At 37.4% G+C, this 66,528-nt stretch overlaps 10 protein-coding genes across 10 annotated transcripts in view; 1 reads left to right on the top strand and 9 right to left on the bottom strand.

Annotated features, from left to right (window-relative positions):
- s100z (S100 calcium binding protein Z) overlaps positions 1-5,327 on the bottom strand; it is a 24,998-nt gene extending 19,671 nt beyond the window's left edge. Inside the window, exons 1-2 of the mRNA XM_016271390.1 lie at positions 5,269-5,327; positions 4,802-4,958 (exon numbers count right to left, since the gene is read on the bottom strand). Of these exons, the coding sequence (XP_016126876.1) occupies positions 4,802-4,942 (141 nt within the window). The 5' untranslated portion in view covers positions 4,943-4,958; positions 5,269-5,327. The remainder of the gene's footprint in view (positions 1-4,801; positions 4,959-5,268) is intronic.
- Positions 5,328-11,763: 6,436 nt separating this feature from the next.
- Positions 11,764-12,927, top strand: LOC107584572 (cholesterol 25-hydroxylase-like protein 2). Its single transcript, XM_016271261.1, has one exon. It carries the CDS (start codon positions 11,896-11,898, stop codon positions 12,766-12,768), a length of 873 nt encoding a protein of 290 aa, XP_016126747.1. The 5' UTR covers positions 11,764-11,895; the 3' UTR covers positions 12,769-12,927.
- A 10,303-nt stretch (positions 12,928-23,230) lies between these two features.
- On the bottom strand, positions 23,231-26,131 carry f2rl1.2 (coagulation factor II (thrombin) receptor-like 1, tandem duplicate 2). Its single transcript, XM_016271260.1, has 2 exons — positions 25,814-26,131; positions 23,231-25,689 (listed from the first exon to the last, which is right to left on the bottom strand). Exons 1-2 carry the CDS (start codon positions 25,881-25,883, stop codon positions 24,584-24,586), a joined length of 1,176 nt encoding a protein of 391 aa, XP_016126746.1. The 5' UTR covers positions 25,884-26,131; the 3' UTR covers positions 23,231-24,583.
- Positions 26,132-27,774: 1,643 nt separating this feature from the next.
- f2rl1.1 (coagulation factor II (thrombin) receptor-like 1, tandem duplicate 1) lies at positions 27,775-30,360 on the bottom strand. The gene is made up of 2 exons (XM_016271389.1): positions 30,149-30,360; positions 27,775-29,608 (listed from the first exon to the last, which is right to left on the bottom strand). The coding sequence occupies exons 1-2, from the start codon at positions 30,273-30,275 to the stop codon at positions 28,542-28,544; spliced, it is 1,194 nt and encodes a 397-aa protein (XP_016126875.1). The 5' UTR covers positions 30,276-30,360; the 3' UTR covers positions 27,775-28,541.
- Positions 30,361-32,722: 2,362 nt separating this feature from the next.
- LOC107584646 (proteinase-activated receptor 1-like) lies at positions 32,723-33,464 on the bottom strand. Its single transcript, XM_016271356.1, has 2 exons — positions 33,447-33,464; positions 32,723-33,379 (listed from the first exon to the last, which is right to left on the bottom strand). The coding sequence occupies exons 1-2, from the start codon at positions 33,462-33,464 to the stop codon at positions 32,723-32,725; spliced, it is 675 nt and encodes a 224-aa protein (XP_016126842.1).
- A 227-nt stretch (positions 33,465-33,691) lies between these two features.
- On the bottom strand, positions 33,692-35,137 carry LOC107584645 (proteinase-activated receptor 1-like). Its single transcript, XM_016271355.1, has 2 exons — positions 35,089-35,137; positions 33,692-34,575 (listed from the first exon to the last, which is right to left on the bottom strand). Exons 1-2 carry the CDS (start codon positions 35,135-35,137, stop codon positions 33,692-33,694), a joined length of 933 nt encoding a protein of 310 aa, XP_016126841.1.
- A 1,621-nt stretch (positions 35,138-36,758) lies between these two features.
- LOC107584644 (proteinase-activated receptor 1-like) lies at positions 36,759-41,551 on the bottom strand. Its single transcript, XM_016271354.1, has 2 exons — positions 41,458-41,551; positions 36,759-37,801 (listed from the first exon to the last, which is right to left on the bottom strand). Exons 1-2 carry the CDS (start codon positions 41,549-41,551, stop codon positions 36,759-36,761), a joined length of 1,137 nt encoding a protein of 378 aa, XP_016126840.1.
- An 846-nt stretch (positions 41,552-42,397) lies between these two features.
- On the bottom strand, positions 42,398-47,190 carry LOC107584643 (proteinase-activated receptor 1-like). Its single transcript, XM_016271353.1, has 2 exons — positions 47,028-47,190; positions 42,398-43,515 (listed from the first exon to the last, which is right to left on the bottom strand). The coding sequence occupies exons 1-2, from the start codon at positions 47,188-47,190 to the stop codon at positions 42,398-42,400; spliced, it is 1,281 nt and encodes a 426-aa protein (XP_016126839.1).
- A 45-nt stretch (positions 47,191-47,235) lies between these two features.
- Positions 47,236-47,781, bottom strand: LOC107584681 (uncharacterized protein K02A2.6-like). Its single transcript, XM_016271388.1, has one exon. The coding sequence runs from the start codon at positions 47,779-47,781 to the stop codon at positions 47,236-47,238; it is 546 nt and encodes a 181-aa protein (XP_016126874.1).
- An 8,179-nt stretch (positions 47,782-55,960) lies between these two features.
- Positions 55,961-56,506, bottom strand: LOC107584680 (uncharacterized protein K02A2.6-like). Its single transcript, XM_016271387.1, has one exon. It carries the CDS (start codon positions 56,504-56,506, stop codon positions 55,961-55,963), a length of 546 nt encoding a protein of 181 aa, XP_016126873.1.
- Positions 56,507-66,528: the final 10,022 nt, after the last annotated feature.

Raw genomic sequence — 66,528 nt, 5'->3', positions numbered from 1 at the left:
ATGCACAGAGATACCGTGACGAGATCCTGAGGCCCATTGTTGTGCCATTCATCCACGACCATCACCTCATGTTGCAGCATGATAATGCACGGCCCCATGTTGCAAGGATCTGTACACAATTCCTGGAAGCTAAAAACATCCCAGTTCTTGCATGGCCAGCATAATCACTGGACATGTCACCCATTGAGCATGTTTGGGATGCTCTGGATCGCCGTATACGACAGCGTGTTCCAGTTCCTGCCAATATCCAACAACTTCACACAGCCACTGAAGAAGAGTGGACCAACATTCCACAGGCCACAATCAACAACCTGATCAACTCTATGCGAAGGAGATGTGTTGCACTGCGCGAGGCAAATGGTGGTCACACCAGATACTGACTGGTTTTCGGACCCCCCCGGACCCCCCAATACAGTAAAACTGCACATTTTAGAGTGGCCTTTTATTGTGGCCAGCCTAAGGCACACCTGTGCAATAACAGATTTGTGACAGATTTGTGAACAATATTTGAGAGAAATAGGCCTTTTGTGTACATAGAAAAAGTCTTAGATCTTTGAGTTCAACTCATGAAAAATGGGGGCAAAAACAAAAGTGTTGCGTTTATAATTTTTTTCAGTGTATTATAAAAAAAAAATATATATATATTTATAAACATTCATACAATATATTCCATTTTTGGATTTGACAAATTATTTTTTTGAATCTAGAAAATAAATTGTATACATTGTTGTATAAATATTTAGTTTAGTTATGCTAAAATGGGTTTTTAATTTATCTTAATATTAATTTAACTAAATATAATGTTTTTAAATTATATTTATTAGAAATAATATTTTATTAAAAAGGAATAGATTTTGATTTAATAAAATAATTATAATAAAAAAAAAAATTTTATATAATATTTTGTTTTGTAGGACTCCTTCATTAAAGTTTCTCCAGTCTGAATTAAGATCTGTTGTATTCAGCCTTTACAATACAGGCCACTACCAATCACACTCTGATAAAAGCTCTGTGGAACATATTCAAATATACTGCTTTCTTATAGACATTGCTTAATGTTGAGTATATGTTTGTTTTTATATGAGCACTAACTCAATGTAATTGATCTTGTTGTAATTGCCTGTTTCCAGCCCATCTATCAGATCCATCTCATGGATATCATCCATCTACCCTGACATTCATTCCACGTGAGCACGATTGGGCAAAACCCAGTTGCTGTGCGTCCCAGCGGTGATGCTGGTAACTGATGAACCGTGACTTTAAAACCCTCAGAGTCCATCGGCCTGTGGCTACACTGAATGATTGACTATCTGTGTGTGTGTGGTTAACACATGAAGCCACCAGACATAGTTTAACATCTCATTCATTACTCTTTCTGCCTCCTAACGTTACAGTATACACTCCCAGGAGAGTGTGTGCGAGTGTGTTGTGGCGAGGGAGAGGTGAGAGTCTATATCGGGCTGTGTTCCAGCCAGTAACTGATGATGCGTAAGCAACAGCCTCCTTCTGATGATGCGTACACAGCTGAGACCCACATCTCATGAAAAACACATCCAGCTTATATTTCATCCCAAAAATTAAATGAAGAAAATGAGAAATTATGTTACGTAACGGGAAAAAAACATTACAATTTTGTTGCATTGAGACGTTATTTGCATGACAATTAAGCACATTCGTCCTCATAATGCTAATGCAATCAAAACATTCTACTTTTCAGTTTTCTTTTTTTTTTCAGTTGCATTTAACTGTATCATTAGTATAAATTAGCATAATATTTTATTTAAAACAGTATGAACACATTACAAAAAAAACTAACCTGTCAAAATGTTCTATTCAAACAAAATACACATGCATATATACATATATATTAATGCATTTTTTTTATGTTTAATAAAACTAAATATATGTGTCACGAATCCTGTCCGTGGTCTTCCGTCTGCTCGCCACCAGAGGTCATCGTCTGATTACATTGACTCTCACACCACACAAACTGTTGCACGTCACCCTGGACTATACATTTCCCATGCTCCATTGCACTGATTGGACTCACCTGCAGCCAATCACACACACACACTATATAACAACCACTCAAATCCTTCTCTAATCGCCGAGTATTGTTCTGCGTTTATCACTCTCCTAGTGATAGCTGCTTTACGGAGCCATTTTGTGTTTTCATAGTCTAGTCTAGTCTAGTCTAGTCTAGTCTAGTCTAGTCTTGCTATTACCTGATTCCTGCCTGTGTACGTTGGATTATCTATTGTTTTACCGGACTCTGTTTGCCCCTGCCTGAACTATTGCTGTGTACCTGGATTATCTCTCTTTGCCTTGCCCTGTTGGATATTGTTCGCCAGAGTCTGGTCACGTCTGTCCTTGGAATACTCTTGTGTCTTGCCCGTGCCATACCTGTTTGCTGGTGTTTCGACCCTGCCTGTGTTATTGTCTCTGTCTAATAAAGCTTGCACATGGATCTGCATGTCTCTCGTCTCGTTCGCCCGGTTACAATATGTTGTAAAATATCTATTTATCATCTATATTAAATATATTTTACTTTACTTTTAGTCATTTAGCAGACGCTTTTATCCAAAGCGACTTACAAATAAGAAAAAGTACTTAAAACTCTATAAATACTATATATATATATACTGTATACGCACATTTAAGAAAATAATAGAAATTAAACAAAAATGCCAAATGCGTACAACAACATTTCAAAACTAAACATTTAAATGAAAACAAAAAAATAAAGCTAAAAACAATTCAAAATATTTAAAGAACAAAAGGTATGAGTATAATAATGATTCTAACATAACACTAACACTAAATTACATGTGTATGTACAGCCACACACATATACATGTACATATAAATACATTCAATATATATATATATTATTTCATTTCCATTTTGTATGTTGAAGTACTGAAATAACTCAAATTAAATAAAACTAAAACTTAATAAAAAGCCTATATAGATATAATAAAAAAATAATAAAATGACAACATTACTACAACTGTAACTAAAACTAAAATAGATAACTAATACAAATCAAACTACATTAGTTTATCAGTAATCCTAAAAAAGAAGAACCACACTGGAAACTTATTTTCCTCTTGATAAATATATACATTAATATTGTATATTAATAATATGTTTATTTATCTGTATTTATTTATTGCATTAAAATAATGAGAATGTGAATTTTTACATTACAATAATGAATATACAATGCAAAATTCCTAATTGTCCTAAAAATAGGCTTTTTCTGTAGGATTATTTTTATACTAAAAATAGTATACATTTAAAATAATAATAATAATACAATTATAATTTATATACATTTTGGTGTGAAATATGATCTGGGTGTGTTCTTTACAGGTTTATGAGATTCAGTCAAAGAGGGAGGAGAGGCAACTTATTTTCCTCTTGATATAGACACACACACGCACATATACACACACACACACACACACACACACACACACACACACATATACACACATAGCTCAAATCCCCAAAGATCTGTATGGATTTTTCAGAGAGACACACCAGGCAGCTGTGTGACCCAAGCACTGTTTTCCTCAACTTTTGTCTCATTGAGATTCAGATAAAGTTTCCTGATCATGAATGGGGTCATTTTTATTTAACGATATCGTATCTGATGGGAAAGAAATAATTCATTTAATGCATTTCCTCAGATTTTCAGCCAACTCACCAAGTGGCCTGTCCCAGTGTGAGAGCTGGAATTACACGCCTGTGTACACAGGAAATGAATTAAACGCAAACAAAGTAAACAATGAAAAGTTCATTGCGAAATTAACAAAATAATTATAACCAATCAACACGCCGGAGCCAAAAACTCACTCACACTCGCACATATTAATGCATGCAGTAAGAGCAGGGTATGCTGGATGTCAAGATGAGCTCTTCAATTTTAATAGATGGCATTAAAGCATTATGTACAGTTGACTAAGCAGTCAGTGAGGTGAAGTTATGAGCTGTTTTCTTGAAGGAAAGAGAGCGCTTTGAACTCCAGGCCAAGAGATTTCCCTCTCGCTCTCTGTGTGTGTTCATATAACAGCTCTCATGTGATATGAGCTCAGAAGATTATTTAATACACATGATTTAAATTCACTTCCTGATGAGGAAACCAAAATAGACCTCAATTTCCACAAATGCTTGCAAAAAAGGGTTGCAAATGCATTAAAAATATCCATAATACACTTGTTTTCTATAAACACTGCCAAAAACTAAAATAAATCTTGATTGTGGCAAATGCACTGTGAATTTTTTTGTCAGGTAACTTCTTGCTGTAACTTTAATAAGCTTGTTTTATTAATTAAAAAAATGCACAAATGATATTTAAAAGTCAGCTCAGATATTATATTTTCTTATGGTAAAAACCTACACATTTTCACTCTTAAAAGCATGCTTTTGAATTTTTTGATTTGAGCAATGCTAATATATATATATATTATACATTATTTTTTATTAAGAAATATACAAATATTTATATATTGTATAAAATAATTAGTAATAATAACAGTAATAATAATAATAATAATAATGATGATTATTATTACATTGTAGAAAATCTATTTATCAATAAATTAATAAAAAAACAAAATGCATATATTTGATTCAATTGTATTGTACATTTTTATAAATGTACATACATATAAATGTTTTTGTATGTCTCTTTTGCTAATATTTTTCCAGTCTGGATTAAGATTAGTTGTATTCATTTTACAATGCAGACCCATAACAAGCTTTGAAATTTGTTGTGAAATGTCTGATCGCTAACCGTGAGGAAGTCGGTGAGTTCACTGTTAAGAAGTTCCTTCAGCTCTCCTTTACTGAGTTTGTATTTGTTTCCCTCGCTCCCTGAGTAGTTGTGAAATACCGTGATGAGTGCATCCATGGCTCCCTCCAGTTTACTGGGCATTACTGCTGCAGAGCACCTGTGGAGCAGGTATGACACATCCAGTTCAGACTGACCCGCTGCTGGGCAAACATAACTATTTTATGACTATATTTATTAACAAACACTTCAAAAGTATCAGAGTATTTTTCTGGACATAGCAGCATGTCAATACTAGGGCACATTAATATAAAAAACATTCAGTACCACATTCAGCAATGACCATTTTTTTGCAATTAAAAGAGATCAAAATAATTAAGTAAATAAGTCAGTTCAAATAAGTTATCAGCCTTCTTTCAAATATGAACTGAGTTCTAAAGTTTGTTGGCAAAGAGAAAAAAGTGTCTTACCTTGTTGAGAGCCGAGAAGTGAAGTTCTGTGTTCGTGAACAAACTGTTTACAAGAGTGGGTGAAGTTGTTTTTGAGGTAACCTGTGCAGGAAAGACCCTCCTCTGTTGTTGTGACGATGTATGATAGCTCAGGTGATGCACCATAGTAACCCTTCCACACACCTGCACTGAAAACACACTCCAAAGCAAAGGCCTCCTGAGAGCCCTCCATACAACACACACACACACACACACACACACACACACACACACACACACACACACACAAACTAACTAACTTCACTTTTATGAGCCATTTTTGCTCAATGTCTTCTAATCTATGGTGTTTTTGTGATTTTAGGTGAATGTATGAAGTCAGTTCACAAAGGTGTCCTACAACAGTTCATCATATTAACTATAAACATGATCCATTAAAGCACTGCAAACACAGTTTCCAAATATTTTTTCTTCATTCATCATTTCAAATCTAACATTAGCTATTTTTGCGATAGATTTCATTTGAAATTTGTGCTTGTGCCATTATCCTTTAAAATAAATGACCATAATCATTTAATGCAATGACATTTATACACAATCGTTGAGAAGTTTGGGGTCTTTTTTAAAGAAATTAATACTTCATTAAGCAAGAATGCATTCAATTGATAAAAAAATGACAGTGAGGACACTTATAACGTTTCAAAAGATTTGTATTTCAAATAAATGCTGTTCTTTTGAACTTATTATTCATCAAAGAAGAAAATGCAAAAATAGAAAAATGCAAAGCATTAAAAGAGAAAGGAACAAGATGATGTGATTTTAAACATGATTTCTTCATGGGAAATGCCTTTGTGATTATGTTGATAAGTGAAAAAAAGTGACGTGACGTGGCCAAGTATGGTGACCCATACTTGGAATTAGTGCTCTGCATTTAACCCATCCTAAGTGCACACACACACACACACACACACACACGGAGCAGTGGGCAGCCATTTATGCTGTGGTGCCCGGGGAGCAGTTGGGGGTTCGGTGCCTTGCTCAAGGGCACTTCAGTCATGGTATTGAAGGTGGAAGAGAGCGCTTTACATTCACTCCCCCCACCTACAATCCCTGCCGGTACCAGACTCAAACCCACAACCTTGGGTTACGAGGCCGACTCTCTAAGCATTAGGCCACAACTTCCCACGACGTGATGGAGATGGCATGACATTTTGGTCCTAAATGTCAGAAGCCCCCAGGCATCTCTGGGACCCCTCTGTACACTGCCTGCCCCATGTCAAAAGGGCCCACCCCTGTGTGTCAATACGGCTGGAGTCATGGAATCTGACATCTCACATGATTTGAGTTGATTCATGTCTGCAGCACGAATGGTACAGGTTTAATTAAATATGATTAGGCGGAAGCTTTCCTTATCAAGTCCCTCTAAAAGCATTTCATCAGCATCTCTGTCATAGACGCATACAAAAGAGCTCTAATTCTGGTCATTAAGTCATTGCAACTGAACCAATAACAAGACCTATTACTTCTGCCTGGGGAATGAGAGAGTGAGCGACAGAGAAGATTCTGTACTTGGTTACCATATTATAAGCACGCTCCTAGTCCTCAGTTATGTCGTCTGCCGCTTTAAAAGTGTATTTTTGTGATGTTGCAGCCCCCTAAACCTACAGTTAACTGTCGTAAATATATCACTGTCATAATTACAGCGGAAAGCTGTTCACGTGCGTTTGTTGCGGCCGTAAAGCAATCCGAACTTCCTGCTCAACATTCCCTCAAAACGAATGTGTACTACCAGGATGATTTGAAAACTGACCTTTCAAGATAAACTAGTTGTCAATGTTTTTTATCGTTCATAAGCCAGAAAAATCGTTCTGAAAGTGATTCTAACTATATTCCTCTGTGGCATTATAGTTATAATTGTGATGTGGACATTCCTATTCTCATGGAATTAAAACGATTATTAAAAATGTATAGTTATCATGATCCCTGGTCGCACACATCACGGAGATGTCTATTTGACTTCTGCAAAACATATTAGAGCAGTGGTCTCAAACTCAATTTCTGGAGGGCCACAGTTTAGCTCCAACCCTAATCAAACACACTTGATCCAGCTACTCAAGGTCTTCAGGATTACTAGAAACTTCCAAGCAGGTGTGATTTGGAGCTGGTTGGAGCTAAACTCTGCAGAGCTGTGGCCCTCCAGGAATTGAGTTTGAGACCACTGTATTAGAGTGTTTCTGCAATACGTCTATAGGACGTTTCCTATCAGATGTCAAATAGACGTTTAGAAAAGGTCTGTTTATGGTTTAGAATGTATGTAAAACTGACATCTCAAAGACGTCTATCAGATGTTTGTACACAGCAGATACTTTCCAGATGAAGCGATCTTTAACAGACATCTTGCAGACATAGGTGTGCTGTCTAGTATGAACGGGATAGTAGTTATTCATAGTCAGTGTAAACGGAACGTTAGTTGTTTTTGCTGTGTTCTCTCTGTGTGATCGTCTGGTTCAGCTTGTTCAGAAAGGTTCAGTGCTTCGATTGGAAACTCCAGCAACATCCTCCAAGCACAAGCGCGTTTAGCAGGAACGAGATTCGATGACGTACGGGACGTTCTTGTTTTGCTAAAATCCCATGGGGTTACTCTTAGGTCTAAGAGAACTTCAAACTTAAGGCTATTGATTTGTTTAAATCAATATTTATGTATTATTTATGTAATCTTGAGAGTTTTTTCTTTCTAAAAGAACGAAAGTCCAACTTAATAATGTGTCGGCGTGTTTCGAGATTTCTTTTTCTCTCCAAGGATCAAGACGAGTCTATTTTTTACTCCTGATATCACCTGAGGGAGAGCAGAGGGGGGTCAGGACGAGGCTCAGGTGTGTTGCACCCCCACATCTCCAAGCTAAAAGTGTTTTCCGTTCATTAAGATGATGAAACGTTTCCCTGCGAAGTAGCCTACTGTGTGAATTAGAGTGAAAAAACTATTGAATTTACTGTGCTGGAGGGCAATGACCCATATAGTCACACACAAATCCTTAATTTTTTCATATAATGTCTCAGTATTCATGCTACTGCAATTGTCTAAACATCACAACATGGTAGTTTCAGCACATCTTGAGACGACAGGGCCCCTCGAGGTTATCTGCTGTTTTAATGGCGATGTGTTTCTGACCTCTAGTGGCTCAACTTCAGTAGTACCAGTGATATTTTAGTATCATTGATACTCTGAAAGTTTTTATCAATATTTTAAATTGAAAACAGTTGACACTACCATTAAAAGTTTGTGGTCCGTGAGATTTTTAAATGTTTTTTTTTAACATATGCTTACCAAGGCTGCATTTATTTGATAAAAAATATTGTGTGAATTATTATCCCATTTTAAAATAATTGTTTTCTATTTGAACATATTTTAAAATGTAATTTATTCCTGTGATCCAAAGCTGAATTTTCAGCATCATTACTCCAGTCTTCAGTGTCACATGATCCTTCAGAAATCATTCTGATATGCTGATCTGCTGCTCAAGAAACAAACCAGTTATCAGTGCATAAAGGCTTATAGTTGTTTACAGTAGCATATACACATTGTCTGTACATCTACACAGACAATCTATTTTTCCAGGTAAGAGTATTTTGCTCCCATAACTAACCCATAATGCTAATTTTAATAACCTAATTCCCACAAAAGTAATCTGCACAGGTAAATACATATTGTGATGGGTCTGTTGTAGTGTAAAATCCTGAACAGCAAATGTGAAATGTCTGCATCATACTGCATGTTAATAGCTGGACGCTAGAATTTATTAACATCTCACTGATGATGATGATGATGATGTGCAACTTAAACAGCTACAGGACCGGACAACTAATCCTGGTGCTCCTTAAGGCTCTTTCCAGCAATTCAACCGGGCTAAAACCTCTGTCAAGCTGTAGTGGCTTTGACCGAGCATCTGTGATGAGAAACAATGCCAGTTCAAGTCTCATCAGAACACAAAAACGCTGTAAACACTCTGAAAACTTCACTTTTTATGTTAAAGGAAAAGTTCACCCAAAAATGAAATTTGCTGAAGAATGTATTCACCTTCGGGCTAACCAAGATGTTGAGTTTGTTTCTTCATCAGAAAAGATTTGCTCTTTTGCTCACCACTGGATCTTCTTTAGTGACTGGGTGCCGTCAGAATGAGAGTCCAAATAGCTGATAAAAACATCACAATAATCCACAAGTAATCTGCACCACTCCAGTCCATCAGTTAATATCTTGTGAAGTGAAAAGCTGCGTGTTTGTAAGAAACAAATCCAACATTTTTTAACTTTAAACAGTTGCTTCCAGCTAAAATACGAGTGCTCTGTCCATAAAATTGATTTCTCCAGTGAAAAAGTGGTCTGGTTTGAATCAGATGTGAAATATACACAGATCAAGCACCGTTTACAAGTGAAAACAATCCAACAGTTCTAAATGAATAATTCTAAATGGCTTTTGAAATGAGAGGACAACAGTGGATGGACTTTTTCACTGGGGGAAACATTGTTATGGATTATGGACTTGTATTTTGGCCAGAAGCAACAGTTTAAAGTTAAAACGCCTTAATGGTGGATTTCTTACAAACGCAGCTTTTCGCTTCACAAGACGTTAAATGATGGACTGGAGTGGTGTGGATTACTTGTGGATTATTGTGATGTCTTTATCAGCTGTTTAGACTCTCATTCTGACGGCACCCATTCACTGCAGAGCATCCAATGGTGAGCAAGTGATGTAATGCTCAATTTGATCTGAATCGGTTCCAATAAAGAAACAAACTCATCAACATCTTGGATGGCCTGAGCGTGAATACATTTTCATTTTTGTGTGAACTATTCCTTTAATGCAAAAACGTGTATACATTGTTATGCAATATAAACGAACAGCTGATTTGAAAATTAAATGTACTCATTTCAAACCTGCATGCATTTTATTTTATAAAACTATAAAGAACATATTTTTATACTTTATATGTTCTTGCTGGAATGCAGTGTCAATGCAAATTAATCACGATCATTTATATGCACTGATATGAATAGCTTACATATCAGTTAATAGCTTGAAAAATGACACGCTTCACCTTAAGCATTAAAGCACTGCATCTCATGTCAATCAGCCTGTAAGTGACTCATAAATGATTCATATTTTTATTCAGTATTTGTATCCAGACTTTCACACCGATTTCTGTGATTTATTCATGCATCCTGTACTAACAGTTAGTTTACAGATATATACACTGAAAACAAATCATATAAATAAAAAAATGCTGTTGTCCCTATCATGGAGGAAGTTTTTTTTTGCGTGAGAAGTGGATCATTCATGACTCCATAGAAAGCAGCTCAGTGGCCGTCTGCCCTGTCCTGCTCTCAGCTTCTTTCTGTTCGAACAAACCAACTTTATTCTGTAGAGAGATTTATGCATGACCACAGTGACACCCAACTGCAACTTCCTGGTCTGAAAAATGTCAAAATATAAAAAAGGGCTTTTCATCTCTGTGAAGGCCTGACAGAAAAGCTATGATTAATGAGAGACAGAAAGAGAAAAAGCGAGAGAAACTAGGCTGCACAGCCCTACTCATCCTTATACAGAGATGGGTTGTTTATGATGCATTTTCTACTCAAGTCTAGCCAGACAAACATATGAATATTAATGGGAATGTTGTGCAATGTCAGTTTATGTAAATGTCATGCTAATTAATTTATATTAATAGAAAGTTTTGGAAGGTGCAACAGGAATTGAGATGTTGTGGAGCAAATACTTAAATGCTGTAATGTTGAGGTCAGTTGCTCTATACGTTTCAACATCCACCTGTTACACAAATACAACTTAAAACAGTTCACCTAAAACTGTCTTCGTCTTTTTCTCACCCTCATGTCGTTCCAAACCTGTATGACTTTTATCTGTGGAGCCCAAATGGAGAAATACACAAGAATTGTAGTCTTTCTTTTCTAAAAAAGGGTAATATAAAAAATGAATATAACAATGTCTGATTTGTGAACATTATTCTTTGAGTCAGATTTTTTCTCCATGACTCATTTGATCCAGTTCACAATACTGTTCTAAGTTATTTGTTCACATATTGTTACTTCAGTCATAAATGCACCAATGAGATCTAGGATGGTTTTCAGTAAATAACAACTGAGTTTTTTATGTTTCTCACACAAAGCTATCATATGTCTTCAGAAGATGTGAAACATGATGCTTAAAATCTCCAGTCTCGATTCATTGCAAATGCATAAAAAAGAACAAACCCTACATTGATAGAGACATCGCCTATTAAAGAATTCACTTTTTGCTTTTCAAGGAAGAAGAAAGTCATATAGGTTTGGAACAACATAATACGGTAATGACAATTTTCATTTTAAAGTGAGCTATAAGTGAGCAAAAGTACATCTCAAGATCCAATTCCAAAACAATTCATGATTCAAGTCATTTTTACAGTGTTATTTTAGTATTGTTGTATTTATTCATATTGAGGCGTAAAGGCCTGCCTCATTTGGCGCAGATCAGATCATTTACAAAAAGCCACATCCAGCACTCAAAGCAAGAGAAAGTCGCCACCGGCCGCTGCCAGCATCCTCACCCCGCTGCAGGAGTAACAGCAGTCTGGCTGTTGCATCAACAATACGTAGCTGGACATGAATCCCGGCAGTCTGCGTGGCGTGCTGGATGTCAGCAACGCAACCTGGGCTCTGTCGGAGCGCTCTGTGCTGCAGCCCATGTGGGATTACCTTCAGCACAACCATGAGAGCACCTTGCGCTCGCCGCTGTTTCCCGTCATCCTCTCGGTGTCCATGTACCTGGTGCTGGTGTTCTTCTACACTGTGCTGGACCTGCTCGCGCCCACCTGGCCATCCATCCGACGCTACCAGATCCACCAGGACCGCACCGTCACCTGGTCCAACATCGGCTCCACTTTGGCACTCACCACATACAACCATCTGCTCTACATCTTCCCCGCCGCCATAGCCCAGTGGCTCTGGCGGCCGCCTGTGCCGCTGCCCTGTGAGGCGCCCACACTTACCGCCTTCCTGCTGGGAATCGTGGGCTGTACAGTGGTGTTCGACTTCCAGTACTACTTGTGGCACCTGCTGCATCACCGCGTCGGCTGGCTCTATCGCACCTTCCACGCGCTCCACCACCAGTATCGCCAAACCTTCAGCCTGGTTACGCAATACCTGTCTGCTTGGGAGCTCTTCAGTGTGGGCTTCTGGACCACCGTGGATCCTTTGCTCCTCCAGTGCCACTGTCTCACCGCCTGGGCATTCATGCTGTTCAACATCTGGGTTTCTACTGAGGACCACTGCGGGTACGACTTCCCTTGGGCGATGCATCGTCTGGTTCCCTTTGGGCTTTGGGGTGGAGCGCTGCGGCATGACGCTCACCATCAGCAGCCGGGCACCAACTTTGCGCCTTTCTTCGCTCACTGGGACTGGCTGTGGGGAACCGCGACCATGCCGGCTCCTGTGAAGACAAAAATACGGAAAGAAAGGGATGAAAAGGAAGCCTGAGGCTCTGCTTTCCCTTTCACACTCTCGCACTCATCTCTCTCTCTTTTCACTCCATCTGTCCCGCCCTGTCTCGCACGTTCCCCGTCGCTATTCATCTTCTTCCTGAACTGCAGATCAAGTGTCTTACTAACAAACCAGTAGAGAAGCAAGCAGCACATTCCCAACGAAAGCATCCTGGTCCTTGAATGTATAAAGTGTCTTTCTTGCAAATCTATCTATTTTTCTAAATAATAATAAAAAAACTCTTTAGCATTTAATGGCCAATTTGTGGAGTTTTGTGGCATATCTCAGGTTTGTAGTTTTGGCCTAATGTCTTTCAAAAAGATTACGTGTGTTCAAAACGGCTTGTATTCCAATGCTTGTTATTGTATTTTGACACTTTTCAATAAACTTGGGTCAATAAAATACTGTGTTGTTTGTTAAGTTTACTTTCAGCTCTGTTGATATGCATTTGAGGATGCTTTGCAACCTTTGGGGGAAAAAAAGGCACTGACTGTTAAAATCGTTAGAGAAGAGGAGCGTATGAAGTAACTGTGTGGCATGTTGGCTAACACAATTGGCTCACTGTGATTGCTAGAAAGATCTAAGACTACTTACATCATCACTGCTGCCGTTTGTGTTTGCTAATATAAATTCAAAATGTTCAAAATACAAACTACATTAGTTATTTTGAGCATGATAATTGGGTTGACATAGTCAAGGTAAAGTCAGCCTGGTCTCATGTTTATACGTAGGTATAAATACGTAACATTTACAAGCACAAAACGTACACTTTTGTACGTTTTTAGTCATGCTAAAACGTACAATTTAGACGTATTTCAACGTTTAAAACGTACAAATCGCTACGTATTTTTAGCTAAAAAACGTAAAAATATTTACGTATCTTTTATATCATTTAGATATTCATATCAATGCATTTTTATCATTTTATTAATAAGCGATTTCGATTTTTAGACCCCTTAACCTGCCCCCAAACCTAAACCTACCCAATTTATAGCGAATATGCATTTTTATCATTTTATTAATACGCAATTTAGATTTTTAGACCCCTTAACCTGCCCCCAAACCTAAACCTACCCATTTTATAGCGATATATATAAAGGATATAAAACGCAAATGACCGAAATCCACAGGAAAATAAAACTTTTAGTAACAATATAGCATTAACATATTTATAGTCGCTAATTCCACTCCTACCTATAAGCCTAAACATTTCTGGACAGTATAAGAAACATAACAGACAGATAAATGCAATTAACGTTACAATCATTTATTTATTGCAAAAATATCAAAAGCAGCACTAAAAGTAATCCAAATGACGATACGTTGCTCTATGGTCCTCTCTGGCGGAATACAGTAGGTTTGTGTGATCCAGAGCAGAATTGATGTTGTTAATCGCCGAAAATATTATCCAGATAATTTTCCTGATCCACTCCGTGAACTCGTGAAGGCGCGCGCGCATCATTCAAATACACCTCACCAGAAACACGGCATGTCGCAATCTGTGACGAATACAGGCGAGCATAGACATACGTAAGTATTGTACATTTTAGTGCCTGTAAAAACGTAAGTAAATGTACGTTTTATAGAACCACATTTTACGTAAAATACATACGAATTATCATGAGATCACGTTGGTAAAGTTTATTGGCACAGATCACCCAAAAATGAGTTTTTGTCATAATGTGCTCAGCCTCATGTCATTCCAATTTCATATTATTGTCTTTAGTTCATGAAACACAAATGAGATGTTCGCCAGAATGTCTGAGCTGCTCTTCCAGCAAAAGTGGATGGAGATTTAGCTATAAAAACGACAAAAAGCACTACATCCCAAGCTTTCTGAAGCCATAAGATACTGTATATGTGTGTGAAAAACAGACCAAAATTTAAGCCACCAGAGCTTTGAAATCATATTCACAATTGTGATGATGCATCATGCCTGGTTGCACATCATTGAGGCTTAATGCTATTGGTTCTCGAAAGTCAACTAAAAAACAAAAAATGTAGTTCATGCAAAAATTAAAATCATGTCATAATTTACTCACTGTTATTCCAACTCTTTGTTTAATGAAACAAAAAATCAGATGTTTGAGCTGCTCGTCCAGTGAAAATAGATGGTGTTTTATACTGCCAAGGTGCACAAAAAAAGACGAAAAGCTCAAAAAAATGTGAGTTGTGCACTATATCAAAGTCTTCTGAAGCCATGGGATAGATTTGTGTGAGAAACAGACTTTTTATTCATTTAAAAAATAGCATGCCAAGTGGAACATCACTAAGAATCAGATGTTTGAGCTGCTCGTCCAGTGAAAATAGATGGTGTTTTATACTGCCAAGGTGTACAAAAAAAGACAAAAAGCTCAAAAAAATGTGAGTTGTGCACTATATCAAAGTCTTCTGAAGCCATGGGATAGATTTGTGTGAGAAACAGACTTTTTATTCATTTAAAAAATAGCATGCCAAGTGGAACATCACTAAGACTGAACAATATTGGTCCTCATGTCACATGACCGATCACAATGTGGCAAGTTGCAACTGTAAATGACATTTCAAAACTTCATTAGGCTTAAAGAGACAGCTCACCCAAAAATTTGGTCATAATTTACTCACCTTTATGTCATTCCAACTCCATATTATTTTCTCTCTTGCATTAAAAACACAATATGAGATGTTCGTCAGAATGTCTGAGCTGCTCTTCCACTGAAAGTACATGGTGATTTATACTGCCAAGCTTTAAAAAAAAAGACAAAAAAGCACCATAAATTGGTAGACTTCCAAATCCATAACGTAGATTTGTGTCCAAAACAGAGCTTTGAAATCTCATTTACAATTATGGTAATTATAAAAAGGCTCTTTTTGAAGTCACATAACCAATCATGATATGGCATGTGACTTCAAATTAAATGACATTTGGGAACTGCATAAGGCTTAAAGAAACAGTGAAAAAAAAAAAAGATTATATTTTTGATGTTTAAAAAAAAAAAAAATATATATATTTTAAAGAATACGTGGTCTAAAGCATCATTTTATCTTACTGACTTTAAATGCACAGACAAAACACGGTTCAAAATATTTTCTTTGTGTTTGCAGATGAAAGTCAGTCAGATTTGGAACGACATGAGGGCAAATAAAAGAATTGAAATTTTTGTGGGAGCGATCTCTTAAAATTTTGCTCAGTTTCTCACACTAAGGTCTCAAACAGCTTCAGAAGACTTGGAATATAGAGAATGAGTCGTATGGACTACTCTTATGGACTGAAATGACAATGGGAGAGCATATATTACCAAATTTGAGAACTATAGAAGAGAGAACAATATATGTTCACACTTCAGGATATGGATGTCAAACCGGCCTGAACATACACCTCAGCATGGAGTGTTTGTTTTCAGCCATCATTCGGTTCTATGCCACACTATGTTATTCGACAGTTTTACATAAGAGAAGCCTGCAGAGAATCTGGGCTGAGATCAGTCTACAGCCAAAGTGGAGAGGCAATGCTAATTAATCATCTTCTCTTTCAGCCTCCTACTGATCCCTCTGGCACATGGAGAATAGCTCTCCATGCTTTAAAAGAGAGCGAGAGAGAGGAGAGAGAAAGAGAAATTCAGATCAAGTTGGCTTATGACACCAGGAACTGAACAATTTCAGATATGATTCTGGATTCTTCACAGTAAGATACCAGCATGCAATGTCACATAATATGGAAGACCTTTAGCATAGGGGGCGGTGGTGCTATCTGCAACCTTTGGCTCACCCGGAGTAGGCCAAACAAACAAACAAACAAACATGAAAATAAGAGCTTCGCGGCATTTGTGCGTGCGAGGCTGAGCGGTACCTGGCTCTCGTCCAGCAGTTCAGTATCTCAGAAAACCTTAGGCTGAGCTCTCTAAACAGTAAGTTGTTATCTGCAGCTCATCACAGGAAACACTGGAACATTTCCCATCAGGCACTGTTGTGGATGCCTCCCCCTCTGGCACTGCAACAGAGGGGTCCTTGAGGAATGTGGAAACTGGGAGAAAATGTGGACTGTGTTTTAAGCAAGTAGTTATGCAGGAGAGATAAGATGCTGCGACAAATCAGAGTTATCTGTGAACATCTGAGTGCTTTACATTTAACACTAGGATAGATCAGTCCCCCAAATTGACAAGAACTAAACTTGTATTATTTCTTGATTATATGTGTATTGTGCAAAGTATGCACATTTTATATATGCAACACTCTGATGACCTATTATATTTGCAATATACAGCAGTGCTGCACACTATACCGTATCCCACAATGCAATGCATTAGACTTCACCTTCCAATTCCACTATAGAGTAGAAGCAATATTAGTCCTCATCTCCTGTCAAAAGTCACCAAGACATTGTTTTACCCCAAATTGTATTATAAATGCAAAATAACTGTATTAATTTCCAAGATGATAAGTGAATAACTTGTATACAAAATTAATTGAGCAATAGAGCTACCTTTTGAAACGTTTATAGCTCAATATTGCATACTATTTTACATATTACTTAAAAATAGTAGGCAGTACATAGTATATACTGTGCAGTAAACAGTATACTACTGTAGTACTTTCTTCTGAACAGCCAATACATTAAAAAAATAAGTGCTGCACCTCTCAGATCTGTACAGTAGATGTCACTGTGTTCAATACTCTTCCATCAACGTGACTAATAGACTGAGATAAATGTCTTCACAGTAAAAGATAAAATTGAGAAATAGAGTACAATGCATTGTCATTTTTAACTTCAATACATTTAAAGGGGTCATATGATGTTGCTAAAAATAACATTATTTTGTGTATTTGGTGTAATGAAATGTGTTTATGCGGTTTACGTTTCAAAAAACATTATTTTCCACATACTGTTCATTATTGTTTCTCCTCTATGCCCCGCCTTTCTGAAACGTGTCGATTTTTACAAAGCTCATCGGTCTGAAAAGCAAGGTGTGCTCTGATTGGCCAGCTATCCAGTGCGTTGTGATTGGCCGAATTCCTCAACTGTGTGATGGAAATGTTACGGCCCTTAGCATACTGTGATGCCGTGTCCCGGAGCGACGAGACAAAACCAATAAAACCCATTATAAACGAGGCATTTGTAGCATCCAGTGGGGACATAATTACGGATTATAATGTCTTATACTGTCTTTTTATGTGTTGCGTTGCATCACGCCGCGTAAACATAAAACCATGTCTGCATTTGTGATTGGAGAAATGACAAACAACAAGCGCTACTGTCCACTGCTCAAAACTCGCGTTTGAATCGTCAGTGGTAATGACCAGTCTTAAATTTATAAAGAACATCTCTTTGGGTTTGAGACTTTAGTCTTTGCAACTTTAGGGATCTTATCTATTCATGAACAGCTTGTAACACTCCAAAGAGAAAGGAAAACTTTAAATCGCATCATATGACCCCTTTAAATTATTCCACATTATATAAATGTTATAGGGCCATCTACATTGTAGGCCTATTTTACACAAAAAGAGCGAATTAAAATTTGATTATTTTAAATTTTTAATTTAATGTAAAAATAAATAAACGAATAAACAACATAAGTCATGTTATTTTTTTTAAAATCTATGTTAAAAAAATTTTATGCTGAGAGTGTTTTGTAAAAAAAAAAAAACGTATACATTTTGGACATATATGGTAGACAAACATACACACACACACACATATATATATATATATATATTATATATACAGTATATGTATATCAGATTTGTTCATAATTGATGAATTTTGCAACATTGAAACTAGATAGATAGATAGACAGATAGAAAGATAGACATATAGAACAAAAGAATGACAGACAGAACAAAATAATGAGTGTGTGGGTTTGTGTGTGTGGGAAATGTGAATGCTTGGGACATGACCACCACCAACAAACCTGCTTCAGCATGCTCAGCTGAACAGGTTTGACCAGTCATTGTGTTTCTGCTGAACACAGACACAAAGAGTTTCACAGACTTTCAAATGAAAGTGTTATAATTAGTAACTTACAATGTTTTTTAAAAAATTAAATTCATGTTAAATACAAAGTCAATTGTATTAAAAATATTAATAACTCGTGCCCCCTCAAAAATAATAAGTGCATGCCCTGTTGCCGCCGGTTGTTTTTCATGTCCGCAGGTTAAAGCAACCCCCCAAAAACTTGATATTTAGCCCATGGAATGCAAATTTTATAGGTGAACCCCACCAAAAAATCCAAAATGTCAGCACTTACTTCCTACAGTCAAACCTGACTCACTAACACTCATTTACTCACAGGTTATAACGTATACCTGCCTGTCACAGTTTCATGTTTCTACTACTCTGCTTTATGTATCCCTGAGGTTTGTTCATGCTTGGAAAAAAGGTAAAGCTGAATAACAGGTTGGAAAACTGAAAGGGGAAAGGGGGAGGGAAGAGACAAAGAAAGAGAGCAGGGGGAGGGAGATGATAGAAAGAGAAATAACGTCTTCCTCTCTGTGCTGTCAGCGTTATGCAATAGGAACTTCACTTGCTTTAAACACTGCTGGTCTATCATAAACAGCAAAGGCCAAAGATCACAATCTTTTACAGTCTTTTAACAGCTAGTTGTTCGGTTCTTATACCTTAAACTATCTGTACTGGAAAACTTAAATAGTGGCAAGTACCACTATTACTCATACTTCAGGTTATAGATTTGACATCAGAAAAACATTATTAAACTTTCATCCTGCACCCTTTATGCCACAGACTTTAATTATACCTCAAATGATGTTGCTTTTTAAGGAAACGTTTGCTATTATTTTCCTAACTCATCCGAATTACAGTTGATGATAAAATGGGCTAAAATAATCCTATACTGCATCTGCATCTAAAGACCAAAGAAAGTGTTATTTTGAGCAAGTAGCCAAGTAGCATGGTAAAATTGTACCTAAGACACAAACATACTGCCAAGTTCTGCATGGGCAAAACAACTTAGGCTACATTTTCTTCACAATATGTAAATATCTAAATTTATTTGAACTAAGGTATTCAAATGGTCCGCAGGATATAGCGGGGTTGCCAGGTCTGCAAAACAAAAGTAGCTCAATCGTGTGTTTTTTCCCCGCCAGTCCGTTGGGGGTCCAAAATAACATTTCAAATCACTTTCCTATAACTAAAAACTAACAAACCCCCCCGCAACAACAGTGTACAGGTAGCCAAATTTCGTGGACTTGGCAACAGTGATCAGGAGTTTTGAATGGGGACAAAATATTTCGCAATGCAAATTTCGCTCATGTTCCAGTCAGGCGAATTTGCCGTGCAGACCAACAGAAAGCTGCTTGGTTTGAAAGTGGCTTGTGCTTCATACAACTCTATAGTGACAGTGGACAATATACATGTTTTACACGTGAAATTCGCTAATGTCACCTTTATGCTATGCACAACATAGAAACCTACATGACTTGTTACTGAGTTTACCTTCACCCACACCATATCATGCTACAAAAACCCACTTGTCAAAATGCATCCTCTTATCACACATCCAATAATTATTCCACTGATGAGAAACTGCAACCGAAATGCCATGAACAAGACCAGTGCGGTATCCATAGCAACATCAAAAGACAAACACATCTAGAAATGGTCAGGAAGCTGTGAAGTCAAGGATCGAGAATCTGTGTGTGTGAAATTGGATCATCGGAGAGTGAGACAGTGTGAGAAAATGAGGGAGGGGGAGACAGAGAGCTTGTGTATCTTATTTGAGACTGTGGTTGGTCGTAGCCCAGCCCAAGTAGGGATAACTGCAGGCTGGAGCAGTGGGTGTGGATAAAGGTCTTTCTAATTGGTTAGGGTTAGAGTTAGGAGTTAGTTTCTGTTGTAGCATTCCACTTACTCCGACCTGCAGCTACCTATGTCTCGTCTTACCCAGCCTGGAGGCTACCTATAATCTGACCCAGTGTTGCCAAGTCCATGTTTTTCCTGTGGAATTGGGCTACTTCAACATTGTTGACTCCCAGAGGCACATTTTTTATAATTGATACAATCACATGGGTGTGATGTGCGGTACATCACTAGCTGCTATTTATAACCAATAGCGCTGCGCATTATAACCAATCAGACACGAGTCTGTTGAGTTTATGAATGCAACGGCCAATCAGAGGCGTTCAGATGAGTCATCGATGAAACGCTGTGTTTTGTTCACTGCACGCTCGCTGACTGAATTCTACTCTCTGGCGAATTAATTCTCTCCTCAGAAACAACAAGGTGCAGATGTGCAAATGATGTAAAGTAAGATATGCATTTCACAGTGTAAATAGCTTCAGTGATTATAATAGGAGTTTTTGAACTCTGGCTAGACTGAAGTCAATGATAATATTCTTTGCTCTCTTTCTGTACAATGAAAGTGTTATAATTAGTAACTTACAATGTTTTTTTAAAAATTAAATTCATGTTAAATACAAAGTCAATTGTATTAAAAATATTGATAACTCGTGCCCCCTCAAAAATAATAAGTGCATGACGCCCCTGTTGCCGCCGGTTGTTTTTCATGTCCGCAGGTTAAAGCAACCCCCCAAAAACTTGATATTTAGCCCATGGAATGCGAATTTTATAGGCGAACCCCACCAAAAAACATGTATTTTACCCCCCGAAACACTATTGGGCTAGTTTTGAGAAGCAATTGGGTGGGTTTTGTTGTGAAAACCTGGCAACCCTGATCTGACCCCACACAAAATCGTCACCCGAGACAGAGGGAAATGTAAATGAGATGAATGGACACTTTTAGATATTGATGCTATTTAAGGAGCTGGAAGCCCGTTTCCACCTATGGGTAAAAATAAAAGGGTGATTGTGAAAGTTGAACAAATAAATACAATAACATTGCCAGAAATTGCAAGTCACAATTAGGGAAACAAAATCAAATTTGTGAAATATGAAGTCACTGCAAGATATACACTACTATTGAATAGTTTGGAATTTATAATAAAGACATTAATATTTTTATTCAGCAAGGACACATAAAACTGACCAAAAGTGAGAATTAAGGCATTACTAATATATTTCTATTTCAAATTAATTCTGATCCTTTGAGCGTTCTATTCATCAAATAATCCTGAAAAAACCTTATCACATTTCCCACAAACATATTAAGTAGCACAGCTATTTTCAATATTGGTAATAAGGAAATGTTTCTTGAGCAGCAAATCAGCATATTAGAATGATTTCTGAAGGATCTGGAGTAATGATGCTGAAAATTCAGATTTGCATCACAGGAATGAATGACATTTTCAAATATACTCAGATAGAAATCAGTTATTTTAAATTATAAAAATATTTCCCAATATTAGTGTTTTTACTGTATTTTTGATCAAATAAATGCAGCCTGGGTGAGCATAAGAAACACCTTTCAAATATATTTGTAAAAAATCTGACCAACCCCAAACTTTTAATCAGTATTTGGCGGAAACAGGTTTTTATAAGCAGCAAACTCAGGCAAATAAAGTTTCTCGGTTTTATTTTTAGTAGCTGACATATTGCTCATAATTTTCTGGACATAATAAGTGCTCCAGAAATTAATAATTCAATTCAACTCATGTGGCTTGTTGAGCAGAAGTATGCCATACTTTTCTAAGAAATCTGACCTATAGATTTCACCTGGTGGATGATATATATTTTTTTTACTTTTAAATAAATTCTATTTGATGTCCTATAAACTTCTCAATTCTCCCTCTTCAAAAAAAAAAAAAAAGGGCTCAAACCTGAAGAGACTCAAAGAATCAAAGGTCTAAAGCTAGTTAAACAGGTTTAGAGGGTTTCTGTAGACAGATGATGTTGTGAGTGGTATGCTAAATATTTGCTTTACTAGGGAGTGATCAACGGAGTACAGTGTGAATTCACTAGAGCTGCAGTTTCACTGATAAAATCAGACAAGCCAACATAGTCATTCATATTTCAATATGAAACATACTAATTCACTCTGCTCATTGTCCACACAAATGTTACTAAAAGTGTTCAACCAAAAGAATGTTAACACTGCGTAGCCGCAAAGATAACATCATAACATCAAGTCTTACTTCACAAGGTTAAGTTTCATAGTTTGTGATGATGACACAACACATGACTCACCTATACATAATGTACTGTACTCCACATGTGATCCAAGGTACTTATAAGAGACTAACAATTCAGCAGAAAAACAACATTTCAAAGCAAATAAAACATTTATTTACATGGAACTGTGCCTTTAGGGGTAAAGTGGGCTACGTGTCTTTACAGGTGCATTTCCTTGTAAGAGGTACAGTGACATCTGATAAACTAAGAGATTGTGATGCAATTAACAAGGTGTGAATGAAGATTCAGACACACTAAACTGACTGGGAATTCTAGAAATACATTTTTGAGATAATGTTAATAATTCAACTCATGTGGCTTGTTGAGCAGAAGTATGCCATACTTTTCTAAGAAATCTGACCTATAGATTTCACCTGGTGGATGATATATATTTTTTTAACTTTTAAATAAATTCTATTTGATGTCCTATAAACTTCTCAATTCTCCCTCTTCAAAAAAAAAAAAAAAGGTGCTCAAACCTGAAGAGACTCAAAGAATCAAAGGTCTAAAGCTAGTTAAACAGGTTTAGAGGGTTTCTGTAGACAGATGATGTTGTGAGTGGTATGCTAAATATTTGCTTTACTAGGGAGTGATCAACGGAGTACAGTGTGAATTCACTAGAGCTGCAGTTTCACTGATAAAATCAGACAAGCCAACATAGTCATTCATATTTCAATATGAAACATACTAATTCACTCTGCTCATTGTCCACACAAATGTTACTAAAAGTGTTCAACCAAAAGAATGTTAACACTGCGTAGCCGCAAAGATAACATCATAACATCAAGTCTTACTTCACAAGGTTAAGTTTCATAGTTTGTGATGATGACACAACACATGACTCACCTATACATAATGTACTGTACTCCACATGTGATCCAAGGTACTTATAAGAGACTAACAATTCAGCAGAAAAACAACATTTCAAAGCAAATAAAACATTTATTTACATGGAACTGTGCCTTTAGGGGTAAAGTGGGCTACGTGTCTTTACAGGTGCATTTCCTTGTAAGAGGTACAGTGACATCTGATAAACTAAGAGATTGTGATGCAATTAACAAGGTGTGAATGAAGATTCAGACACACTAAACTGACTGGGAATTCTAGAAATACATTTTTGAGATAATGACATTTTGTTTCCAGAGATACAGTTGAATTTAGAAAATGAATCTGCATGAATGTAGAAAAATATAATTCAAACATGTGCATAACAGACAAGAATAGTGACCTAATTATGAATATAATACAGTGAAACAATAAGGCATTGTGACTAACTGGCAAAAAATCATTGCCAATCAGGTTTGATACAATAGAAAAAATAAGAAAATATTAAAAACAGAACCAATTCTGGCTAAGTTAACGCACTTAAATTACATAGAATTTTTACACTTTTAAATTCACATTATATATAATTTCACAAGGTCCATCGGAACAATTTCAAATGTAACAACAGAACAATCTGGCTGGGATGCTTCTCTTCCAGTTTTACGCGACTACTTTGTCTTTGAGCTTTAGACCGAACGCTACAGAAACAGATTGTTCTGTTCAAACTCTTTGTGGCTCCTTAAGCTTTTGGGTCTCCCAGCTGAATCAAAATATCTTCATAACCACTTCAATCCACTCTCAGACAGCTTAAATATCATCCAATAGAGAACAGAGAGCATGAGTTTGAAGTTAAATCTTCTGTATATTCCACAGTGCCACTGATAAGTACATAAACTCGTGTCCATCATGGTCCATGTCCATCTGCTCTCAGCAGGTGCTGCTCTCCGTGTTGCCTGTGCTGGAAGTATACGTGTTGGTCTTTTTAGAATACTTCATCGAGCTGAATGAGACCCTCATCCTCTCCACCGTACGGCTGCTACGGCACAGTAGCGTGTTCTTGACGTGCTCCCTGAACTCATCCGAGACGTAATAGTAGATGAAAGGATCCAAGCAGCTGTTGAGACTGGCCAGGCACAGTGTGAGGACGTAGAAACCGTAGCCGTTATTGACCCAGCCGTTTCTCAGGAGAGCGTAGTGCACGACCAACATCACGTTACTTGGGATAAAGCAGACCAAGAACGTTACGAGCACCGTGATGATGAGAACCATGGCTCGGTGGCGGCTTTTTCCAGCGCTGCCCTCGACTGTGGAGTTCCCAAGCGAGCGAAGGAGCAGAATGTAAGCTGCGATGATGACCAACATTGGGATGAAGAACACAAGACCTGCCATCACCATAAAATAATAATAAGGTAGCTGAACATCCAGAAACGCATTGCCCGAGACAAAGTTCTTCTGGCTGACGCTATTGACATCATGGCAGGTGGTGATGTTGAGGTCCGAGAGTTCAACTGTTTGCTGGTACAGGTACAAAGGTGTAGTACTGACCCCAATGAAGATCCAAATACACACAGATACGATGATTGCAAACGTGTTGTTTGTCCTTTGCTGTGTGAGCGGGTGAGCGCAGACCCAGTACCGCTGGATGCTCAGACAAGCGATGAAGAGGATGGAGCAGTACATGTTGCCGTAGAAGAAACCCACGAAAACTTTGCACATCCCTTCACCGAAAGTCCAGTTATTTCCTTGTAAATGGTAAGCGATCTTGAGAGGCGTCCAGATAACAAACATAAGGTCAGCCAGCGCAAGGTTGCCCATGTAAATGGCAGCAGGATGAATTTTCTTTGACCGGAACAGCAAGACCCATATAGCCATCGCGTTGGTTGGCAACCCCACCACAAACACAATTATGTAAATAATTGGCAGGAAGATGGTTGTGAGACCGCTCTTTAGTGTATCTGTAACGATCTGGTCAAAGAAGAATTTACCTGATTCTTCATCATGCACGACTATTAAACCTCGTGCTTTCTCTCGAACTGAAACAAAACACATAGATTCACATTCTGAATGACTGCATCACAAATACAAGTACGTTAGAAAAACAAGTAGGCCTAAGCTAAAAGGATGTTAGAAACCTACGGACGAATTAAAGCGACTCACCTGTCTCCGCCGATGCAAAAATCACACACACGTAAAAAAACAAGAGCTGATATCTTGCGGAGTCAGCCATAATACGTGTTTCTCAAACTTCTCGGTATTTCCTAAAGAGGTATGAAAGTCCGGCTCCTGGAGCGTCGAATGAGCTCTGCTGTTCCTCTCCCTGAATTCTCTCTCTCTGGGTTTATTGGCGGGTCGCAACCAACTTCTCTCCCTGAATTGTTTTTGGTCGACCTTAAAGAAGGAAGGACACACCTTACTGAGAGCTCTAAGCAAGCCGTGTTCGCTTACCTGCGTGACGTCACACGCACGCACTCCAGTTTCGAGTTCTGACCGAGATCACCCGCGTGAGCTGAGTGGGAGGACAGAGAGACCGAGACTGTATGGTGTCATACTGAAACCGTTAACATTACAGTTTTAACAACAATGCTATTTAAAGAGTATTTACGTGCCATTTTAAGACTTAACTCTACATGTTCTTAACAGATGTACCCTTTCATTTGATTTTTCATCTTTATTTCAACAATCTCTGACATTACATTACCACTCCCACTTGTTTTCAGTTCACAATATGCAGTATTATTGTGAATAACACACTAAAACTACAATTATTAAAATCGCTAAAATAAACTAAAATGTATCCTGATATTAAAATAAAAAGGTGAACGTGAGGGACAATTAGACTTGTTGCCTTGGCAACTCAAATATGTTTAACTCTGTTGTGCTGTTCGAGGTCAAAAGTGACCGAACACCTGAAATGTAACTTTTTTTCCTCCAGTAAAATCAATGTAATATATATTTTGTTCAATCATTTTTTCTTCTTCTTTATTTTGTGTTTTGAGAGAATTTCATGATATTAATTAATATTTATGCAATAATTAAAATCTTTCCCCCATTGAAAATATTTTTTCCCCCTCCTAATAATTTAAATGATGGCAGTATTACACGTTAAAATGCATTTTTTGAAGGAAGATTAGTGCCATCTGTTGGGAGTAAAAAAAAAGAAAAACCTCAAACAACGATCATTTAGCTTTTTTCGAATCAAGTCCAAGTTTAAAAACTTTTTTTTTTTGGTGGTTACATAGCGACTGCCATAAAAGTTAGTACGATTCCGATGAAATTTGTAAAATTTCAAAACATTTTTTTTCGGTCTAAAATGAGGGTTAAGTATCCTAAAATGAAACTGAAACTGTAATAAAAATAAATATTTTGCAAATATTAAAACAAACTAAAATTCATACGAAAACTGAAAATATAAAAACAAAATCTAATCAAAATATGAATAAATACCATAATAGTATATAGATAATACTAAATCAACACTAACGACAACTCAGAACATGTAGATTGAAATGTACACTATGTCCTGAGGCTAATTTAAAAATGAATACACAACCTTTTTGACAAGGCTGCATAACTGTCTGTATTTTGTCAACACAATCAGATATTTATAAAAACATTTATAAAATAAAAGAAGTCTTTATCCTAGAGGTCCTTGTTTTCATATGCACCTACTATGATTTCAACAAGGCCAAATTGGCTCTGGTGGGCTTTGTAGTTTTGCATAATTTTAGGTATTGTGCTTATATTTTCTGAGTTCAACCACTCTGCCATCACCTATATTGTAAATAAGTTGTCTGAACCGTTTCATCTAAAGTGAATCATTGCTACACAATTATTTTTTGACCTATGTAACTTGTCTTTTCAATATAGTGTAATTTGAAAAAGGACAATGAACTAAATTAAATGCACACAAACTAAATGGTGTGTGTGTCGCAAACAACTGCAAATCGATTTTATGATTTGACTAGTTAAATAAAAAGTTGCTCTGTGGACTTTGGTCATATTCTACCCCCTGTCTGTCTCGTTGAGAAAACAAGGCCACATATACACACACAGCAAATCATAGGCAGACATGGAAAGACAAATTTATTGATCAATAAATGCAGGCCATTCTTTAAAAAAAAAAAGACAAATACAAAATACACCACAGACAAAACAACATTAAAACCTATCCATGTGCTTTGAAACCAAGTGGGGTACAGGTGTGCAATAATTATAAGATTATGCATAAAAATGAGACAATGAACGGTGCTACCATTCCAGCATTTAGTGCGTTAGAACACATGTGAATGAGGTTATGTATTCACACATCTAAAATTGGTCACCACTGGTGTGATTCACTCACAAAACATTTCACATTCTTTTAGAGATACTTGTACATGCATTTATGTAAATAGGAATAAATGCAAAATGGTTTCTGTAACAGGTGCTCAAAATATATAACAGCTCCAGTTATTCAGTCATCTTCCACCAAACTGGATTAAAGGTCATTCTGAGAAATCCCACTAAACCTAACAGACCAAACAATTTTCAGGTCTTAAAAAGGCAACCTGTAGTGACGTAATGGCAACACAATAATAACAACACTTCAATATTTCCATGCTGACTATGTCATCAAACAGGAGGCCAATTTGTAGTTCCAAGAAGTGAGAACCCTTGGATGTCCTTTTAAGGTCTTAAGATCTTCAATTTATGTGAGATTATGAAAAAAAAGATGTTTACTCGTTGACTGAATTACATGTTAAATGCTGACTAACTCAGTGCATGTTGTTCCTCCAGGCTTTACAACATTTAATAATAAAATAACAAGAGCTTATATAGTTTTCAAGATGTATTGTAGAGCATCAGAGCATAGCACAGATTTAAAACAGTTCTCTATCTGTCATTCTTAGTAGGAAGTGCTCTGCGTGTTTCCAGAGTCTGACGTGTAGGTACTGTTTTTCTTTGAATACTTCAGTGCACTGAAGGAAACCCGCATCCTCTGCGCGGTGCGTTCGCTGCGGCAAAGAAACGTGTTTCTTACATGCTCTCTGAACTCATCCGAGATGAAATAATATACAAACGGATCGACGCAGCTGTTGAGGCTGGCCAGGCATAGCGTTGTAATATAGAAGCCGTAACCGCTGTCCTGTACTCCCATCGAGAGCAGTGAGTAATGCACCATAACCATGATGTTACTCGGGGTGAAACACACTAGGAACATCACCAGCACAGTGACGATGAGGATGACAGCCTTCCTTCGCTTCTGAACGATGTTAGTGTCTGTCATCGAGCTCTTTAGGGCACGTAGCATCTGCACGTACGCCACTATACATATTATGCAGGGAACTATGAATCCAACAACACCCATAATCAGGAAGTATATCGAAGGGTAGCGTGATTGGCTGGGGCGAGTGACATCATGACAGGTAACGATATCCAGGTTTGTGACCTTCACGGTCTGGTCATAAAGAAAAAGAGGCACGGTAATGGCCCACACAACCAGCCACACACACACAGACACACCAGTTGCCAATTTGTTGTTCCTTTTCTGCTGGGAAAGAGGATGTACTATAGCCCAGTACCTCTGGACACTAATACATGCAATGAAAGCAGTTGAACAATACATGTTCCCGTAGAAGAAGCCCACCAGGACTTTGCACAGGGCTTCGCCGTAGATCCAGTGATTCCCGTTAAAATGGTACGCGATCTTTAAAGGAATCCAGATTACAAACAGCAGGTCTGCCAGCGCAAGGTTGGCCATGAAAATGGATGAGGGATGTTTCTTCTTCGTCCTGAAGAGGAACACCCAGATGGCCATAGCGTTGGCCGGCAAGCCCACACTGAAGACGATGATGTACACCACTGGGAAGAAGATCTGGGTGAGCTTGCTGTCCAGTACAGCAACAGCAGTGGACGTCACTGATACTCCATTCTCAGTTTCATCACCAGTAAAGCCCCTGTCTGTGTCAGAACCTATAGATAAAAATAGAATGACAGAACAATAGATTGATCAATGATAGACAGAAAGACATAATGATTCATGAATAATCAGCATGGGTCTGCATCAGCATGTAAGCTATGAAATCTGTCTACTGTAAAGGAGCAAACATGTCTGATGTGATCCACACTATTATTACTCATAACAAAGGCTATACTGTATACAGCAGCAAAAAACATGCATTACAAACCTCAGGCATTTTGTTATTCAATATTGGTACATACTTGATAGGTGAGGCAGCTATAAACAATGTGAAATCAAACTCATAGCCTGCATATATACACACACTGGTTACACAAAACATAATACATTTTTACATAATAAAATATACTGCTTCGTATATACACCACGAGTGCACTTATGTGTACCAGAAGTAACATGTACATTCAACAGAGGCCTAGAGCGTCATTAATATCTGCCAAATAGATTTAGGCCAGAGAAACATTAAAAGAATATGGAAAAAACGTCAATTGAAACACTTCTCTTGAACTATAAACAGGAAAACAAACTCTTACTTTGACTAGACAGGTTCACGCTGATTAAGAGAAGCAAAGCGGGAATCCAGATCAGTCGGTGCGCCATTATTCCTGCGAGATTAACTGGAACGATTGTATTTGTGGAAGCGTGGACTGTTTCCGTCATTAATGTTAACAGATTCAGCTCGTTTTTATAGTCAGGTGTGGACTGTGGAGCTCACCGTCCGTCAAAGACATGTGACCTCACCTGGGCCACACCCTTCAGATTCAGAAGAGCTGTGACCAGGTGACACATTTATATATGTATTTTATATATGTCTTCGGTTACAGCAAACACAAAACGTCAATGTAGGCTACCATTCATTTGTAAGAACAAATGCGCCCTGTTTAGTCACTCTTTAATTTCTGAATTAACGGGACTAGGAACGGGACTAGCTATAGGAAGTGCTGTCTCTTCTTTTCTTATGAAGATACAGTTAAAATATAATAACCATCCGCGATGTGCTCAGATTCAATTTGTATTATTATTTTAAAGTTATCAACATACCCGTTGGTAACCTTCTTGAAATATTAACCTAATTTGATTCAATATATTCTATAATATACTCTGGTTTTAAATTCAGTTTTAAATTTTTTTTTTATTGCAATTTATTATTCATTTATTAATTAAAAATGTCAAGAAAACAAGCCTAGCCTGAATGAAGCCTAGATTTTTTTTATTATTAATTTTTAAAAAATAAATCAGTACTTTGTTAGGGCATTAATTGTGGCACTCGAGAAATCACGCTGCGAAATTAATTCAAAAGGTGTGCGTTTTTGCGCCGATGCATTGTTAAAGGATCAGTGTGTTGTGCAATATTCACATATAAAACTTTAACGGCCAATAAAAAAATATTGGTATAGTAAAATTCTCTAATTCACAAGATCAATACATAATTTTTTAAACCGCTTTGTCTAATTTAACGCATTCTTACAGAAGTGTCGAAATGCGGAATTAATTTATTCATTTCTAACAGCGCTAGTAGCAGCGTTATATAGAGGGCAGAGCGCCGCGTTATTTAAAGGGGAAGTTCACGCGTCAAAGAGTAACGACCCAGATAGCACACGTACGTCTGCAAGATGTCTGTTAAAGGTCTCTTGTATGGAAAGGCATATGTATGGAAAGCCATATGGGTCATAATTCGCGTGCTTTTCACCGCCGTATCAATATTAAAACGCCGTTAGGCGATAAGTTAACGGCAGACGCCACCACGCGTTAAAATAACGCCACACGCCACTAGCTTGGAATCGGGGGGGGGCCATATTACATTAAGAGGCCTTAAGACTGTAATATTACCTTTTAGGTTTTAGCTAATCAGGCCAATGAGAGACAATTACTAATCATTCTCATTTTTTATTAAATCATTCTTTTATTTATTGGACACCTAAAAGGAAACGTCCTATAAGACATATTGCAGATGAGCAAACTCTCTAAAAAATACATCTTGCAGATGTAAATGCAGACGTCAAATAGACGTCTTCGAGATGTACGTGTGCTATCAGGAGGGAATAAGTAGCTGCATTCTGATTGCTTTTATGTGACTGATCAAGCTGTTATATGTAGTTTGGGGTAACAAAGGTTTTTATATGTTTGATTGAAATAATAATGCAAAACCTGACACTTTAAATCAATGTTTCAAACAACAACAACTAAACAAAAACAAATGTAATACAGTTTATTTTTGTGTGATGACAATTTCTTAGCAACTAGGGATTGCGCAAACATGTTTATATATATTTTATATAAGGCTATATATAGGCATCTAGTGTCTACACAATGGTATTACAGGTGATAAATGGTTCAAAATGTATAGTCAATTTACAAATAATGCGTTCAGATTTGTGGAACTCACAATGCACTGAATCTCCACACATTACTATGACAACCATGTTACAAGAAACTGCAGTCTGAAAAGAAATTTTATACACACACACACACACATGTCTGGGCAGCTATCCTTGTGGGGACTCTCCATAGGCGTAATGGGTTTTCTACTGTACAGACCGTATATTCTATTGCCCTACACCAACCCTACCCCTAAACCTACCCCTTACAGGAAACTTTCTGCATTTTTAGATTTTCAAAAAACTTAATTCTGTATGATTTATAAGCTTTTGTACCGGTTTTGTTATTTTGTTTATTTATTTATTAAGAGAGACAGGGATATGGGTGACATGATAGATAGATAGATAGATAGATAGATCTGAACAGTAACAGCTCGTTCTGCACAGCGGTTTACAACAGACAGATTACTATAAACACTTGTCTAGTAAAACAGTAGTCTAGTTACTATCTCTCTTTCACACATTTACTAACTAGATAGTAGGCAGACAGATAATCATTCCTGTAGATTGAGTATGTATGAACGAATGAAACCTCTGAATGCAGTGTAAGTTGCATTTGATAAAGGTGTTCACTAAATGCAATGTAAATAATTTAAAGCGAGATCTGCTTTTTATTTAGGCTACTTATTTGTTTTACAGAACAGCTTAGATGAGAGGATTTTGTGTGAGTGTGACTGATAGTATGATGGCATGGTTTGATGGTGTGTTCACTGTTTTTGCCTTGCTGCCCTAAAACAGAGAGCAGATCTGCTGTCTGTACTGAGTCGAGCCGTAGTAGTACAGCAGAGGGTCCAGAAAAACACTTGAGCTTCCCAAACACACAGCCAACAGGTAAGCCAAATAGGTATCCAACCCACTGCTTCCCATGGCTATACAAACACAGTGGTACAACAGGAAGCCATTAGATGGTGCAAAGCACACTACAAACTCAGTCAACACAGCAGTAGCCATAATCGCAGCCCTCTTTCGGTTGTCTGAAGAAGATGGTGAAGTTGCTGAGTGATCATGTTTGGCACAGAGCACATATATGATAGTAGAGTAGCTTACTAAGATGACGACTAGCGGCAGGAAGAAGTAGATGCAGGGGATGATTAAGAACACGGATAAGTATAACATCATTGAAGAGTCGTCGTCCAACAAGTCAAAGCAGGTGACTCCCAGATTCTTGAAACGGAATGTTTGTCTCAATGCAAGAAGTGGTGCTATGCCAGCAAGCGCCAGCAGCCAGACCAGCACACATACACATCTGGCTTTCCTTGTGCTCCTCCAGGTCAGAGAGGCGATGGGAAACGCCACGGCCAGCAGCCTGTCCACACTCATGCACATCATCAGCAGTATGGAGCAGTACATGTTGCAGTAGTAAGTTGCACTAAGCAAACGACACTTCTGCACAGCGGTTTACAACAGACAGATTACTATAAACACTTGTCTAGTAAAACAGTAGTCTAGTTACTATCTCTCTTTCACACATTTACTAACTAGATAGTAGGCAGACAGATAATCATTCCTGTAGATTGAGTATGTATGAACGAATGAAACCTCTGAATGCAGTGTAAATAATTTAAAGCGAGATCTGCTTTTTATTTAGGCTACTTATTTGTTTTACAGAACAGCTTAGATGAGAGGATTTTGTGTGAGTGTGACTGATAGTATGATGGCATGGTTTGATGGTGTGTTCACTGTTTTTGCCTTGCTGCCCTAAAACAGAGAGCAGATCTGCTGTCTGTACTGAGTCGAGCCGTAGTAGTACAGCAGAGGGTCCAGAAAAACACTTGAGCTTCCCAAACACACAGCCAACAGGTAAGCCAAATAGGTATCCAACCCACTGCTTCCCATGGCTATACAAACACAGTGGTACAACAGGAAGCCATTAGATGGTGCAAAGCACACTACAAACTCAGTCAACACAGCAGTAGCCATAATCGCAGCCCTCTTTCGGTTGTCTGAAGAAGATGGTGAAGTTGCTGAGTGATCATGTTTGGCACAGAGCACATATATGATAGTAGAGTAGCTTACTAAGATGACGACTAGCGGCAGGAAGAAGTAGATGCAGGGGATGATTAAGAACACGGATAAGTATAACATCATTGAAGAGTCGTCGTCCAACAAGTCAAAGCAGGTGACTCCCAGATTCTTGAAACGGAATGTTTGTCTCAATGCAAGAAGTGGTGCTATGCCAGCAAGCGCCAGCAGCCAGACCAGCACACATACACATCTGGCTTTCCTTGTGCTCCTCCAGGTCAGAGAGGCGATGGGAAACGCCACGGCCAGCAGCCTGTCCACACTCATGCACATCATCAGCAGTATGGAGCAGTACATGTTGCAGTAGTAAGTTGCACTAAGCAAACGACACGCCGCCTCACCGAACACCCAATCTGAAGCGTTCAGCTGGTAGTGGATCTTCAGAGGCAGCAGCAGGGTGAAGAGCAGGTCCACACACACCAGGTGAGACATGTAGATCACAGCTGGTTTCTTCTTTCGAATCTTACAGGTGAATGTCACCAAGGCCAAAGCATTCAGGGGTAAACTAAGGAGGATGACTAAGATGTAGATCGAGGGCATGACTCGTGTGACCATCAAGCCTTTAAAGAGGAGAACGACCTCATGTGGGGCGACCAATGGCCCAGAGGATGTTATAGTTTGGTTATTGTAAATCACTGCACTATTATTTCTCTTAAACATTGGTACTTGTCTCTTAATTGTCTGGTTAAAAAAGCCAAAAGGAAAATAGTTAACGAGGCCAGAATCTGTAACAAAACACAGCACAGTCAATCCTTTAATTTACTGGCTTTAGTGCAAAACAAAACCCATCTGACAACAGATCTCATTTACTATAACAACTACAGATCATCAGTGGAAAATAGTTAACGAGGCCAGAATCTGTAACAAAACACAGCACAGTCAATCCTTTAATTTACTGGCTTTAGTGCAAAAAAAACCCATCTGACAACAGATCTCATTTACTATAACAACTACAGATCATCAGAATTATAAATAACTGTTGCACTATTTTACCTAATAAGCTAGGTAAATACATTTTTTAGCACATCAGCAAGTCACAACTGAAGATCATGTCAGATCACTGATGTACTTACCGTTGAATGAATGATCCGTAAATGAAGGAAATTCACTGAAGTCCACCATGATTTCCGATTAACTGTCAGTTTCAAGAATTTCACAACTTACAATCGTCAAACTTTAGAATCTCTAGATGGACAGACACAGCCATACAGTGTTGTGCTGAAGAAAGTGATTTCTAATCACTCGAAGATGGAAGGATGCACTTTAAAATGAGGTGACATCACTGAAGTCTTCAGTGCGTCAGCTGGGAAGATAAATAAATGTTGACTGGTTTGGGTGTGACTCACCCAAAAGCGCTACCAGTATTTCAATACATTTTCTCCTCTGCGAAACATCCCCTCACGTATTAATGCATATTGTCAATTTGTTTCTAAAGTTTTTTGTATTAATGATCAACAATATATTTAGTTTATGCAAATTTGCTAACACTGAAAAAATCACAGTGAAGGGGAAATTACACAATCCATTTCTGGGTCTTACGGTCTGAAGCTTTGCACTCTCCTGACCATACATTGATGCATGTGGTTAGAACACAAATATCCACAGAATTTGTAAGAGCCCAAGTGATGTTGCCTGTAATAAGCAGATCTGGAAACTTGATGCTAATGACTTTGAGGAACCATTGATGTGTGATGGGAAATTTTGATTTTGGGACATCCTGAAGTGATCTGCACGTTCGTAGTGACTGTGCGCCAATACCAACACCAAGAAATTAGGCAATTTCAATCAAAAGTTTACAAATAATATTACAGATTCATAGTATCTGCATTTCATAGTGACTGACAGGAATGTAAAGTAGCTACTTTGTTAATGTGACTCAAAAAATTTGAAAGAATTGGAAGGGAAAATAACTAATAATTGTCTCTGCTACCCCAAACATGTTAAATGAATAGCAACATAACTGTTCACCAAGGTGTATTTTATTAAATATTGGAAAATGGCTCACAATAACAAAAAATTATGCGCCAAATCAATAAGTAATGTAGTATTGGGTTTTCATTGACATCTGACTCTTTTCAATGTAAAAAAAGAAAACAATATTTAACTGTGACACTAAGAACTAACTGCTTGGTGACGATATAATTTATTACTGTTTATCAAAGTGGGATGAGTGAGGAACGTGCCAGGACTCAAATTCGAGTCGAAACAAAATGAACTCCGACAGCTTTATTATAACTAATGATGAACTACTCACGGTTTTGGTGTAATGCATTTTAGGAAATAGCTAGTCTAGCAAATTTAAAATGCATTGAACACAACGGCATGTATACACTGAAAGTAGACATATTGATAACCACCTAGAGAATTGCTTTATCACATCTTCTGTGCGAGTGTAGAATGAAGACGCGAGTACAATCAGTGATCAAATGGCTTCAGTCAAATGTTATTACAGGTTTTATTTATTTTTATTTTATTTATTAATATAAATAGTATGTTATGTATTATGAACAATATTCTCCAAGACCTTCACTGACACAACACAATATTGCTAATATACTGTATGTGTGCATACAGAGACAATGAACACCTGCACTTTATTCCATGTTGGTAAACACTGGTAAATAAATACATGTGGTGAACTTGTCAAGCAAACAAAGGATACAGCTCAGAAAATGGCTAGATGTTGTTTTAAGAGAGATCTGCTTTTATTTTTCCTGTGAAGCTGTAGTGCAGTGAGAGGTTTTTATGTGTCTGACAGCGTTTTTGCTCTCTTTTTTGCTTTATTGCACCAAAACACAGAGCGGATCTGCTTTCTGCATTGAGACGAGCCATAGTAGTACAACAGAGGGTCTAGAAAAACACTTGCGCTCCCCAAACACACAGCCAACAGGTAAGCCGCATATGATGAATCTCCCTCACGGTGGCCTCCATTAGCTAAAAGATAACAGTGGTACAACATGATGCCATTGGTTGGAGCAAAGCACAACACAAACTCAGTCAGCACGGCAACAGCCATAATCACAGCTCTCCTTCGGTTGTCTGAAGATGAAGATGATGTTGCTAAGCGATCAGATTTTACACTAAGTGCATATATGATGGTGATGTAGCTCACAAAGGAGATGACCAGAGGCAAGAAGAAGTAGAAGCAGGAGAGGATGGAGAACAGGTACACATAATACATTACTGTTGTGTAATTTTTGCGTAGCACATCATGGCAGGTGACGCCCACATTTTCAGTCTTAACTGTTTGTCTCACTAAGAGAAGTGGCATAGTACCAGCGATCGCCAGCAGCCAGACCAGCACACATACACATGTGGCTTTCCTTGCGTTCCTCCAGGTCAGAGAGGTGATGGGAAACACCACGGCCAGCAGCCTGTCCACACTCATGCACATCATCAGCAGTATGGAGCAGTACATGTAGCAGTAGTAAGCTGCACTGATCACACGACACGCCGCATCACCGAACACCCAATCTGAAGCGTTCAGCTGGTAGTGGATCTTCAGAGGCAGCAGCAGGGTGAAGAGCAGGTCCACACATGCCAGGTGAGACATGTAGATCACAGCTGGTTTCTTCTCTCGAATACAGGTGAATGCTACCAAGGCCAAAGCGTTCAGGGGCAAACTAATGAGGATGATGAAGATGTAGAACGAGGGCATGATGCGTGTGACCAGCAGGCCTTTGAGGAAATCAACAGCCTTGTCTGAGATGTTAAGTGTGTCAGTACTGCTCTTATTCGTAGAACTGCCTAAAAACACACCTATAGTAGGTTTATTGTAATCAGGACCTGTAACCAACACAAAACACCATGAGGAAAGTTCTCATACTACTACCAGACAATATCAAAATCAACTTTAACACATGAACAGCTACATATGTTGAATGACTTAGGGAATGGTGTGGTCTGATGATTAAGTCACTGCACCCAGAATATTACCAACCTGAAAATGTAACTATATTATGAGGAGGCGATTTTGTGTGCATTTGTACAATGTTAATCATACAAAAACATACCATTATTACAAAAAAAAGTAAGTGTGCACCCATAAACATAACTGTCAGTGGTTATAGTTATGAATTGCTATGAGATTGTGTTGCATATTACTCTGTGTTGATGAAGAGTTCAGATTAATGATGTTTTTGTGGCAAGACAGCGGAGCACAGCCAGAATCTGTAATCAACACAAAAGACCATTAGTGAAAGCTCTCATAATACCATAAAACAATAATTATGAGGAGGACACATTTGCAAAAAGGCTTGGATGGAGATTATGTAATATTAAAGGAATTGAAATTCAAGCTTCAGGATATTTATAGTGCATAAATACACTTTATGATGCTTATGAGGGATGATAAATGAAATATGATATACAGCAATTGGCAATGTTTAATGAAACCTTCACCACTGATAGAAACCAACTAACAATAGTGCTTTATTGTGAAATATACTTTCTTCATTGCAAACAAAATCCAATGAAAAACATGTTATACACTAACAATCCATAAATAGCTTTTACTCTCATAATATGTATAAATTCAAATAAATAAATAACCAGATTTCTATCACCCATCTGTATTATATACAGCACAGTGTTGTTAATGCTAACTAAAACTAACATTAAAATGATTAAAAATATTTTTTGTTACTTAAATTAAACTGGAATGAAATAAAATAAAATCTAAATATTAACTTAAAAACTTGACTGCATTTAAGTTGAACTGGGAAAAACCCCCAGCAAAAAACTAAAGATAAATAAACATTTTTAAACCAGTCATGTAGACATGTAGATCAATGTTGGTTTCTTCTCTCGAATCCTACAGGTGAACTTCAAGTCCAAAGCGTTCAGGGGCAAACTAATGAGGATGAAGGTGTAAAACGAGGGAATGACGCATGTGACCATCAAGCCTTCGAGGAAATCAATAACCTCGTCTGAGATACCAAATGTGTTCAAGACATGCAGTTTCATTGTATATTTCTTCTTTCAGATGAGTGATATTGCAGGCTTGGCAAAAATGTGTATTTGTTCATACAGAACTATGGAAGTAGAAGAGCTGCATGTAACAAAGCCTGTAACAATAACAAAACCAACAGTGAAAGTTCTTGTGAGGCACATTATATAAAAAGCTTTGATGAAGGCTTTAAGTGAAATAAACAATGGTCATAAAACTGCATGGTGACAAGAAGATAGAGGATCCAAATGGAGTAGTTTATTGATGGGGTAATCCACAAACATAATCCAAATGGCAGGCAAAAGTCAAACAAATATAGGCAAACCAAAACAACGACAGAATAAGGGGCTGGGGCAAACAGAGTAATCCAGAAAACAGGCAGAACAACAAGACCAGAAACCATGATACAGGCGAACAAGGCATAGAATTGCAGATGACACATACAAGCAAAGAATGACATTGAGAACCGGGCTTATATAGGGTGAGCTAACCATGCAAATGAGACACAAGCGCAAACAATGAGTGCTGATAAAACCGTCAGAGGATTATGGGGAATGAAGTCCTTGATAAAGTGTCAGAAGTCTGGGATGGAGTGCCCTCTAGTGGACAACCAGGGCACCCCAGCCAGTGATCGTAACAACAAAGACAATCAAAAGCTAGACATATGGATAAACACTGCCATGTAGAGGATTTATTTATCACAGTTTCAGTGTTAAAGTGTAAAATTCTGTCTGCATTTACTTGCACTCATGTGGTAAAAAAAACAACAACATACATTTATTCATCTTCATCTTTTAAAGGGGTCATATGATGCTATTTTAAAGATCATTATTTTGTGTATTTGGTGTAACAGAATATGTTGACATGCTTTAATGTTCAAAAAACACATTATTTTTCAAATACTGTACATTATTAATGAAAACTGAGATGTTTTCTGTCCCTCCATTAAAAGTCCACGCAACCAAAACTTGGAAGATCCAAAACGCTCATAAAAGCATTGTAAAACTAATCCATATGAATTTGTTTTCTGTATATTGTTATTTAGGTGTGGACTTTTATTGGAGGGACAGAAAGTTCTCAGGTTACAGTATACATTTTTTACTTTGTGTTTCACAGATTAACCAGTCTTTTGGGTTTGGAACAACATGACAGCAAAATCTACCTGGTGACCCTGAACCGAGTTCATCAGACATCTGCGTTGAAGACTTGTCATCAATTGGCTCATCAGTCTGTTCAAAGCTGCTTACAGAGCTCTCTGCAACCAAACAGGTCAAAACACCATCGGTGAAAACACTACAGGGAATTGGGTTCCATTTGCAAAGAGGCCTTGATTAAAATGTCAAGTTAAATCATTTCCTGTGAACACCATTAGCAGCCCATCTCTTAGCTGTTTGATCTCAGATTTCAGGCAGATTCTTGATTCTGAAGAAAAAAGAAAAAAACTCCTAAGACATGCAGACTCATAGAAAACATTAATAAGACTCCAGTGTTCACAGGAAATGACCATATTTTGTGACCTAAATGCAATGAAGGTAATGAAGGTATATTTATGTAAAATATAATGTGAAAAAGTGGCATAACAGCAACACTTTACATTAATTTGTGGATGTCAGTGCATTGTAAATAATTCATTTGAATTTCAAGCATACATAAAAAGCTCAAATAGCATGCAGTACTTGTCAATGGTGGGACATTCAAAGGGATAATTCTTATAAGATATTTTTAAAGAATGTTGGTAATCTAACAGTTTTGGCTATTGTTGACTTCCATTATATGGACAAAAATGTGGACATTTGTCAAAATATCTTCTTTTATTTTTCACAGAAGAAAGAAAGTCATTCATGTTTGGAACATGAATTTGGATCATGAGGTTGAGTAAAGTATGAAATAAATTTAATTTTTTGGTAAACTATCCTTTAAGTGCAGTTTAACCTTGTTGTTCCAAGACAAACAACACTTCACTGAATTTAAATGACTGTTTAAATTTGTTGTTTACACTTTTACATATATTAACCTGTATACATAGAAAAATTATTACTATGTTTTTTTGTACTGTGGTAATATGGTATTTGAAGTTAATATGGTAATTGGAGTACCATAAAACACCATAGTATATGAAAATGAAGCCAATTTAGATTCAAGTAAAAAATAGCATAGTAAATGAAAATTATACCATAGTATATGAAAAGGTAAAAAAAGTAAAAGTAAAAAAATCTTTTAAGCTATCACACAATTTAAACCAGCAATCAACACAAAACAAGCTTACACACATAATATGATAAGGTCAAGGTTTCATCTGCACACCATCAAAAGACTGTAATTAAAAGACACACTTCTGTCATGCACAACTGCACTGATGTACTTACCGTTAAAGGTGGCAGTGCATGCATGCAGAAGCATAATGGAAAATAAGATAGTTTTGACCCCCATGAGTACCGATCAGGATTCACTTTCAAACTGTAGATGAATCTCAGTACAGACAGTGCTTCTTCACTCTCTGAGTGCTCAGTCTCTTCTGTGAGGAGAGGCTCGGATTTAGATATGGTGACATCACTGGACTCTCCACCCTCCACTGAGCCCAAGTTCATTGCTATTCATTACACCTACAGAGCGAATGAGAAATCCAGCTGTAATTGACAGACATCACAGCTCCAAATGAGAGATATACAAATCATGGTTTATTTGGGCATTTTCCCTAAAGCTCCAATATAATTTCATTATATAATGCCTTGATGTGCTCAAAGGCCTGCCGTCCTACAGTATTCAGTACTTTCAGTTTATTTGGCTGCCAGGACAAGTTTATATCATCATCAGTATATGTAAATTCATTTTTAATCCAATTTTGTTGTTTATTTTTCCATTATCATTCCTTAATGTTGCTCCAGCACCCAGTCGTTCACAGGCTGCCCGCGCACATCTTGATAAACCTTTTTCATCGATATGATGCATTGGCTGTTAAATAAATATTGCACTATTCAGTGCACTTTTGTTGACTGTGTTCTAAAATATGACATTGACGGAATGAGAACGCTCATGTTTTGTTTTATTTTTAAAAAACTCTTTTGTCTTCACATTTATACAAATTTTAAGTACTGTAGATTATAAATGGGGAAGTTACACTCATCAGTATTGCAAAATAATGCATATTTACATATTGCAACAGAAATCATGACTATACAAACACCTTAATTTTTGAGATACAAACTAAAGGCATTTCAATTTTGTTAAAAATACAATGTTTTCAAATTTCAAAGACACAGTATGATATGCTATAGGTTTTATATATATATATATATATATGCACAGACAAACATGAAAAATATACATATCAATCCAGTCATTTAAACCTGGCACTTGAATACATTGTGTAAATCAGCAATTATCTGATTATGCATTTATAAATGAATCTTTAGAACAAAACAATCACCATCATATCACACCTTAACACGAGTCTGAGTGTACTCACAGCTCAGGTTAGAGTATTTTGTTTGACTGTTTGTGTTTGTTGGTGTAGTTGTGCTTTTTGTCTTCCTCCAGCGAATCAGAGAGCTGATCTGCTGTCTGCACTGAGATGAGCCACAGTAGTATAACAGAGGGTCCAGAAAAACACTTGCGCTCCCCAAACATACAGCCATCGGGTAGTATTTCCCCTCCTCACCGCTGCCTCTGGTGGCTAAACGAACACAGTGGTACAACAAGATGCCATTGGTTGGTGCAAAGCACATTACAAACTCCATCAGCACAGCTATAGCCATAATCACAGCTCTCCTTCGCTTGTCTGTGGATGATGTTGCCAAGCGAATAGACTTTACACGGAGCACATATATGATGGTGGAGTAGCTCACTAAGATGACACCCAGTGGCAAGAAGAAGTAGAGGCAAGAGAGGATGGAGAACAAGTTCACATACAGCTGTGTGTGATACAGCACGTCATGGCAGGTGACGCCCACATTCTCAATCGTGGATGTTTGTGTTATGAAGAGAAGTGGCACCGTACCAGCAATCGCCAGCAGCCAGACCAGCACACATATGTATGTGGCTTTCTTTGTGCTCCTCCAGGTCAAAGAGGCGATGGGAAACGCCACGGCCAGCGGCCTGTCCACACTCATGCACATCATCAGCAGTATGGAGCAGTACATGTAGCAGTAGTAAGCTGCACTAATCACACGACACGCCGCCTCACCGAACACCCAATCTGAAGCGTTCAGCTGGTAGTGGATCTTCAGAGGCAGCAGCAGGGTGAAGAGCAGGTCCACACATGCCAGGTGAGACAAGTAGATTACAGCTGGTTTCTTCTCTCGAATCCTACAGGTGAATGTTACCAAGGCCAAAGCATTCAGGGGCAAACTAATGAGGATGATGAAGATGTAGAATGAGGGCATGATGTGTGTGGCCATTGGGCCTTTGAGGAAGAGAACAGCATCCTCTGTGATATTGTATGCGTCCTGTGTTGTCTTGTTGCATTTCACTGCATCCAGATCAGTGCTGTTACATGGCTGTCTAAATTGAATAATTTCTTTAAGGACTTGGACAATACGGGTAATGATTTGACCTGTAAACAACATGCAAAAATAAATAATAATAAAAAACAACAACTGTAAAACTTCTCACAACACCACCAGACAAATATCAGTGAATAGAGGGTTTTTTACTCTTGAAATAGTTTACTCTTATAAACCCGGTTAAATGGAATCCTGGGTTATCTTGCTTCACGGTTCACACTGCTCATAATTTACCTAGTGTTAACAATTAATGCTGGCTATTCTAAAACTGGCATTTCACACTATACATTCCGAATGCTGCATTTCAGACAACTCAAAATTTAGATTTTTCCCACCACCTATTTGGAAACGAGGTCTTGAACGCTGCTTGCGTTATTTGACATCACTGCTTCCAACTAGTATAGTGTGGCGCTATCTTATGTCAATCTTCAAAACATTAGACATTAAGTTTATAAAATAATGCTTTAATTTTTAGCTGTTTTCAAAAGAAAGAGAATATCACACACAGCGAATATGGATGGATCTGATGGATCAATACCAACTGTTCATGATCCAACACATCCAGAACATGTAATTACCGCACTTTATATTTTGTAAATGTTTGCAAATTGCCTTTCTGCATGTGCTTGTTACACACTGTACGGCTAATGTGGCTAAAGTGACCATTGTCTCTGACTGTATACATAGAGACCAGAGCTATGTTGTTATTTTTTATTTTTAAGAAGTAATAAAGATGTGTTTATGAATTATACAAATGATGAGCGTTTTCGGGTTAAAGAAATAAAAATAACAACATAGCTCTGGCCTCTGTTAATACAGTAAGAGACAACGTGCTATCAAGCACATTCACTAAATATAAAGTCAGGTAATTGCATGTCCCAAATATGTAGTTGGACCACAAACAGTTGGTTATTGATCCATCTTTTTGTGCAAGTCCTGCGTTTTAATGACCCTCATTTTCAAAGCAGTGTTGTGATGATTTGTACAAACATATAGGATATATTTCTTGGACAGATTCCTTTCATGAAATAAAATTAATCGCGTCCTCTGCTCTGACATCAAGACAAAATGAAGACTCTTATGTTCACTTTTACATCCAACCTAAACCTAAAAAAAAAAAAAAACTTTAATAAAGTTGTTAACTTAAAACACCTGAAGCACTTATGAGACATTGTTAAACACAACTGGCTGAAGGCGAAAACTATGCAATCATTTTTATCATTGTGGTTGTGTCCACACACTGCTAAGACATTTATATGCAAACACCATCTAAAAGTGAATTTTGCATAATACCTTAACACCGTAAAATCATTGCTAACTCTGCTCTGGGTAAAGTTTCATAACACCAACCTTGCTTTATGTTACAAGTGTGAAATGTTCCTTTACTCGGAGTTAAAAGCCTGGTTTAGAACGACAACAACCCGTAGTTAAGAAAAGCTGTGTGAAAAGCTTTTAAGGTGATGCTGTAAATTTAAAGAATTCATGTAAAACAGTAACAGTTTACAGTAAAAATACTGAATCAGAACCTATGTTTTCTGTGTGACTTTTTGAGTTGTTTGCTTCACCTCCTGAGATTCGTTCCAGAATCTTTAAAATAAAAATAGAAACCTGAAATCCTCAAACAATGGCCAGTCACTTACTGTACAATATGCATAGCACTTCCTTTTTGAAAAATAATTTGATAATGAACTGAAGTAAAGATCACACATTACACAAATAGCTCAGATGTTACAAATTGCTTCTGCAAGTCTGGAAACTTTACCTGGAAGCTCTGCTATGGAATAGTTTGTGGAAAAATTTCTGGAATAGTCTCCAGAATAATGTCCATAAAACACCCCATCCGAAAAGGAATCGTAACAGTGAAGTTGCGTTCAGCACCATCTGTAACCAAACAAACAATACATCAAGTTTTGATGGCATTACGAGAAAGGTGAAAGCGACTGTGAAAGAAGTGAAGAGGCCTTGAACATGTTTATCTTTATAAGTCAAAACACAGGGCCATCTTCTGTAAAAAGTACTATTAGCAACCTGTCTATTGTAATTAAACAATTGCAGTGGGGTTTTTTTCTGCCTGGATGAATTAAAAAAATGTATTTGTCTGTTTCACCCCAATTGGAATGGTGCTGTACTGAGTTAAAAATTTGTAAAAAGTAATATATGAATTCAAGCAGATTAGCAAGCCATGAAAGTCATAGTACTTTTAACTACTGATGTACTTACCACATGTATGCACTAAATTAATAGAAAGCAAGAGAGTTTTGACCCCCATGATCACTGATCAGATCTAACGCTAGACTTTAATGTCATCAAACGTCAGAATCTCAACACCCGCTCTGCGTCTGTCACTGAGTGCCCAGGCTCTTCTCTTATGCCAGGATATGATACAGGCAATTTTCAATTTTTGCACTATTCAGTGAAAGGAGGTGCTTCAGAAAAAGTTAAGCATCACCCTCAGGAGGTCTGTGATGTTCGCCATTCCTGTTGAAATGCTGTTTCAAAATATGAATTTGTGTGATTTTGATGAACACAAACAATGAACATTAAATCAACATTAAAATTAAATAGATCATATGTTTAAATCTAGCTAGGGTTTTTGTGTTAGATAACAGTTTATCAATGTTAAACATTAGTTCTCGTAGCAAAAAAATAAGACACTTTCACAAATCACAATAGGATGATATAAGATGTTGTTTCCTTTGGGTGTGTCTCCACTTACGCAGAATGACTGAATGAAATTACTTTATAATCGATTTTACACAATTTCCATTAGTGGACATCCATTAAACACAAGTAGAAAATTATGCAATTTTGTGATTGTGTGATTGCGTGAGTGTTTGTACTGTATATGCTCAGCCATCCGTGCTCAACTATCTCAGAATCCACTGCCCAGTTTATGTTAATGCTTAAAAAACCAAAAAGGTTAATAAAGTCCCAACGCAATTAGAGTAAGTAAACTTATGTTTTACAAGTGTGAATGGATTGCATGCAATGCCATATTTGCTAAAATGTGTAAGAATGGTTCTGCTTTGTGTTTATCATCAGCAGCTTAGAACAATCAGATTTTATCCAAATGTGAACAAAATATACCAACAGGATTAATTTATTGTAGTATACTTGAATGACAGGAGGAGGCTGTTGTAATCTGGGAACTTTTACTGAGTTCGATGCAACGCAGAACAGAACAGAACATACATCTTTAGCCAGCACTTAGAACAGCCTGACAGAACCCCCACTTCCCCAGGGGAAAAACTAGTAACGTCCCTACCAGCCTTTCACCCTCTTAAAGGGACCTCACTATTCCAATACACTACACCCTTTTCCCCCAGTCCACAAAATCTGAAAATCTTCTTGGGGGACGATGCTCTCTCATGGGGTACTTCCTAGAAGGGGGGGACTCTGACATGGTCTCAGCCCCAGCAATTTCCTCACCAGGGTTTTCCATTTCTATTGCGGGCAGCTGTAACTCAGGCATTTCTGCCTCTGAGGGCTCTGGTAGAGCCTACTGAGGGTGCCACCCTGTCCAGCAGCTGATCAACGTGCCATCTGTGCACCTGCCCATCACTGGTCCTGACCTTGTATGACAAGGGGCCTGTGACATCAATGATGACTCCAGGAATCCACTTAGCATCCCTGGTGTAACTTCTCATATTCACCAAGTCATGTGGTCTAAACTCTCTTACAGTGCCAGGGTACTTTTCAGCACTCAGCTCCTGTTTGCGGATCATATCACCTCCATGGTCAGGATGTAAACGATCCAGGGCAGTGGTCAGTCACTGATTCATGAGCAACTCAGCAGGACTTTTTCCAGTTGATGAATTGGGTGTGACGTGCTGTGACAGCAATAAATGAGCACGTTGGGTCTGCCACTCGCCTTGAGTGATGCGAGACAGGGCCTCCATAGTTGTCTGTACCATGCGTTCAGCTTGCCCATTTGAGCTCGGGTGATAAGGTGCTGTAGTGACATGACAAATACCATTGCGGTCTGCAAACTCTTGGGATTCTGTGGATGTGAAAGCAGCACCATTGTCTGAAACTATGACATCGGGCAACCCATGCGTTGTAAAAAGTAGTCTCAGTGTGTTAATAACCGCCGCCGATGACATGGAACTCATCAGAGACACCTCTAGCCACTTGCTGTGCGCATCAACCACTATGAGGAATACTTTGCCTTGGAAAGGACCAGCAAAGTCAATATGCAGCTGGGACCATCTTTTTGTTGTCCACTCCAAAGGGTGCACTTTTGCCTTAGTGGGTGCATGACGTGACATCTGACAGGTTTTGCATGCTTTGACAGTTTCCTCTATATCTCCGTCCATGCCCGGCCACCACACATAACTCCTTGCCATGTCCCTTCATGTGTACGATGCCCGGATGTGCGTCATGCAGCATAGCCAGTACCTCTCTCCGCGCCGAACTAGGAACAACCACACGGCTTCCCCAAAGCACACAGTTCTTATGCGCAGAGAGTTCATGGCGGCGCGGAATGAATGGTCTGAACCGGCTATCTGGTATGTCAGCCGGCCACCCATGTAGTACCCAGCATAGTACATGTGACATGACAGGGTCCTTAAGTGTAAGGTTAGAAATCCTTTCAGCATGCATAGGTGCATCTGGCACCATTTCCAGTAGCAATACTTCCAACGGTGGTGGTGTAACAGCGTCAGCTGCAGGCAGAGGTAGACGACTCCGGGCGTCAGCGTTGCCCATTTGTTTGCCAGGTCTGTAACACAGCTCATAGTCATAAGCTCCAATGATCAAACTCCAACGTAGCATCCGTGGTGAAAGGATGGCAGGCATTGTCTTGGAATGGGGCAAGAGTCCAAGCAGGGGCTTGTGGTCTGTAAAAATCACGAAGTGGCGGCCTGCTAGGTACTGGTGAAACTTTCTGACAGCGAAAACAACTGCCAATGCTTCCTTATCAATCTGGGCATAATTCCGCTCAGTGGTGGTCATTGTTCTGGAGGTGAAGCAAATGGGCTTTTCCTGGCCATCATGCTCCAAGTGAAACAATAAAGCCCCAAGCCCATAGGGCGAGGCATCGCAAACCACTGCCAAGGGTTTCTTTTCATCGCAATGTGCCAGCACTTTATCCGTTTGCAGCAACTGTTTCGCCTGAACGTATGGGACCTCACTATTCCAATACACTACATTTATTACAGCTTCTGAGCATCATGTTAAGAAATAGGCCTAAAAATAGGCTTCAGATAGCAATAGTACCACTTTAATGAAGTAATAACTGGTTTATTTATTATATATTTATAAACAAACAAACAAAAATATTCTCTTGACAAACATTTTCTTTTTTTTTCCTCCACAAAGAAATCTTTACATGGACTATTATTTCACACTACAATGTGAAAAAATCAAGACCTAATTTCTTTGAAAATCATCTGGCCTTCTCGCATTTTACATATCAATGCTTTTTCGGTACTTTACTGAAGAATGACTGAATTACAATCACAGACTCCAGACAATTACATATAGAAGTCTTAACAGTACTATAGCAAAAACAACCTGCTGAATTCTATAAGTCAAAGAGAGTGTGAAAAATATGACATGTGACATTAAAAAATAGGGAAGTAAAACATTTTCAAAAGACATTGCAAACAGTATTTGCAAAATACATCTATGACTAGACAACTGTTACATGTCCCTTCTGCTTTTGATCAGATAAACTCAACAAGCAGTAGCATTTCAATTCAGAATAATATGTGTGTATATATATATATATATAAAATATACCGGAAATGCAATGAATGAAAACCACATACTTGATCAGGTTTTTTTCACACTTTACTGCAAGCCTGGTTTTAGTGACATCTATGGATTTTGTCTGTGTGTTACACGGTGAGGTTGTTTTTTCTGTTTTTTCCCTCCTAAACACAGTGCAGGGTAAAGAGCAGGACCACACACGCCAGGTGAGATTCATGTAGATCACAGCTGGTTTCTTCTCTCGATTCTTACAGGTGAATGTTACCAAGGCCAAAGCGTTCAGGGGCAAACTAATGAGGATGATGAAGATGTAGATTGAGGGCATGACACATGTGACCAGCAGGCCTTTGAGGAAATCAACAGCCTTGTCTGAGATGGACAGTGAGAAGGAGTTGAGCTCTGCTTGGTCCAGAGTAGAAATAAGTTCAGCAGCAAAACTGCCTAGAGAGTTGACTGCAGATGAACATACAAAAGCACATCATCATTATTGAAAGTTACCAGGGCTGTTTGGTTATGCCAGGATGTGATACAGGCAATTTTCAACTATTCAGTGAAAGGAGGTGCTTCAGAAAATGTACCTGATGCTCCTGAACCGAATTCATCAAACATCTGGGTTGAAGACTTCTTGTCATCAGTTGGCTCATCAGTCTGTTCAAAGCTTACAGAGCTCTCTGCAACCAAACAGACCAAAACACCAGCGGTGAAAACACACAAGCTACTAAAGAGAATTGAATCTCATTTGCAAAGTGGCCTTGATTATGATGTTAAGCTAAATGATTTCCTGTTAGCACTATTAGCAGCCCATCTCTTAATTGGAACTCTATTAATTTCATGCAGATTCTTTAATGATTCTGGGGGAAAACAGACTCTTAAGACATGCAGGTATATAGAAAGCATTGCTAAGAGTCCATGTAGTTACCTTACTTGTATGCACAAATGCAATAGAAAGCAAAAGAGTTTTGACCCAATTAGCATTTATCAGATCTAACTGTTTTGAAATCAAGGCATGATCCAAGATGGTGGCTCGTTAGTCTGTTGGCATTTGTTCATTGTTGTTTGATCCTATATTTTCATTTTTATTCTAAATGGTCTGATGAACAGTGGATGCCTTAAATCTAATTTTGGAGCCTATAGACTTTTGCACATTTTCATGAATTTGATTTTCAATGCTAAAACTACCACAAAATTACTCGGATTACTTGAATCATAACAGCGTTGATTTCGCAATGGCTGTTTCTGTTGCATTGTGCCCAAGTGTCAATGAACTTATTTATTTATAAAGAACTTATTTCTTATAGACCATATTTTCTTCCACTTATGTTTTCATATTTTGATGACCAAAAGACTGTTGAACATGGCACAATTCTTCTTTAACGCATTTCTAATATATGTTTTACTGCATTGATCTTTAACAATATTAATATCACCAATAAATATCATATCACTATAAGTCAATGGTTGTTGTTGGTCAGCGTTAACAGAAGAATATTCAGAATTACGTAATGATACAACTTTACTTGGGATTGCATCAAAAATAACAGCATTGTCTTTTGGTTTCACAGGATTTTTTTTTAAGGAATTCTGAGTATGACATATTGCGGACCATGTTCATTAAGCTGTCTGATTAAAGATAGAGTTCTGCTTATCAATTATTTGCCAAGCCAGCAGTGCCTGCTTAAGGAATAATTTAATTGGGATTTTGTCAATAGAAAAATAGCATTTTAAAAGAAAATGAATGCCACCCAAATAATTAAATATAAACTTGGGAAATATATTCCACACATCTTTATTTTTGATGTACTCAATTATCCATTTTAACTTAAATATCTCATTGAGGTCTGTAAAATGTAGCACTTCAAGGACCCCAAATTCTTTAAGATTATTTATAATATATTTTCATAAATAGTGAGCCTTTTTTCACCAAATGAGCTAGTGTCGATGCAAGAATGTGCTTTAAAATATGATGATGCCATTCTTTTTCCATAGGCCTAGGTACAGTGGAAGAACTAGAGTTTTATACATGGGGTGGCCAAGGCTATCCAGAGGGTCTGTAGACCATGACAGGAAATGTATGTATTACCCCAACTTGGCAGCAACAAAGTATGATATGATTGCTGAGCACATTACCTCACATTAGCTATACTGTGATTGAAGACACTGTGACTGAACTGCGTGTATTAGCCTACTAGTACACATGTAAACATAATGAATGTTAGGCAAGTGGAACTCTGTTGCAGTAAAAGATATGACTTAAACAGTGACTTTCATAAAATTTGTTCAGGAAATCTCAAAATTTGGCTGCCAACTATTGAGTTTAGCCTCAGGCTATTTCGTGTTATAACTAATAGTAAAGAGGAAGAGATGATAGGTTCACGTGCTCTCCCGCTTCTATTTATAGTATCCTGTGCTGTTGCTCTATGTATTTTGTCAATCATTTCTTGCAGTGTTTTGTCCTGTCAAATTAACAAAATAGCAGCAACAACCTTTTTCAGTTTAGTGTGAAAATCGTTATTGATTTTAAAGTGTTATGTATTCCAAAAGAATTAAAACAATTTATTGACTTGTGCAAAATAACTAATTATCAGTGAAACTATGTCCCTCTCCTTGGTGCAGTCATTTATTCTAAATATAGGCCTACCCTTAAAAAATAATATGGGAATATACTGCTAAATATAATGCAATATATTACATAATACATTTCCATATATGGTAAACCAGTGCTTATATTTTTCAATATACAGCAATATATGCATTGACAATGTATAGCTATAGATTGTTATATACAAATATATTTAGAAATGTAGACAAAAATACATCTAATATTCACAAAGTTCGATTCTTTATTGAATAGATATTGCACATACATGTTCCCATATAAATGTGAATATACATACATACACATAAAAATGTATGGAATGAGCTACAGCAGATTTCTAGTTCCCAGCATGCTTTGCTTCGGTTAAAGGAGAGTAAAGTTTTAAAATTCAAAAAATTGAGCCGTTTCTCAATACCAAGTACACAAAGTTCGGACTTGCGTCCTCGGTAGTTCGGACTTCGCAAGTTCGACTAGGGAGGACACAAGTCTGGTAATTTTGCAAATGGAACAGCAGCGTACTTGACTTGCCTTAGCTACTCCGGTTATCTACACTGTATGCATTTATAATACGACGAAATATGATATCAAACACCACTGCCTCTTTTTGTTTTCATTTAAACATATTATTAATCGCAAAAATGTAGTTCAGGGAACATACTGTACATACATTACAGTGAAACGAAATATTATATCAAACAGCATTTCCTCTTTTCGGTTTCATTTAAAACATTAATAGCCTCAAAAATGTGGTTCATGCATTACAATAAAACGAAATGATATCAAACTCCACTGCCTTTACTTTTTCTTAAAAATATAAAACATTAATATGTGGTTTAGGTAATATGTGCACATATACTCTGATTATCTTCACTGTATCATAAAATGAAATATAACAAGCACAACTCTGCCTTTTTTGTTAAACGTCAGTTTTAATGAAAAATAAGAGCTATTATAAAAATATAAGTATAAAGTATGAGACTTATGTAATAGGAAATAAAGACAAAAGCAAACAATTCAGTCAAATGTATGCAACAAAGTCAGCACTGTATTACGATTAATAAATAATTTATGAAACATAACTTTGTGCTCAGCCAAAACGATATGACCTGCAAGAAATAATAGATTAATGAGACCAAAGATTATCTGTTAGATATAGGCTACCCAAAACGAATTTTACCTCATGTTTAACCACTAAAGAGACATTAGAGCCAGCAGCAAGTGTCAGAAGGACTAGTTAGGCTGCTCTCGTGGGGAAACATAAGCACTGAGCGCCCGCTGATCACATGGATCTCACATCTCCGACATCTGCAAAGTAAAATTTCAAATAGGCGATATCTTTATAAATAAACTGCAGATTTGAGGTTTAAACAACTACATTCTCGCCTGAAATACTCTTAGAACTGCATTTCATGACACAATAACAGTAATATTTTGAAAAATATGCGGGGTTTTCGTTTTCCCCTCCGCCATTAACGCTGGCTGATTGGTGCGAAATGCATTCTGGAATACCTGGCTGCCTCAAGTTCGCACAAGTCACCTTTTTTGGACCCGTTTTGCCTCCGTAGTTCTTCCTGTGTTTCCTTTTATGTTTTTTTCCTGTTCTTGTTTAGTTTGATTACTTTATGATTCCGTGCACCTGTGTTCCCCTGATTGCCCTGTGTTTATAAGCCCCAGTCTGTTCAGTTTGGTTTTGTCGGGTCTACTTGTTGAATGTCTTCCTTGTGCTCTGTATCGCCCTGTTGGATTATTAAAGACTCTCATTTTGTGAAACCTCCTCATTTCCTCGTTCCCTTGCTCCAGCGAATTGTGACACATGCAGTACCATATCTTATCACATATAGGCTACACCTATATATTATAAAGTTTTTTACTGAATATCAAATTTCATACATTGTGATACATAAGTAAATAAATTACCACATATTTTATATATGAAATATATAATTATACAATTATATAGGAAGTCATATTTTAATATATGAAAGCGGCAATTCCTTATGTATTATTCAATATACTGTAATGCATTTACACAATATATTATTCTGTATATTTTCAAATATACTGTTATATAATTAAATTTTTTGATCATATCTTAGGAAATATATTTTCTTTGCGCAAGGGCTTGAAACTAGTAGCATAGAAAACATGCACATTGTGGCATAGTTTTATAATATTAAAAGGTCTCATACAACAGTAACTACATTAGTTTGTTATATATTTCTTCCAGTCAATTATATAGGCTACATAACTGAATATGTTTGAAATTAGTGGCTTAGAACTGATGTCCAGATCTGAAAATAGTTATTTATGGAATGGGGAAGTTATGCTTATCTGTACATCAGATAAATATAATGCGACAGAATATGAATAGGCAAACTTGTCTCTGCTGTAAGACAAGATTTGAGCATTTCTGTTTTGTCACTGGGACCTGAGAAAAGTATTATATACACTAGATACTTCAGCAATATAATATGATATAGGGGAGACCAGGGTAAGTTTTTACACTTTTTACTCCAATCAAAATTTAGAGACCAGAACTTAAAAGTTTGAGAAAATAAGATAATAAAATAAACTTGTTTGACAACTAGCCCCCATATTGCAAATATACACGCTCAGATCAGTTATAAAATATAATAATCTGAGAAAATGTGCACAAATTATACACATATTATTCATATGAACATATCATTTAATATGCAGAGATATTTACACATTCAAGCTGGTTAAAACCGGCAATTTAATATAGTAGAGTCAGTGAACCTGTAAAGCAAAAGAGGTTATATCTTAACTCAGTGATTCTCAAACTTTTAACAGCGGCGTACCCCCTGGGGCATTTAACTTTTTTTTTACCTTTATGGAGGCAAAGATTTTCTATCCTTATTAATTGTATCTTATGTCATATTTTTAACATTCCATTAAGAGTATTATTTATTAATATAATAAATAAAGCAATAAATGATGGCAAATTGAAGTGATAGCCTACTTGTAGACTTAAAAATAAAACCGCCAATAGGTGGCGGCAAGTCACTGTTTTAATGAGCCAGGCGTCATTCATTCATTCATTCATTCATTCATTCAGCCATTTTGGAGAATATGCGCTGAACGCAAACTGCGTATGCTCTTCTGTGTCAGCTGCGCTTTTTGCAGTTTGTGTTCAGCGGATATTCTCCAAAATGACGCTACGGTGATGTGGAGAGACACAGAGGAGACAAATTGTTGAATTAAGTTGTTATTTTTGTTTTCTTCGTGTAAATTGATGTGTCAACAGAAGAAATAATTGTCATGCCTCGCTCTTAATAACACAAAAATCAACACTGCTAGAACTTTCTTTGGATGTGTCCAACAGATGATAAAAGTGGATTTCTTTCATGATACCTGTACTGCAATATACCAGGCTATGTGAAAATTGTTCTTGTATTGTTCCATCTAAACTTCTGCCACTCTGAGGGCATTTCTCTTCATTACATTGCTAAGATCAGTGTGCCCTCTCGATGTGAGCAATTTTAGCGCAGGGTACAATCTCTATACTTCCTCCATGTTGTATGCTTGAATAACAGGAGGAGGCTGTTGTAATCTGAGAACTTTTACTGAGTTCGATGCAACGCAGAACAGAACATACATCTTTAGCCAGCACCTAGAACAGTCTGACAAAACCCCCACTTAAAACTAGTAACGCCCCTCCCAGTCTTTCGCCCTCTTAAAGGGACCTCACTATTCCAATACACTACACCCCTTTCCCCCAGTCCACAAAATCTGAAAATCTTCTTGGGGGACGATGCTCTCTCATGGGGTACTTCCTAGAAGGAGGGGACTCTGACATGGTCTCAGCCCCAGCAATTTCCTCACCAGGGTTTTCCATTTCTATTGCGGGCAGCTGTAACTCAGGCATTTCTGCCTCTGAGGGCTCTGGTAGAGCCTACTGAGGGTGCCACCCTGTCCAGCAGCTGATCAACGTGCCATCTGTGCACCTGCCCATCACTGGTCCTGACCTTGTATGACAAGGGGCCTGTGACATCAATGATGACTCCAGGAATCCACTTAGCATCCCTGGTGTAACTTCTCATATTCACCAAGTCATGTGGTCTAAACTCTCTTACAGTGCCAGGGTACTTTTCAGCACTCAGCTCCTGTTTGCGGATCATATCACCTCCATGGTCAGGATGTAAACGATCCAGGGCAGTGGTCAGTCACCGATTCATGAGCAACTCAGCAGGACTTTTTCCAGTTGATGAATTGGGTGTGACGTGCTGTGACAGCAAGAAACGAGCAAGTCGGGTCTGCCACTCACCTTGAGTGATGCGAGACAGGGCCTCCTTGGTTGTCTGTACCATGCGTTCAGCTTGCCCATTTGAGCTCGGGTGATAAGGTGCTGTAGTGACATGACAAATACCATTGCGGTCTGCAAACTCTTGGGATTCTGTGGATGTGAAAGCAGCACCATTGTCTGAAACTATGACATCGGGCAACCCATGCGTTGTAAAAAGTAGTCTCAGTGTGTTAATAACCGCCGCCGATGACATGGAACTCATCAGAGACACCTCTAGCCACTTGCTGTGCGCATCAACCACTATGAGGAATACTTTGCCTTGGAAAGGACCAGCAAAGTCAATATGCAGCTGGGACCATCTTTTTGTTGTCCACTCCAAAGGGTGCACTTTTGCCTTAGTGGGTGCATGACGTGACATCTGACAGGTTTTGCATGCTTTGACAGTTTCCTCTATATCTCCGTCCATGCCCGGCCACCACACATAACTCCTTGCCATGTCCCTTCATGTGTACGATGCCCGGATGTGCGTCATGCAGCATAGCCAGTACCTCTCTCCGCGCCGAACTAGGAACAACCACACGGCTTCCCCAAAGCACACAGTTCTTATGCGCAGAGAGTTCATGGCGGCGCGGAATGAATGGTCTGAACCGGCTATCTGGTATGTCAGCCGGCCACCCATGTAGTACCCAGCATAGTACATGTGACATGACAGGGTCCTTAAGTGTAAGGTTAGAAATCCTTTCAGCATGCATAGGTGCATCTGGCACCATTTCCAGTAGCAATACTTCCAACGGTGGTGGTGTAACAGCGTCAGCTGCAGGCAGAGGTAGACGACTCCGGGCGTCAGCGTTGCCCATTTGTTTGCCAGGTCTGTAACACAGCTCATAGTCATAAGCTCCAATGATCAAACTCCAACGTAGCATCCGTGCTGAAAGGATGGCAGGCATTGTCTTGGAATGGGGCAAGAGTCCAAGCAGGGGCTTGTGGTCTGTAAAAATCACGAAGTGGCGGCCTGCTAGGTACTGGTGAAACTTTCTGACAGCGAAAACAACTGCCAATGCTTCCTTATCAATCTGGGCATAATTCCGCTCAGTGGTGGTCATTGTTCTGGAGGTGAAGCAAATGGGCTTTTCCTGGCCATCATGCTCCAAGTGAAACAATAAAGCCCCAAGCCCATAGGGCGAGGCATCGCAAACCACTGCCAAGGGTTTCTTTTCATCGCAATGTGCCAGCACTTTATCCGTTTGCAGCAACTGTTTCGCCTGAACGTATGGGACCTCACTATTCCAATACACTACATTTATTACAGCTTCTGAGCATCATGTTAAGAAATAGGCCTAAAAATAGGCTTCAGATAGCAATAGTACCACTTTAATGAAGTAATAACTGGTTTATTTATTATATATTTATAAACAAACAAACAAAAATATTCTCTTGACAAACATTTTCTTTTTTTTTCCTCCACAAAGAAATCTTTACATGGACTATTATTTCACACTACAATGTGAAAAAATCAAGACCTAATTTCTTTGAAAATCATCTGGCCTTCTCGCATTTTACATATCAATGCTTTTTCGGTACTTTACTGAAGAATGACTGAATTACAATCACAGACTCCAGACAATTACATATAGAAGTCTTAACAGTACTATAGCAAAAACAACCTGCTGAATTCTATAAGTCAAAGAGAGTGTGAAAAATATGACATGTGACATTAAAAAATAGGGAAGTAAAACATTTTCAAAAGACATTGCAAACAGTATTTGCAAAATACATCTATGACTAGACAACTGTTACATGTCCCTTCTGCTTTTGATCAGATAAACTCAACAAGCAGTAGCATTTCAATTCAGAATAATATGTGTGTATATATATATATATATAAAATATACCGGAAATGCAATGAATGAAAACCACATACTTGATCAGGTTTTTTTCACACTTTACTGCAAGCCTGGTTTTAGTGACATCTATGGATTTTGTCTGTGTGTTACACGGTGAGGTTGTTTTTTCTGTTTTTTCCCTCCTAAACACAGTGCAGGGTAAAGAGCAGGACCACACACGCCAGGTGAGATTCATGTAGATCACAGCTGGTTTCTTCTCTCGATTCTTACAGGTGAATGTTACCAAGGCCAAAGCGTTCAGGGGCAAACTAATGAGGATGATGAAGATGTAGATTGAGGGCATGACACATGTGACCAGCAGGCCTTTGAGGAAATCAACAGCCTTGTCTGAGATGGACAGTGAGAAGGAGTTGAGCTCTGCTTGGTCCAGAGTAGAAATAAGTTCAGCAGCAAAACTGCCTAGAGAGTTGACTGCAGATGAACATACAAAAGCACATCATCATTATTGAAAGTTACCAGGGCTGTTTGGTTATGCCAGGATGTGATACAGGCAATTTTCAACTATTCAGTGAAAGGAGGTGCTTCAGAAAATGTACCTGATGCTCCTGAACCGAATTCATCAAACATCTGGGTTGAAGACTTCTTGTCATCAGTTGGCTCATCAGTCTGTTCAAAGCTTACAGAGCTCTCTGCAACCAAACAGACCAAAACACCAGCGGTGAAAACACACAAGCTACTAAAGAGAATTGAATCTCATTTGCAAAGTGGCCTTGATTATGATGTTAAGCTAAATGATTTCCTGTTAGCACTATTAGCAGCCCATCTCTTAATTGGAACTCTATTAATTTCATGCAGATTCTTTAATGATTCTGGGGGAAAACAGACTCTTAAGACATGCAGGTATATAGAAAGCATTGCTAAGAGTCCATGTAGTTACCTTACTTGTATGCACAAATGCAATAGAAAGCAAAAGAGTTTTGACCCAATTAGCATTTATCAGATCTAACTGTTTTGAAATCAAGGCATGATCCAAGATGGTGGCTCGTTAGTCTGTTGGCATTTGTTCATTGTTGTTTGATCCTATATTTTCATTTTTATTCTAAATGGTCTGATGAACAGTGGATGCCTTAAATCTAATTTTGGAGCCTATAGACTTTTGCACATTTTCATGAATTTGATTTTCAATGCTAAAACTACCACAAAATTACTCGGATTACTTGAATCATAACAGCGTTGATTTCGCAATGGCTGTTTCTGTTGCATTGTGCCCAAGTGTCAATGAACCCGCGGGAGAGGAAAACTGTCTTACTGCAGGTAATATTTTAAAGATACCTGTCTTACTTTATTATTTATAAAGAACTTATTTCTTATAGACCATATTTTCTTCCACTTATGTTTTCATATTTTGATGACCAAAAGACTGTTGAACATGGCACAATTCTTCTTTAACGCATTTCTAATATATGTTTTACTGCATTGATCTTTAACAATATTAATATCACCAATAAATATCATATCACTATAAGTCAATGGTTGTTGTTGGTCAGCGTTAACAGAAGAATATTCAGAATTACGTAATGATACAACTTTACTTGGGATTGCATCAAAAATAACAGCATTGTCTTTTGGTTTCACAGGATTTTTTTTTAAGGAATTCTGAGTATGACATATTGCGGACCATGTTCATTAAGCTGTCTGATTAAAGATAGAGTTCTGCTTATCAATTATTTGCCAAGCCAGCAGTGCCTGCTTAAGGAATAATTTAATTGGGATTTTGTCAATAGAAAAATAGCATTTTAAAAGAAAATGAATGCCACCCAAATAATTAAATATAAACTTGGGAAATATATTCCACACATCTTTATTTTTGATGTACTCAATTATCCATTTTAACTTAAATATCTCATTGAGGTCTGTAAAATGTAGCACTTCAAGGACCCCAAATTCTTTAAGATTATTTATAATATATTTTCATAAATAGTGAGCCTTTTTTCACCAAATGAGCTAGTGTCGATGCAAGAATGTGCTTTAAAATATGATGATGCCATTCTTTTTCCATAGGCCTAGGTACAGTGGAAGAACTAGAGTTTTATACATGGGGTGGCCAAGGCTATCCAGAGGGTCTGTAGACCATGACAGGAAATGTATGTATTACCCCAACTTGGCAGCAACAAAGTATGATATGATTGCTGAGCACATTACCTCACATTAGCTATACTGTGATTGAAGACACTGTGACTGAACTGCGTGTATTAGCCTACTAGTACACATGTAAACATAATGAATGTTAGGCAAGTGGAACTCTGTTGCAGTAAAAGATATGACTTAAACAGTGACTTTCATAAAATTTGTTCAGGAAATCTCAAAATTTGGCTGCCAACTATTGAGTTTAGCCTCAGGCTATTTCGTGTTATAACTAATAGTAAAGAGGAAGAGATGATAGGTTCACGTGCTCTCCCGCTTCTATTTATAGTATCCTGTGCTGTTGCTCTATGTATTTTGTCAATCATTTCTTGCAGTGTTTTGTCCTGTCAAATTAACAAAATAGCAGCAACAACCTTTTTCAGTTTAGTGTGAAAATCGTTATTGATTTTAAAGTGTTATGTATTCCAAAAGAATTAAAACAATTTATTGACTTGTGCAAAATAACTAATTATCAGTGAAACTATGTCCCTCTCCTTGGTGCAGTCATTTATTCTAAATATAGGCCTACCCTTAAAAAATAATATGGGAATATACTGCTAAATATAATGCAATATATTACATAATACATTTCCATATATGGTAAACCAGTGCTTATATTTTTCAATATACAGCAATATATGCATTGACAATGTATAGCTATAGATTGTTATATACAAATATATTTAGAAATGTAGACAAAAATACATCTAATATTCACAAAGTTCGATTCTTTATTGAATAGATATTGCACATACATGTTCCCATATAAATGTGAATATACATACATACACATAAAAATGTATGGAATGAGCTACAGCAGATTTCTAGTTCCCAGCATGCTTTGCTTCGGTTAAAGGAGAGTAAAGTTTTAAAATTCAAAAAATTGAGCCGTTTCTCAATACCAAGTACACAAAGTTCGGACTTGCGTCCTCGGTAGTTCGGACTTCGCAAGTTCGACTAGGGAGGACACAAGTCTGGTAATTTTGCAAATGGAACAGCAGCGTACTTGACTTGCCTTAGCTACTCCGGTTATCTACACTGTATGCATTTATAATACGACGAAATATGATATCAAACACCACTGCCTCTTTTTGTTTTCATTTAAACATATTATTAATCGCAAAAATGTAGTTCAGGGAACATACTGTACATACATTACAGTGAAACGAAATATTATATCAAACAGCATTTCCTCTTTTCGGTTTCATTTAAAACATTAATAGCCTCAAAAATGTGGTTCATGCATTACAATAAAACGAAATGATATCAAACTCCACTGCCTTTACTTTTTCTTAAAAATATAAAACATTAATATGTGGTTTAGGTAATATGTGCACATATACTCTGATTATCTTCACTGTATCATAAAATGAAATATAACAAGCACAACTCTGCCTTTTTTGTTAAACGTCAGTTTTAATGAAAAATAAGAGCTATTATAAAAATATAAGTATAAAGTATGAGACTTATGTAATAGGAAATAAAGACAAAAGCAAACAATTCAGTCAAATGTATGCAACAAAGTCAGCACTGTATTACGATTAATAAATAATTTATGAAACATAACTTTGTGCTCAGCCAAAACGATATGACCTGCAAGAAATAATAGATTAATGAGACCAAAGATTATCTGTTAGATATAGGCTACCCAAAACGAATTTTACCTCATGTTTAACCACTAAAGAGACATTAGAGCCAGCAGCAAGTGTCAGAAGGACTAGTTAGGCTGCTCTCGTGGGGAAACATAAGCACTGAGCGCCCGCTGATCACATGGATCTCACATCTCCGACATCTGCAAAGTAAAATTTCAAATAGGCGATATCTTTATAAATAAACTGCAGATTTGAGGTTTAAACAACTACATTCTCGCCTGAAATACTCTTAGAACTGCATTTCATGACACAATAACAGTAATATTTTGAAAAATATGCGGGGTTTTCGTTTTCCCCTCCGCCATTAACGCTGGCTGATTGGTGCGAAATGCATTCTGGAATACCTGGCTGCCTCAAGTTCGCACAAGTCACCTTTTTTGGACCCGTTTTGCCTCCGTAGTTCTTCCTGTGTTTCCTTTTATGTTTTTTTCCTGTTCTTGTTTAGTTTGATTACTTTATGATTCCGTGCACCTGTGTTCCCCTGATTGCCCTGTGTTTATAAGCCCCAGTCTGTTCAGTTTGGTTTTGTCGGGTCTACTTGTTGAATGTCTTCCTTGTGCTCTGTATCGCCCTGTTGGATTATTAAAGACTCTCATTTTGTGAAACCTCCTCATTTCCTCGTTCCCTTGCTCCAGCGAATTGTGACACATGCAGTACCATATCTTATCACATATAGGCTACACCTATATATTATAAAGTTTTTTACTGAATATCAAATTTCATACATTGTGATACATAAGTAAATAAATTACCACATATTTTATATATGAAATATATAATTATACAATTATATAGGAAGTCATATTTTAATATATGAAAGCGGCAATTCCTTATGTATTATTCAATATACTGTAATGCATTTACACAATATATTATCGCCTGAAATACTCTTAGAACTGCATTTCATGACACAATAACAGTAATATTTTGAAAAATATGCGGGGTTTTCGTTTTCCCCTCCGCCATTAACGCTGGCTGATTGGTGCGAAATGCATTCTGGAATACCTGGCTGCCTCAAGTTCGCACAAGTCACCTTTTTTGGACCCGTTTTGCCTCCGTAGTTCTTCCTGTGTTTCCTTTTATGTTTTTTTCCTGTTCTTGTTTAGTTTGATTACTTTATGATTCCGTGCACCTGTGTTCCCCTGATTGCCCTGTGTTTATAAGCCCCAGTCTGTTCAGTTTGGTTTTGTCGGGTCTACTTGTTGAATGTCTTCCTTGTGCTCTGTATCGCCCTGTTGGATTATTAAAGACTCTCATTTTGTGAAACCTCCTCATTTCCTCGTTCCCTTGCTCCAGCGAATTGTGACACATGCAGTACCATATCTTATCACATATAGGCTACACCTATATATTATAAAGTTTTTTACTGAATATCAAATTTCATACATTGTGATACATAAGTAAATAAATTACCACATATTTTATATATGAAATATATAATTATACAATTATATAGGAAGTCATATTTTAATATATGAAAGCGGCAATTCCTTATGTATTATTCAATATACTGTAATGCATTTACACAATATATTATTCTGTATATTTTCAAATATACTGTTATATAATTAAATTTTTTGATCATATCTTAGGAAATATATTTTCTTTGCGCAAGGGCTTGAAACTAGTAGCATAGAAAACATGCACATTGTGGCATAGTTTTATAATATTAAAAGGTCTCATACAACAGTAACTACATTAGTTTGTTATATATTTCTTCCAGTCAATTATATAGGCTACATAACTGAATATGTTTGAAATTAGTGGCTTAGAACTGATGTCCAGATCTGAAAATAGTTATTTATGGAATGGGGAAGTTATGCTTATCTGTACATCAGATAAATATAATGCGACAGAATATGAATAGGCAAACTTGTCTCTGCTGTAAGACAAGATTTGAGCATTTCTGTTTTGTCACTGGGACCTGAGAAAAGTATTATATACACTAGATACTTCAGCAATATAATATGATATAGGGGAGACCAGGGTAAGTTTTTACACTTTTTACTCCAATCAAAATTTAGAGACCAGAACTTAAAAGTTTGAGAAAATAAGATAATAAAATAAACTTGTTTGACAACTAGCCCCCATATTGCAAATATACACGCTCAGATCAGTTATAAAATATAATAATCTGAGAAAATGTGCACAAATTATACACATATTATTCATATGAACATATCATTTAATATGCAGAGATATTTACACATTCAAGCTGGTTAAAACCGGCAATTTAATATAGTAGAGTCAGTGAACCTGTAAAGCAAAAGAGGTTATATCTTAACTCAGTGATTCTCAAACTTTTAACAGCGGCGTACCCCCTGGGGCATTTAACTTTTTTTTTACCTTTATGGAGGCAAAGATTTTCTATCCTTATTAATTGTATCTTATGTCATATTTTTAACATTCCATTAAGAGTATTATTTATTAATATAATAAATAAAGCAATAAATGATGGCAAATTGAAGTGATAGCCTACTTGTAGACTTAAAAATAAAACCGCCAATAGGTGGCGGCAAGTCACTGTTTTAATGAGCCAGGCGTCATTCATTCATTCATTCATTCATTCAGTAACGAAGCAAAATGCTGTAGTTATGAATGGTTTATTAATCACTGACTCTCCGAATCGTTCAAAGCCGCAGATTCGTTCACTAACTAGCTAAACACCGCTTGCTTGGAGACACACACCAGGGCTGCGTTCAGCCCCGACAAAAACGGTGCAAAACGTGTTTTAAACGGAAACGGTGGTGCGTTGAACACACTGTTCTGATGACTCAAGAGTTGCAACTATGGCAGCTGAGAAGGCCATTCTTTGTGTTCTTTTTGAAGAATTTTCGGAGCCTGATGAAATCGGTTTAAATACGTGTTTAATACTGCAAAATACGCCCGATGGTACAGTCACTCCTTGCCATCCAGAATAAAAGAGAACATCCCAATCAAATGAAGGGATTTGTGGAAACTGTGGTTACTAATGATTGTGATCCAACATTTGCCTCGCATTTCAGGATGAAAAGACAAACATTTCAGGTGAAGGATAATCCACTTCTTACCTCCGAGACTGTGTTAGGATCTATATGACCTTATTATTTTTATTGTGCGTATTAGGCTTATCATTATTACTGATCACTGTTGTTGTGCTATGTTATTGTAATATTTACCATTATATAATCAGAGGGGTATAGAAAAGTATATGAAAGTGTCACTCCATAATACAATAGCAAAATATATGTATAGTATTTTTATGTTACATTAATCAGTATTTAGCACACCTTCCTAAGGAAAGGATATTAGGATACTCTACTGGATATATATCTATATTAGGACATTTAGACAGACTTAAAGAAGTTCCAGATCTATACTTGTACTCTTATTATTTCAGTTATTTTGCCTTTAATATAAATAAGCACGTGCAAACAATATACTTGCTCTTGTGAATTTATTTGGATGTTAATTACATTGTGCCACTAGATACTTCAGCAATATAATATGATATAGGGGAGACCAGGGTAAGTTTTTACACTTTTTACTCCAATCAAAATTTAGAGACCAGAACTTAAAAGTTTGAGAAAATAAGATAATAAAATAAACTTGTTTGACAACTAGCCCCCATATTGCAAATATACACGCTCAGATCAGTTATAAAATATAATAATCTGAGAAAATGTGCACAAATTATACACATATTATTCATATGAACATATCATTTAATATGCAGAGATATTTACACATTCAAGCTGGTTAAAACCGGCAATTTAATATAGTAGAGTCAGTGAACCTGTAAAGCAAAAGAGGTTATATCTTAACTCAGTGATTCTCAAACTTTTAACAGCGGCGTACCCCCTGGGGCATTTAACTTTTTTTTTACCTTTATGGAGGCAAAGATTTTCTATCCTTATTAATTGTATCTTATGTCATATTTTTAACATTCCATTAAGAGTATTATTTATTAATATAATAAATAAAGCAATAAATGATGGCAAATTGAAGTGATAGCCTACTTGTAGACTTAAAAATAAAACCGCCAATAGGTGGCGGCAAGTCACTGTTTTAATGAGCCAGGCGTCATTCATTCATTCATTCATTCATTCAGTAACGAAGCAAAATGCTGTAGTTATGAATGGTTTATTAATCACTGACTCTCCGAATCGTTCAAAGCCGCAGATTCGTTCACTAACTAGCTAAACACCGCTTGCTTGGAGACACACACCAGGGCTGCGTTCAGCCCCGACAAAAACGGTGCAAAACGTGTTTTAAACGGAAACGGTGGTGCGTTGAACACACTGTTCTGATGACCCAAGAGTTGCAACTATGGCAGCTGAGAAGGCCATTCTTTGTGTTCTTTTTGAAGAATTTTCGGAGCCTGATGAAATCGGTATAAATACGTGTTTAATACTGCAAAATACGCTCGATGGGGTACAGTCACTCCTTGCCATCCAGAATAAAAGAGAACATCCCAATCAAATGAAGGGATTTGTGGAAACTGTGGTTACTAATGATTGTGATCCAACATTTGCCTCGCATTTCAGGATGAAAAGACAAACATTTCAGGTGAAGGATAATCCACTTCTTACCTCCGAGACTGTGTTAGGATCTATATGACCTTATTATTTTTATTGTGCGTATTAGGCTTATCATTATTACTGATCACTGTTGTTGTGCTATGTTATTGTAATATTTACCATTATATAATCAGAGGGGTATAGAAAAGTATATGAAAGTGTCACTCCATAATACAATAGCAAAATATATGTATAGTATTTTTATGTTACATTAATCAGTATTTAGCACACCTTCCTAAGGAAAGGATA

The sequence above is a fragment of the Sinocyclocheilus grahami genome, unplaced genomic scaffold (assembly GCF_001515645.1).
Source record: "Sinocyclocheilus grahami isolate Dianchi unplaced genomic scaffold, SAMN03320097.WGS_v1.1 scaffold61.1, whole genome shotgun sequence".
Classification (NCBI taxonomy): domain Eukaryota; kingdom Metazoa; phylum Chordata; class Actinopteri; order Cypriniformes; family Cyprinidae; genus Sinocyclocheilus; species Sinocyclocheilus grahami.
Note: the sequence above shows the minus strand (reverse complement) of the source record. Positions and strands in the feature narration are given on the sequence as shown.

Excerpts from the sequence above, each read along its gene's own strand:
- LOC107584572 (XM_016271261.1), top strand. The coding sequence starts at position 11,896 with ATGAATCCCGGCAGTCTGCGTGGCGTGCTGGATGTCAGCAACGCAACC.
- f2rl1.2 (XM_016271260.1), bottom strand. The coding sequence starts at position 25,883 with ATGGCTGACTCCGCAAGATATCAGCTCTTGTTTTTTTACGTGTGTGTG. Across the intron at positions 25,690-25,813 it reads TTTTGCATCGGCGGAGACAG|TTCGAGAGAAAGCACGAGGT; the intron begins GTGAGTCGCTTT and ends GTTTTGTTTCAG.
- f2rl1.1 (XM_016271389.1), bottom strand. The coding sequence starts at position 30,275 with ATGACGGAAACAGTCCACGCTTCCACAAATACAATCGTTCCAGTTAAT. Across the intron at positions 29,609-30,148 it reads CGTGAACCTGTCTAGTCAAA|GTTCTGACACAGACAGGGGC; the intron begins GTAAGAGTTTGT and ends TTTTATCTATAG.
- LOC107584645 (XM_016271355.1), bottom strand. The coding sequence starts at position 35,137 with ATGGTGGACTTCAGTGAATTTCCTTCATTTACGGATCATTCATTCAAC. Across the intron at positions 34,576-35,088 it reads TACGGATCATTCATTCAACG|GCTTGATGGTCACACGAGTC; the intron begins GTAAGTACATCA and ends TCCTCTTTAAAG.
- LOC107584644 (XM_016271354.1), bottom strand. The coding sequence starts at position 41,551 with ATGAACTTGGGCTCAGTGGAGGGTGGAGAGTCCAGTGATGTCACCATA. Across the intron at positions 37,802-41,457 it reads AGAGACTGAGCACTCAGAGA|GTCCTGATTACAATAAACCT; the intron begins GTGAAGAAGCAC and ends TGTTGGTTACAG.
- LOC107584643 (XM_016271353.1), bottom strand. The coding sequence starts at position 47,190 with ATGATCCGCAAACAGGAGCTGAGTGCTGAAAAGTACCCTGGCACTGTA. Across the intron at positions 43,516-47,027 it reads GTCATACAAGGTCAGGACCA|GTCAAATCATTACCCGTATT; the intron begins GTGATGGGCAGG and ends TGTTGTTTACAG.
- LOC107584681 (XM_016271388.1), bottom strand. The coding sequence starts at position 47,781 with ATGGACGGAGATATAGAGGAAACTGTCAAAGCATGCAAAACCTGTCAG.
- LOC107584680 (XM_016271387.1), bottom strand. The coding sequence starts at position 56,506 with ATGGACGGAGATATAGAGGAAACTGTCAAAGCATGCAAAACCTGTCAG.